We start from the raw sequence: 67,420 nt of genomic DNA on the forward strand, positions 1-67,420 counted from the left end.
GCAAAGGCAGTAAATGCTGATTCTTTCAGAGCCAGCCATGGATTAAGTCCATTATAAAATTAAACCAGATGGAACACAATTTCACTTACATTACAAAAAGGACAGGAACCATCTGCAATAAGATTTAGCTTTGCAAAGCTATTGTTATCATGTTACTATTAAAAACCTTTGATGAATGATTTTCTTCTCTTTCATAAACTTCACGGAATCAAATGTCTTATTTATTCCTCTTCCCGAGAAGATAATCATATTTTATTTTAAAAGATGATATCTCTCACGGATCCATTTCTGGGTTATAGCAGAATGTGTAAAAGCAAAGAAATGCAGTAAAACTCAGAAGTTTGCATCTGCTCACAATCTTTATAGGAAAGATTTATCAAAAGGACACTTCTGCAATCATTTTCCCCTTTAAAAACATTTTCTTGTGCTTAGAGACAATGTCCAATACTGAAAATATATAATTAATGAGATAATGGGATACTGCATGTCACCTCCTGTCCAATGGGATTATCTGATGGCTAATTATGGACAGATTGTGATTAATGTGATTATGGATTGGATATTAATCTGATTCTGGATTGATCTAGTTATGTTTTAGTCTGCTCCAAATGGTTAATTGGATCTGAGATAATAAAAACGCAGCTTGCACCAGATTTTGCCACATCAATTGATGAAGTATCTTTTGATCTGGTTGGGTTGTGAACAATAAATTATTTACAGCTGTTGAGGAAACTACTCTCCTTTAGAATGTAGTTATTCATTTTTTTTATTTTCAAGAGCCTTTGAAATTAAAATCAATATCCTTTTTAAAAGTCTCCTTGACAATTGAAAAGTATGTATATAACTCTCAAACAAATCTGACAAAATTAAACAGTGGTTAACTGTTAAATGGTATTGCTCTGTGGGAATGCTGCATTCATTTTTCTGCTTTAGCCTCAGATCATAAGGAATTGGGAGTTCTGCAGAGGTAGAATGTGTAACACTGCAAAAAAGTGCTGTACAACAGGTACTGCCACCCCTGTGACTGATTGAGAGTTAGCCTAGGTGCAATTGCAAAGGGATATTCTCTCCATTTTTTTTCCTTCAGTGGAGATCTAATAAAGATCTCAAGGCCAGAAAGGACTTTTAGATCACCTAGTCTGACCTCCTGTACAACAAAGAACACTGAATTCTACCCAGGAATTTTTGTATCAAGCCTAGTAACTTGTGATGAGCTAGAGTATATCTTTTAATTTAGATAGACACCCAGTCTTGACATAAAGACTTCAAGTGATTGAGAATTCTCCACATCCCTTGGTAAGCTGTTCTAATTTACTACTCCTATTTCAAAATGTACACCTTATTTGCATTTTAAATTAAATCCCACCCATTTTATCTTGTTACTCATTTGTCTGCAAGATTTAAGATGATGAACATATTGTGGGATCTTGAGAGTGCAAGGAAGAAATGGTGGGAGGGGGACATTTTGCATTTCAAGGCAGGATATTGCAGATAACTTCTCCTGGATGCAATCATAGTACATATGATACGGTCTACTGGTTTAACAGACCCTGGAGAGCTGGATTCTGTCTATTTCTCTGCCACAGACTTCTTGTGTTAAAGCGGGCTGGTAATTTTTTCCTACGGAGTCCAGTTGAAATTGGATTGGGCTCTTAGCTTCTCCATGACTTAAATTTCTCATTGGTACAATAAGATTTATCTTTAGATCTACCTGTGGCATATGATAATGCTTACCTCATTAATAATGTGAAAAGTGCTTTAAGATCTATAGAAGGAAGGCCCAAAAGAAATGCAAAACATCAGTCATTTTTGAACATGTAGACAATGATTTTGGCTGCTTCGATTCTTGAGTAGCAATGTGAGACCCTAGAAAGAGGTCTAATGCTCTGCAGGATGGAATGCTTGCTTTTGGAAAACTGGGCCTGTTTCCGGTGCTGCAAATTGGCCATCCAAAAACAAATGGATCAACAATCACTAATAACTTTTAAAGAAATAAGGCAATGACTGTGACTCCTGCACTCATCGCAGAAGTATTATTTTCTAGGTTGAAATTTGGAAATTAGCTTTCCAGAAATGCTTGGAAGCAAGCATAAAAGGTGTAATTCCCATGAGGCCATCATGTACATAGGCTGGATGTTCTTGGATTTACAGGGAAAGGCTCAGGATAGTGTGAATAGGAAATAGTTAGTGGCATGCAAATTCTTCTTTAGCCATGTAATAGAGCCATAAACAGATATGTGTTTAAATAATAATGGCAGTGTATTTCCGCCATTGAATTTTACAAACAACTCCCATTAACTTCAGTGGGAGCTCTGCACACAGAACCATGGCAGCATACAGCCAAAAGTCTAGGTTGACAATGTTGCTTGGACACTGCAGACAGGAAGAGATGGCTGTCTTTCTACTGAACCACTGTAGCGTAAACATTCCCAAGCAAATTGCATTACAAATAGCATGAACAACAAACATTTTCAAGGAAAGTTCCATCTGTTTTTTAACGTAAGCCTTCACTTCCCAAACGGTTAACAATTCTAGCAATACTGCAACTAGATCAATTAAACTCATGAACACCTGTACTCCTTACCTAATCTAGTAGGTCCTGATTCTGCTCCCACTGAATCATTTTTACCATCCACTTCAATGGGAGCAGGCTCTATATTATGACTAGTGATTTCACTCCCTGGTAATGATGATTTGTGAAAATATGCAAAAGAGAACACGAAGTGCTATTGTTATTTATTTAATTATCCAGATAAGATATTTAGAACTTCATTAGGAAGTGTCATTTATAGGGAAACTGCAGCGTGGCACAGTAATCCGAACAGGGCCTGGAAATTTGGATTCTGTTCCCAGCCCTCTGTGATTGGGCAAGGCAAGTGACAGCACTGTGCCTCGGTTTTCCCAGCTGTAAAATGGTGATACTTCCCAAACTCAAAGGGATGTAGTGAAGGTTAATTTAAATAAAGATTGTAAATTGCTCTGATATAATCAGATGAAAGATGCCAAAAGGGCATAATAAAATATATGATTATCTTATTTTAAAGGAATCTAATTGTAAGACAGGCTGAGACTTTTACTTACACTGGTGTAAATCAGCAGTAAGTCAGTGAGGCTCCACCAGTGTAAAACTGTGGCAAGTGAGAAGACAATCAGGCCCTACAGAGAGAGGTCTCCTTTCATTACTATGTTTGTATATTCATGCACTGCAGAAAATGAATGCAGTGGGGAAGGATCAATATTAACTGGATTAGAAAAAATGAAAGGCTTGAAATATACAGAAATGGGCAATATTTGCACTTTGACATGGCAAACATGCACATGAGTAACTTTAAACATGTAAGTAGAGCCACAATGGGGTTATGCACATGTGTAATGTTACTCTCATGCATAAGTATTTGGGTTGGAGGACTAAATGATTTGACAACAGAAGTATCTGCTCCATGAAATGGGATAATATAATTTAAAATGATGGCAATAACTATCCTCAATTACCTTCTCTAGTGACTCTGGGTCACTATTTCTATTTTTCTCCTCTCTCATAGTGCATTGTTGCCTTGCTCTCTTTTTGACCATCCCTGTAGTGTCATGTAGGCAGATACTGTCTGTTCAATTTTTAAATTCTTCAGTAGAGTGGTAAGCAGATTCTGATTGTTCTAACATTATTGGATTTTGACAGATTAGTAGGTGAATCCTTTCAACTGTTGGTAGAGCTCCTGAATGAAGCTCTTTAATTTATCTCCAAGTCAGCCATATTCCTCATGATTGCAGAAAGCGTAAACTGAGGATGACCTGTACCAAAAAGTGGTGTTGCTATTTAAAAAACCAAAACAATTCGGTCATCTTCTTTACTAAAGCCATTAGTCACGAGAACGGGTTTGCTGGTTTCCACGTCTTGTAGGAATGATGTATTTTACATGAACCAAAATTCAGTTCAAACACACATACTTTTGTACCCATTCTTGTTTCATTTCCCCTGTGGGTTATTAAGTTACTGGAGTAGGGGTTTTTGCTGTGTTTTCACTAACCTACTATATTTAAACAAGTTTGAGCCATCCTCAGTATTGATCTAACTGCACAGTGTGAAAAAATGTAATTCCCTTTACAATGAAGAAATTGGGTCAGCAGATCCTAATGAAATAATCCTGGATAACAATGCACCATACTCAGGGCTTCTTCCACTAATTAATCATTCATTTTTCTTTCTAAATGTATAAAAATGTTCTCTGCTTGCAATGGATTCTGAATCCAGAGTTTCATTGGTCCCTGTGTATTTTATGTTTTACCTTTTATTATCAGAACCCATTATGTGGGAGATGAGCTGAACCATGACAAAAAGCTTTATTCTATTTCATGTGGATCATGCTGATATAATCCCTACCTGATTACAGTTTTATAAGCGCCTAAAACACTAGCCATAAGTGATAAAGACTTCCTTTGTGCATCAAGATGTAATCCTTATCAAGCCAGTTTCAATAAAGATTACATGTATTTGAGGTGCTATTCAGGTTTTAAATTAACATTAAAAACAGAAAATATAATATCAAGTCTGTTGTTTTCTAGGTCTCTGGCACTTTTACTTTGAAATCTGACCTAGAATTTACCAGCAGCAGTTTGCTGATCAAAATATACTTTTATGCTATTAAACAGATGCATAGAAAGAAAGAGTTTGACTTACTCTGAGTTGTTAGCTGTTTCCTTACAGTCCAGTAATAAATACTCTAAACCTGTACTTGTTCTTTTTTCAAAGGCTTGATTCCACAAAAATATGCCTTCTGCTTTTGCACTATGAAAGCTAATTTTGGGGGGGCGGGGCAGGGGTTTACAACAGGATTACCAAGGGGTGTGCCACACTTTAATGAGTAAAACGTACATTAATTACAAACATTTTTAGTCAAATAAAAGGTCCATGATAAAGGGTACCATATACTCAATTTATTTTTGCTCCTTTTATTAGATTTCTGCATCCTAAGTAAAAATATTTTCCAAAGCAATTGTAACAATATTTGGCACATTTCCTCTATAGAAGGCTCAGTTGTGCCTTTTAGGACACAGCTCTCTGAAGGGATGGGAGGAAGTTGCCTCATCCCTGAAATCAGTGGTACTTATAAAATTGGGGTTAAATGAAAATAGCACTGTGGCTCCATTAAGTTGTTCTTAGGCACACCATTGTGAGAGGAGAAACAGGTCTGCTGATGACTTTTTGGTCATTTTTTCAATGTTTCTGAGGTGAATTCTTTCCAGAATTTAGAGAACTAGGAACAGCCTTGAAACCTAAAAGGGCTGGTTCCTTAGCATCACTGAGCTAGTTGTAGTAACTTTAAGGCTAAGGGCCCTGAGGCTACTCTAATTTATGCCGGTTGGAGAAGTCCCCTAGGGACAATCTGATCAGCCAAGATTGGCAGGGCACAGTCCACTCCAGTCTTGCTTCTTCTAGCCCTCGTCACAGGGTCTATACAGTTGCCAGTGCACCAGAGACAGGAAATGGGATGAGCTGTATAGCCATAATGGCTGTCTCAAATCTCATTCGCCTTTACAATCATCATAAGTTAATTGTCCAGCAATACAAAATATCTGAATACGCACAGACACATCCTGTAGTCGGATCTGTAGTATTTCTTGGCATCGTAGGTTGTGGGAAAGCTGAAGTGCTTTGCACTAGTCTGAGAGAAATCACAGTGATGAGTGCCATAGAAATGCATTTGCAGGATAAATCAGCAACATGCTGTAAACCCCTTACACTTTGGGGAAAAATATGCATTGTTGTCAAATGGTTAGAGAATACTAAGAATATTAATGATAAGGAAGAAACTGTATTTGTGCCACACCATTCATTGATTTCGGGATCTTAAAGTCTGTAGTGTTACAAATCCATAAGCTCTTAGTACTGCTGGATGGATTGATTGATTTTAATTTGTAACTTAAGTGAAGAGGCCACTGTTGGTCTCTCCAAGATTTCAGTGACCACATTTTTCAAAGATCTACATTGCAGATTTTTAGGGGAGTATTTTGCTTAATGTATTTTTAAATCCATTCCTTTGCCACTAGGAAATTTTAAAAAGCAAAACAAGACCTGATATTTCTGTGGAACCTAATGTATATTATCATTGCTTGGGAAGTGTCATGGCTCTCAGAACAAAGTCTATAGTCCTTACTGTGGAGTAGACTCCTGTGTTAATCTTGTTTGTTAGGGGAGTGGGCCTGTTTCAGATCTCAGTTATGTGGGTATAAATCTGGAATAATTTAATGGAAGCTGGGTTTACACTGGTGTAACCAAGATCACAGTCTGACCCTGTGTGTTTAGAGGACTGATCTGTAATAGTTCCAGTTTGTAACAGAAGCTGTTCTGTGGCTAAATATAGGCTGTTCTGAGGGGAAAATAGATCAGGCACCATCTGAGTGAAACTGCAGTGTTAATGATGCAGTGTGGAATTTTGCCATATCAGAATTCCTTTAAATACACATGGAAGTCAAGGGATATGGGTTCTAGACCTAGCTACTAATGCAGGGGTGGGAAAACTACAGCCTGGGGGCCACATCCAGTCCTTCAGACATTTTCATCTGGCCCTTGAGCTTCCACTGGGGAGCAGGGTCTGGGGCTTTCCCCGCTGCAGCCGGGGAATTGGCTCGGGGGCTTTACCTGCTTTGTGAGGCTACCAGAAGCAGCCGCATGCCCTCCCCTCATGGCTCCTACATGTAGGGGCAGCCAAAGGGCTCCACACACTGCCACTGCCCCTGCCTCAAGCGCTGCCACGGCCAATGGGAGCTGCAGGGGTGGTGCCTGCGGATAGAGCAGCATGCGGAGCTACCTGGCTGTGCCTCCATATAGGAGCCGGAGGCGGGACATGCTGCTGCATCTGGGAGCTGCTTGAGGTAAGCACCACCTGGAGACTGCACCCCTGACCCCCTCCCATGCCCCAACTCCCTGCCCCAGCCCTGATCTCCCCCCACTTCCCTCCAAACCACTGGGTCCCAGCCTGGAGCACCCTCCTGTACCCCAAACCTTCATCCCCAGCTCCACCTCAGAGCCCACACTCCCAGCTGGAGGTTTCACCCCCCCATGAACACCAACCCTCTGCCCGGACCTTCCTCCCACACATTCAACTCTTAATTTCTGGACTCACCACAGAGCCCGCACCCTCAGCCAGAGGCCTCACTCACTCCCGCACCACAACCCTCAATTTTGTGAGCATTCATGGCCTGCCATACAGTTGCCCTTGGGCCCAAAAGTTTGCCCACTGCTGTACTAATGACTTGCTATGCAGCCTTTGAAAAGTTACTTAGGTCCATAGATGGCCACTAATTATGGCTGCCTAGCCTGAGATACCTGTGTCTCAACTTGGACAGCCAATAGATGAGTTATGCAGAATTAGTGGCCACTTGAAAATGGAAGATTTAATGTCTCTGTGCCTCAATTTTCCTTTCTGTAAAATGGGGACAATGGGAAAAATACATAAAGTATTTGAGATCATCAGATGGCAAGTGCTGTGTAAGTGCTAAGCTAAACTCAGGTTGGTTGCTCTCAAAGAATGTTTTTGAAAATAAATTGGGTGGAGAGATACAACAGCTAAGGTAACAATTAAACATTACCAAGACGCAAATCTTGCCACCGTGGGGGCAGGCTGTAAGAAATCCACAAAGGGAGAGATTTCCTACAGTAGTAGCGCACAGAGAGGTGCAGAAGGTGTGGGTTAGAGAGAGACATGGTCGTGTCCATTAGATTTGTGTCTGTGTGGATCTACTGGCCAATTCCTTCACCCCTTGAGTGGGGGCACAATTGTTACAGAAGGTGCTGTAACTCCATGGCTGCAGTGAGATTCTGCTGGCACTATGCAGCCTGGGAGGGAGGATTTCATCTCCTAAGAAGCACCCCTCCACAAAGCCATTTTACTTGGGCTTTACAGTTTGTCGCAGGAGGATTGATTCACTTGCTCTGGAATTGCTGTGTATCATCTGTTTTCTCTATATAGCAGGGACAGAGCGAGGATGCAAACCATATTTTGCTGAACTTTCCTTTAATCAGTTTCATATTGTTAAATGAAATCTAATCCTGAGTAAAATACATTCAGCTCCTTAAAAATTAAAAAACCTATAAATTTTTAAAAGCAAATGAGCCATTCTCCAAAGCAGAAATGGGTTTTGTGGCCTCTGATGATTATAATGCTGTACGTGAGGAAGGGGCGTTGGCTGAAGCAGTTATACATCTGTCCCCTGTAATGGGGATACCATACAGGGCTGGTGTTACTTGACTGGTCTTTGAAACATCAAATGACTTAGACAATTGGCAGGTCCCGGAGTATGGAAAAAACCTTTGACGTCTGGTCTCCTCTCCCATGTTCCAGCACCTATGGACAGCTGAATCCCCCCTCCCCCCACCACACTTCTTTTTCTTTTTCTGTAAGTCTCTACCAGATGCACGAGAGAGATTTACTGTAGGGTCTGCTATGATACAAATGTTGGGTTTCTTGGTTTTGGCAATAGGAGCTTAACGGGGCTTCCAGAACTTGGCTACAAAGAGTCTTCTTTTCATTTTGGGAACCAAACCTCATGTATTCCCCTTCTGTGTAGAAATGCACAGAGAGGAACAAAATACAAAAGCTCTGTGTATTTCTTCAAGATCCATGATTAAGTAAATAAACAATCTCCTACTAGGCCATGGGGCCAGTGGGATTGTATTGCAGTCATGAGGCAGGGCCCAAGAAAGGCAGTGATGAGCTGTCAATCTATGAGAAACCAAGTCTCAATGCATGTGGACCCTGGCCAGCCCCCTGGCATCTGTACTCCCCTTTGTCCCCAGAGTATAGCAACACACAGGGTTGAAGTAGCCATATTGACAGTTGCTGCTCTGCCCACAGCGGTCTCTGACCTGCCACTCCAGCCTGCTTCAAGCAGCATTACATTTCTACAAGTTTTTGTGTGAGATATATAGCTTTTACAATGGACATGGTACTTAGTGTGGCTGTTGCCAGGTCCTTTCCCACGTTGGTCATACTCTCTCTTTCACACGGCATGCCAGCTGCATGGCTCTTCTGCTGTGTGGAGGGAGGAGCATTGTTCACAGCCACCTTCCATTTTCTATGACTTTGTTCAACTTTGCAATGTGTAGGAAGGGTAGGGGAAAACATAAGAACATTACTAATGCCTCTGCTCTGTTCAACAAAGTTTGTAGTCAGGTCTTTGGCCTGTCCGGTCCCCAGACAGAATGAAAGTTGGCCCATAGCAATGTCAACATTACCCTGACCGAACTGGGCATGCCACAAATCAAACATGGCACAGGGCTCTTATGGACAGACTTAGGCCATTATCCTTAATGGGAAAACATACATTACTTGCACACGATGGGCCGCAATGCACACCAACACTACGCTGCCCAACAATTTAGGGCAGGAAACATTTAGGCTAGGAAGGACACATTACAAGTTATGCAAATATACAAAGGTGCCTTCACTTGTGTCCTAAAGGAAAAGATTTTGATTCTTCTGTCTAGCCACTTCTGCAATATAGACTGTACAAATTGGGTATAAGATGCTACCATTCTGATTTGGTAGTATTCGACACTCAGTTTTAATCTACTTTGCATTGGTATGAATGACTATACAAGGTGCATGGCATTGGGGCAGGACCAGCAGCAGGAGAGGAGGTTCTGGACCCTCCTATGCACTGTGAAGCTGTGCTCTACAGGTGTCCTATTTATGATAATTGACAAGAGGTTTGGGAAAGGGAGAGGAATTATCAGTGTGAATACATTGATTATACTCTGCATGGTGGAGGGCATAGTGGCTGCCGAGGTTGTTGCTGCCCACAACCTTCAATAGCAGTACTGCAGGCTACACCAGAGGATTTCCTCCTTCTATTTACTTTGGCTTTGTACAATGTGGAAGAATTTCAGTCTAATTCTGGATACTTGTCTGTATAACTTCACTTCCAGAGGTGTTATTCCTCTTTAAAAACTTTATTTAACCCTTGGTAAAAACAAACACGTGAATAAAAGAAATATCGGAAAAATTGATTCTGATTTTTTTTACCATATATTTTTTTATTAAATCTGGTCAAGAGGAGGATATAATGCTCACCATTGTTCCTCAGTATTATGTAGATGGTTGTCCATTTGTGCTCCGTGCCATCTGGATCCTGTATGGTTCTTGTTCAATTGCTGGATGAATCCATTCTAGTCTTCCCATTCTTGGATTCTGAGCCCAGTCTATACAGCGTATAGCTTTCTTCTCCAACATTAGCACAAAAAACAACCTCTTTGGTTCCTTTCCTAAGTAAGGCCTTGGAACCATATTTAGACCCTTCAGGATGGAATTGGCATACTTGTATATTATATGATACTACTTAACATGCCAGAAATGTTTGTTAGATCATCTTTGTCTCTGCCTGTAAAAGTTTCCGGCTAGTTCTCAAACATTTGCATTATCAGCAGTGGAAAGGTATGGGTTTTTTTAAGCATGTAAAAATAAGAAAAGCTTGTGTGTATGCTTAAGATCACAACCTTGAATCTTTATTTTTGGCTTATGTAATACAAAGAACTAATTTCATAAAGTTTACATCCATGTGGTTAATGGGATCATGCCCCCCACCCCCCAATTTTAAGTTTAATTTTTTTGGACCTATGCAAAGCTGGGATCAGTTGGATATTCATTTTGCTGTAACTGCTGACCCTCCAGGAAGCTAATGGAGAGTTTGAGTTGCTTAATCACCCTAACTGCAGAGCATCAAGGGTGTTTCGCAGTCAGTTTTGTTTGAGAGTCTACTTTTTATGCTTCAGGATGGCCCTGGCAGACAGATGAGTGCTGACGGTAGGCAGGCCCAAGCTGCACGTTTATATCTGTGGATCCAACCATTTCCCAAGCTAGGGTCTCGATTCGTGCCCAAGTCTAGTTTTGCCAACTTTTCCTCCCCTGAATATGAGCGCCCCGCCGCACACAGTGACTGCAAAGCTGCACCGAGGCGCAGCCACGGAAGGGCCTTGGGGCTGCTGTGTTATCTGGGCTAGTGTAATGACTCCGCGAGGGGCCCTGGAGTCCGCCTCGAGCTCCATTTCCCACCCCGCACGCGCGCCGCCCCGGGAACTCAAAGAGCCCACGAAGCTTTCCATCTCCTCTGATTGGCTGTGCGCGCTGGCCAATGGGAGAAGGCAGGATTCCAAGGCGCGTTGTCCCTCAGCAGCTCGCGCGAGATCTCTGCTGCGCCCAACCGGCTCGGGTGGGTGCTGCTGGGGCGGGGTGAGAGGGACCCGGAGGGAGTCGCCATGTTGCTGGCGGTCGGGGCTCGGCGCCTGAGGCGGGCGGTGAGTGCGGCGCGGCGGTCGGAGCCCCCTCCGCAGGGAGCAGCGGCACCCCCTCAGCGCCGAGCGGGGGAGCTGCGCCCCCGTTGGAGCCCTTCCCGGGGCCCGCACGGCCGGCCCCGCTTCGGCGCTGGCTCCCCCCACCCGCTCCGTCCTGGGGAGCTGCCTGGCTCGGCCCTGTGGCCCCGCAACTAGGGCCGGGTCAGCTGCGCCCCGAACTGGGCTAAAGGTCACCCAGAGCCAGGGAGGCGCGAGCCGCCCAGAGGACCTGTGGTCCCAGCCACAGCTTGGAGCTGGCAGGCAGCTCACGAGGGCACCTGCGCTGGGGCGAGGCCAAGTAACCCAGACCATCCCTGCCAGGTGTTTGTCTGACCTGTTCTCAAAACCCTCCAGTGCTGGGGGATTGGAAACCTCTTCCAGTGCTTAACTATCCTTAGAGTTGGAAAACTTTTCCTACTGTCTAACCCAAATCTCCCTTGCTGCAAACTAAGCCTGTTACATTTTGCCATGCCCTTGGAGGACTGGAAGAACAAACTGGTAGGTTTGGGGCATAATTTAAGACACCACAAGCAAGGAAAATGCAGAGCGAGAGGTTTGTTTGGTCTAATTTATATTATATTATGCAAAAGTGTACCCCTCTCATACTCTAGACATCCTTGACAAGTTCTTAATCAGTCTATAGAGACGTATTTTTATCTGACTTCGAATAATGGCTCATGTGAAATAAGACGTTCATCTAATAGCAAAAGTCTAAAAAGTTGTCCCGGTCTGCATTACTCGGAGCAAGGATCCAGGACACTCACTTTTCAGTGATTAAAAGCCCTGTGTAGCCCACTGATGAATTAAAATTACTGCAGCTGTAAAAGACTCTTGGTTTTTAGTGACTGGATCTTAGTTTGTAAAAAGTCATGTGTGTGTCAAGGGGAGGCTTAGCCAGATTTGTGGTGATAAAATAGGCAGAGAGTGGGACTATGCCTTAGTACCACAGTAAAGTAGATAGTGCATCTTGGTCCTGAGTGCCCTCACCTCCAGTTGACTGCAGTGGGAATTGAATGCATGTATTTGCTTTGCAGGATTGAGCTTAAACTAATTTAACTGGGAGACATGCGTGTAAAGGTGGGATCTGATCACTTTTATATGTTAGGCCATAAAAATTTATTTACTTCTTGTTGCATCATACTCTGTGTTCCAGCTTGTATGTTGCTAAGTTTTACTACTAGGTGAATACTCCAGAGTTACTTGGTGAGTGGGTGAAGGACATATTTTATTTAATCTATTATACTGTAGAGGGAAGGACATTAAGCAAGTTACTTACAAGTCACCTACCTAAGTATCCCTTTTGGTAAAATGGGGACAAGCTTTATTTGTAAAGAACATTTGAGAATCTCAAAGGAAAGTGGTATGGAAGTGCAGAGTATCAATACTATGGATATATCAATGGATTTTGTCATTAACAAACAATGGTTTAGTACAGGGGCAGTGGACAGGCTGTCATGTTAGTTTCACTGTTTTTTAAAAGATACAAACTGTCATCCTGACCAATTTGTTTATGTGTTTTGTATTTTTAGATTAAAGGCTCTTTGGGACAGGGATGATCTTTTCCTGTATATCTGTACAGTCCCTTGGTTGGGTGCTATTACAGTATAAATAATAATCCCTTATTATGACCAATTTACAGTTCCAGGTTCCACAAAATGAGAAACACAAAGCCAAACTCCTTGATTGTCAATATTTGCACTCTTATTCTTGAATTTGTAAGATGAACTATATTAACAATATTGTGATCAAGACTCTCTTCCCTGCATTTTTTTTAAATGGAACATTTGTAAAGTATGAAGGATAAGGAGAAACTAGTAATTTCAAAATATTTATCCCATGCAACAAAGAAGAGCGGCAAGGAATTTTAATGGAAGAATCCTGCTCTGATATCAGCTGTCATAGGAGATTATATTTAAATATGCTGTATAAGTGGCTTTGTAAACAAGAGCACAAAACAATGCCAAGGAACCTGGACTTTCAACTTGTTTACTGCAGAGGAAGCTCCAGTGGCCTGTTTATATAGGGATAAGGTATAATCTTTGTTCTACTGTTCAGTTGAAACTAAACAGATGTAAAAGACCAAATTCACCACTGTTGCAAGTGAGTGTGACTCCACTGATAGAAATGGAGCTGTGACCAATTGATTTAAGTGAAGTTTTGGGAGGTCATGTGGATGGTGAGAAGGGATTTGCAAATATTGGTGACTTTCTTTCTGTACCTAAATCCTGGACTTTCCATTGGTAGTAAAACAGATTTGCCTTGTCTTTTTATGTCATCTAGATTTGATTCTCTTTCAAAAAATCAGGGAAAAAGCCAATTTGAGGTGTTCTAGAATATAATTTTCTACTTAATGCAGCTTTTATTGAGCTACTTTTACAGATTAGGATATCTTTAAAATAGAGAAATTATTGATTAAGATAAACCGAGTCATAATCTTAAATTAGATTGAGAGGTGTCCACTGCAAGATAGGGTATCTTCCGGGGGTAGGGGGAGGAAGAGGATAATCGAGAGATGTCAGACATTTCAGAGGAGCTCTTTTCTGAATGAAGAATCCTGCAAATAACTGTATCTAAATAAAAAGGTAATGGTAGAAGAAACTTACTAAAATTAGGCAGCCACAGGTCCTATATCTGAAACCAGTTGATTTCTAATATGTGCTAAGGAAAACTCCACTTACTCCCTACGTGTAAATAGTGATGATTGGTAAGGCACATTCTAGATAAGGTATGATGGTGGTAGGATAGCTGTATGATGATAGTATTTCAATTACTCCATTAATTTTTAAAATTTTAAATTAGTGCCCTAATAACTTCATAAAACATTGTTCTGTGGATACTTTGTCTCCAAGCTACATGTTAGAGAGTTAAAATAATGATACATCAGGTTGTTTGGATAAAGTTATGCCTTACCTACTTCAAAGTTTTCCTTTCTATTGGAGTTTTTAAAGTTTACAAACATGCAACTATTCAGTATTGGTATTTTTACCCAAATGGGGATTCAAAAAACCTATTAGTTCTCTCTCTGTATGATGGGGTGACATTAGAGAAGAAGAATATTTTGAATGTTAGTTCATTCTTTTTGTGCTGCTTCCAACTCCTTGTTTTGGCTTTTAAGATTGGAGGGTAAAAGCTGTTGACCCTTTTCAGATTTCAATAATGCTTTTTTTATTGCACAAAAGATCATCTTCTTATCTCTTTTTGGACTCAACATATCTATAAATTCAATACTGTTTCCCATCTTTTTATAAAAATATTTGAGATCCTTGGATGAAAGATGGTATAAATATAACTTGTAATTTTTCTGCATGCCTAGCAGACCTGTATTTGACTTTTCTAATATCTAGTAGTCTTTCACTAAAGGCGTGCTCTTTTTTCTTTTTTCCCCCCCTTCAGAATCTATTCTTGCTGTGCCTTTATTTATTTTACTGTGTGTCTTGATTTTTGATGCTGTTGAGTATTTTCAGTTTTTGTTGACTTTGGTGCAAGTTTGGAGTGTTTGGTATATCTTAAAATTGTCCCATGGTCTTTATTTTATTCTCCACTGCATCCTCAATAGCCATTCTCTTTTTGCCTGGCGTGGTCATTCACATAGATAGGTTTCCTGAAAGATGACCCGAGCACTACAATATGTCACTTGAAATAATTGGTATTTAAATGGCCAGAGTGCAAACGGGCTGGCTGTAGGTTTTTTTTTGCTGCGCCTCGCTTTTTTTTGGCTTCTACACATTTGTACTTTGCAGTTTTGTTTTTGTTTTGACTGTTTAAAATTTAAAAAATTGAAAACCCAGAATTTGTAGTTAATGAAATAAAATTTTCCTACTAGTGTAATTTTAACATTTAATTTTAACAAAATCACAATTACCAACAATTTGGGTTCAACTATACACAGTAATGAAAAATGTTAGTGTCTTCCAGTTTCTCATAAATTAAAAGAATTTAGATGAACTGAATTTTTCTGGTTTTTATGCTTGCATAGTCTTTTAATAAGTCAGTGAAATCTAAATTTTTTGCAATGGTACTTTCAATTGAAATTAATGTGAGTCCTGAAAAATGATTTTGAGACATGGTGGACCTCAAATAATTTTTTAGTAATTTCAGTTTTGAGAAACTGTGCTCGTCAGAAGCCACTGATACTGATAATGTTAAAAGAAGGTGTAATGCTATAGCAATGTTTGGAGTGAAAAAATCATTTCTTGCTATAAATTCTAACACTTTGAGGAGAAGTTTTAGGACTTATTATCTCAGCTAAAGCTATTAATTCATCATACAATTCTACTGCATCAGTGTCATCAGCGTGATCACTACTGAGCGCTGAATGTAGGTCTTGTCAGTGCTTCATGAGGTCTTCTTTGGAAAACCGATTTTTAATATTTCCAATATTGTATAAAAATTCAAAAGTTTCACAATGACCGTGCAACTGACAAAATCTTTCTTCAATGGAAGTTATAGCTGCATCCAAAATGCAATAGAAACTTTCAACTTTAAACCTTTCATTTGGATTGAGAATAGGATCATCGCGAGCCTCATAACAAAACTACCTTGTTTTTTTCCCAGAGGACGAATGAATTGTTGAGCTGTAAACATCAGTTCAGAATCAAGATCCTCTGTTACTACTGTTACTTCTTTGACACTTCCTTCAAATCCTTCATCTGAACGGTATTTTTCTAAATATTCCAGGGTTTTATTCAAAATCGGCTTTGACTGGGATATGTCTATGGTTATGTTCTGCATAACTTTGCTGGTCAAATTAATTTGATTTAGAATATTATGCCAAATAACCGTGCAACATGAAAATGGAAACTGCATCATTTTCTGAGCCAATGTTTCAACTCCATGTTGAAATGAAGGATCATACGACAAGTCCTGGCTTATTTCAAATAGTGCATTGTAAATCTCTTCTGGTGAATATCGGAATGGTCTAATAGTATCTATCCTGCTTTACCATGTAGTTTAAGTGTGAGTTTTTGTTTAAGATGGTTCTTCCAGACTGCCCAACGGTCTGTGGAAGCATTAAAAAAAAAAGTTGTAAATTGCTTGCACTGTGGTAAACTATGAAACGGCATCTTTAGATGATTTGGCGGCATCACTGACAACCAGATTGAGCGAATGTGCATGGCAAGGAACGAAAAAAGCTCGATTGTTTAAATTCAGTATTCTTTGCTGTTCAACACATGTTTGAGCCATTATTGTACCCTTGACAGTGCATATTTTCTAAAGGTATTCCATAGTGTTCCAATTTCTGTAGACTTACACCTGTGAGGGCTTTCCCAGTGGTTTCATTCACTGATATAAATTCTAGAAAGTGTTCACAAATTTTCACTTCTGCATTTTCATCAGATTTCACACATCGTAAAACTATTGACGCTTGGTATTGCTCAAATCTTGAGTACAATCAACTATAATTGAATAATATTTGGCATGTTTCAAATTCGATAAAATTTCATAATTTCTAATGGAGTGCGAAAATTGTATGATCTCATTTTGTGTATTTTTACTCAAATAATGGGTGCGAATCTCTCTCCATTTTTCACTCTTCGTACATGCTCAGCCATAACACTATTAAATTTTGCAAATAACTCAACCAATTTTAAGAAATTTCTATTGTTCTCATATAAAAAATCTGGGGACCGTTGGAATGCGAGGTGCTGTTCAGCTAGGAAATTAATGATTGCCAGTAAACATTCCAACACAGCTTGCCAATGTAGAATTTCTGAATTTAGTTGACATTGCTGTACTGCATCGATTGTTGTACGTAATCTGTTTGACAACTCAGTCCAATTTGTCAACGAGCATAAATGATTTTTTGATGTTTCATGTTCCTTCAAATGCTGATGCAAATTTCGCCAGTCATTAAAACCTGCAGTTGCCAGAAGAATGTCCGAGTTACAGAACAATTTGCAGCAAAACAAAAAATGACATATTTGGTTTGTGAATACACTAACCACAATCTATTTAGTTCCCCATTTTTCATTTTTTTTCTTCATACTGGATGACATAAGTCAATGATTCGACTCATTAAATAGATATTCAACTGTAGAATCTAGTTTTGAAGGACCCTTTTTCACAGTCATTCACATTGAATCAGTAATGATTGTCGGCCATGTACTTGGATCCAATCCTATGTCAGTCTCTCCACTTTCCAATAATTATTCTTCAGTTTTAGATTTGGATAACAGTTCTTCGTTTCTGGACTCTTCAGCTGAAGAAGTAAATCTTTGGATTGTGATTGTTCATCTTTATCAGTTAGCGAAGATAATCTTTGGTTCGATTGGTCTTCATCAGTTGATGAAGAATCACCTTCAATGCATTGCTTAGAGCTTTCTCTTTGATTGTTGACTTTTTTGAAGTACAAGAGTTTTTCTATTTCTTTTTGCTGTCTCTCTTTGTTGCCGATAGGCAGCACTGGAAAGTTGTTTTTGTTTTGGCATTTTACCCCTATAACCACTGGTACCAATGCAAAACGGAAATTAGTGCAAATGGCATCGATAGAGCAGCACAGTACGCACATGTAATCATGATTTGAGTGATCGTGTCACAACCTGACATGATATTTTTCGTGCCGCGCTCCCGTTGCACTACTGTACTTGCTGTAGGTAAGGTGCTAGTCATTGGGCGAGAGAGCTCCCCACGAGCTCGGACACACACTGGACCCAGCCCTGCCAGTGTTTTTCCAGGCACTGAGGCCACCCAGCTGGGAGCCCGAGGGGCATGCAACGGAGAGAGCTCTTGGGCTGGAGGAGCCAAGGAAAAGGTGCTGGGCTTGCTAGACAGATGCTGCCCCTCTCTGACAGGTCTCTCATCCTCTGCAGTGGGGGAGGCAGAAGGAGACTCCAGGCACTGGCGCGCTGTGCGGGGCTTGGGAGGGACGTGGCAGCCTCTGGGACTCTAGCAGGCAGAAGCTCCCCAGGGATTCCAGGGACCCTGTTACCTTGCTGCATACCTCGCCTGGAGTGGACTCCTCTCCCGTTGCCGCTGCTCCCGTGGCCGGGGGGTGGGGCTGCTGCTGGATCCCAGCTGCGCTCATCCTCGGTCTTCACCTTGGCCCCGGCATGAGTTCAGCTCAGCCCCTGGCAGGAGGTGGTGTAGAGAGGAGGAGGAGGAAGAGGCGGGGACAAGCTGAGGAGGAACGGCGCACCCGGGCGCCATGTTCCGCCGTCCTCTGCAGCCGGGGCATGGCCGTGCTATTGGTTCCTACCTGAGGAGGGGTGGGTGGCCGCTGCCTGCGGGAGAGCAGCAGGGACACGCATCCCACTTAGCCAGCTCCCTGCCCCACCGGCAGAATAACAGGCTGATTGCTGCCCCCGGGGCGGTCAGGATCCAGCCCAGGACGCTGCCTCAGGTTGGAGCTGGGGCCTCACCATTATGCTGCCCCAAGCAGCTGCTTGTTTTGTTGGTGCCTAGAGCTGCCCCTGAGTGCAAAAGTCTTTATTGTTGATGTGAAGGTAAACTTTTTCAAACGTTAATTAAAAAGACACGTTTAAAACTTTGGCTAGGGAGCTGATTAATAAAAATACAGGTGCATATGGATCATACAGTAATTACAGAGCAACATGACTGAGATTTCTAAGAGTATTACAATAGCATTATAGGTGATAAACATTGCAAAAACAGTATGAGTATATGTTTTACCCACTCAGCAGTATTTTAAAATCTCAGCATTCACTGTCTGAAAAGCACCAAAATAATAAATATCAGAGGGGTAGCCGTGTTAGTCTGGATCTGTAAAAGCAGCAGAGAATCCTGTGGCACCTTATAGACCAACAGACGTTTTGGAGCGTGAGCTTTCGTGGGTGAATACCCACTTCGTCAGACGCAGGTAGTGGAAATTTCCAGGGGCAGGTATATATATGCTAGCAAGCAAGCTAGAGATAACGAGGTTAGTTCAGTCAGGGAGGGTGAGGCCCTGTTCTAGCAGTAGAGGTGTGAAAACCAAGGGAGGAGAAACTGGTTCTGTAATTGGCAAGCCATTCACAGTCTTTGTTTAGTCCAGAGCTGATGGTGTCAAATTTGCAAATGAACTGAAGCTCAGCAGTTTCTCTTTGAAGTCTGGTCCTGAAGTTTTTTTGCTGCAGGATGGCCACCTTAAGGTCTGCTATAGTGTGGCCAGGGAGGTTGAAGTGCTCTCCTACAGGTTTTTGTATATTGCCATTCCTGATATCTGATTTGTGTCCATTTATCCTTTTCCGTAGTGACTGTCCAGTTTGGCCGATGTACATAGCAGAGGGGCATTGCTGGCATATGATGGCGTATATTACATTGGTGGACGTGCAGGTGAATGAACCAGTGATGGTGTGGCTGATCTGGTTAGGTCCTGTGATGGTGTCGCTGGTGTAGATATGTGGGCAGAGTTGGCATCGAGGTTTGTTGCATGGATTGGTTCCTGAGCTAGAGTTACTATGGTACGGTGTGCAGTTGCTGGTGAGAATACGTTTCAGGTTGGCAGGTTGTCTGTGGGCAAGGATTGGCCTGCCACCCAAGACCCATGAAAGTGTGGGATCATTGTCCGGAAAACACCATCCTAGCCACCATGGATGTAGAGGCTCTCTACACAAACATAAGGTGCCAAAATAATAAATGATACTTAACTTCGTAGACTAAAACAAACTTAAAGAATAGAAACCTAAAAGAAACTGCAATTTAATAATGCATTTCCATGGTGAAGTGGTGGTAGTCATTGAGTACTTTCATCTTCTGTATTCACTTTTGGATATTTTACTTCCTAAAACTTCTGGGTTCCCCTTTGAAGGGATGGGAAAGAAAACTCAAGTTTTCTGCATGGAATTTCCAATAGGTCATTTCTATGCTTATCATATTAGGAATGTTAACATAAGGCATGGGTTGGCAACCTTTCAGAAGTGGTGTGCCGAGTTTTCATTTATTCACTCTAACTTAAGGTTTCATGTGCCAGTAATACAGTTTAATGTTTTTAGAAGATCTCTTTCTATAAGTCTGTAATATATAACTAAACTATTGTTGTATGCAAAGTAAATAAGGTTTTTAAAATGTTTAAGAAGCTTCATTTAAAATTAAATTAAAATGCAGAGCTCCCCCAGATCAATGGCCAGGACCTGGGCAGTGTGAGTGCCACTGAAAATGAGCTTGCATGCCACCTTCAGCATGCATGCCATAGGTTGCCTACCCCTGACGTAAGGGGTAAGGTTTATAATCAGAACCCACTGTAGCTCATGTACCTTTATACCACCTTTTGGCCCCAGGTAGCTGCTTCTCCTGAACCTGTTAGCACAGCTGTATTACCTCCTGAGCAGACTCCACAGGTCCCTGACTTTAGGGAGTGTCCTCGGGCAGGGGTAAGAAGTGTCACTGTGAAGGCAGCTGATACCTCTTCCCTTGTATCCTCCCATGCAATAACGAAGATCTTGGAGGATCTTGGGTGCATTGTCCTTGTGGGGCTATGTGGCACTAGGTGTGCAGGAAATACCTGGTTACTATCTTACATACTCTTATGTGTTTATAGGGAGAGACTTAAATATATCATGACTTAAATACTTCGGAAAATAATGCAGGGGTGTTTTTTTGTTTGTTTGTTTTGTTTTAATGCACTCTATTAGGCAACCAGTCTATATAGTTAACCCAAAAGGCTACCTGCAATAATGTTCTGTGATTTTTGTGTATCCTTTATGAGTGGCCAGTGCTTGGCTAAATTAACCTCTTGTATGTAAAGAGGCTGTAGTCAAACTAAACTGAAGTATTAGTGAAATCTAGTGAAACAAAGTAACAGTGTTTAGAATCCTTTGTTTCATTTCAGTTTGATCCTCTTCCTGTTTTTGCAATTTTGTTTTGATTTGTAAAGTGCTCCAGAACAAGTTCTAAAGAATTACCAGAGAGTATAGTAAGTAGGTTGGTCAAGTAATTATTTTAAGTAGCCATATTGAACTCTGATGGGATATTGTTTGAATCATCAGAAAAGAGTTGAACATTTTAAAATAAAATATATTACTTAGCTTCAAGTCTGATACAGTCCAACAGACTTTTTTATTAAGGTTTCTTTAGACTGCAAACCTGCCTAAGACCCTAATTATTGGTTTGTTTTCCCAATTCCCAACAATTAATAAAGGCAAAGTAAGAATGCAATATTATTTTAAAAATAAAATAAACGCAGGTTCTTTCTCTAGGAGGTTAGTCAAAGCTTTGTCTGAAAAAATTATTTGTTTCAAGCAAATAATTTACACTGCTATAAGGCAAATATTCCCTGTTTCTCTTCCATTATGTCCTGCTTCCTTTCCCTTGTGGATGTCATCCTACAACCATCCAAATTCTTAAATTACTTCCATGTGCTCAACAAACTATTTAAGGCATTTAACCAGGCTGATCAATTAACTTAAAAATCTAGTTTATAAATTGTTATCCCTAGTGCTGACCAGTGTCTTCCTATCATGTCAAAATGGCTATGCAGTATATGTGCGGTATATGAAGTTCAGAAGATAGTCACTTGCTTAGTGCTTCGTACTTTTAATAAAGCAGTTTGAAAGTACCATCTGTTAGTTCAGTTGGTCTGTTCAGTGTTACTGGTTAATGTAGTTTTGTACAAATGAAATTCTTTCTGTAAGGCACTAGGTGTTCTCTGTAAAATACTATAAAATACTATGTGTTCCTTCCACATTTAATTGTAACCCTGTGTGTGTTCCTCTTTTTTTTTCTTCTTTTCTTTTTTAAGGCTTCATTGCTCCAGCGATTTCAGAGTACATTGGTAATAGCTGAACACACAAATGAGTCTCTTACACCCATTACGCTAAATGCTATCACTGCAGCAAAGCGGCTTGGAGGTGAAGTATCTTGTTTAGTAGCTGGTACCAGCTGTGACAAAGTAAGAAATCTGATTATTTTTCTTTCTAGATGTGTTTAAAAAAAGTAGTGACTACCATTAAGTAAACCAAACAAGACTTGAATCAGTTTCAAGAATGACATCCGAGTAGGAGGAGCTATACCAATGGCCACTAGTCCCAAGGAAATGTTCTGCAATTAAACTGTTGCTCTTCTAAACTGAAAATATGCATATACAGTGTGGGGTTTTGTGTGTTGTTTTTTTAAAAGTGACCATGCTAGAAGGGACTCTCAACTTAAATTTTTCTTCTTAAATGAAGTTTTTATAAATCCAAAGGCCAATAGAAATGTTAAAATTCCAGTTTAAATAGCTATTTAAAAACAAATATTCTCCTGTAAAGTTTGAAATCCAGGTATTGCAGCACTAAGAATCTGAAAGCAAAACTTGCTTACTGACTTTTATTGTCCATTCTGTGAAAATGTCAAAAAGTAAACAGAGCATAAAGAATGACAAATAGAACTTTTAAAAAATCTTACTGTTAACAATCAAAGGTATTACTGATATAAGGATTTGTTTATAGTGTATGATTAAGATGTTAGTGTTTCCCGACTTTAAAAGCATGCTATGCGTTAGAGAACCAATGCCTTGTGTCCTTGCCAGTACTGTTGCTTGAATCATCTGAAGAGTCTATAGAGGACCAGTTTTGTTACATTGTCACCAAGGATTTCGAGAATAGCCTTTTAGCACTGACACCTACAGGTCAATACAGTTTAACTGTATAAAGACTGTGGAAGTGATGTTGATCATGTCTGATAATTTGTAAAATTAAACTGAGTTAGTGCTGAATTGTTTCTCTTGTAGTGATAAGTTTTATCTTAGGCAGAGAACCATACACATGGCAAGTGACATTAAAGTTGTGGCATCCTCTCCAGTCACAAATCTCAAGAGAAGAGATTATAACTAAATTGTAAAGACTGGTTTTAAATTTAAAACTTGACATCCTAGGTCTGAGACCAGGAGCAAACATTTACCGAGTTTGAGAAAAATCTGTTTGGTTCACATTTTGTAACACCTCCATTTGCACCCCTTTTATTTTGGAGACTTTTTGCACTCATAACTAAACAATGATGGGTAAAACTTGTTCTCTTTCAATATTCCATGCGTTGTGTGTGGTGGTGACTCAAGTTATTTTAGAAAATGATATTGCATATAACGTGAACTTTAAAAAGAAAGTTGTAAGAATGTGTACAGATGAACAAAAAAGTTGTCATACCTAAATAATTTTTATGTAGTGGCTGCTTCGGTTTCCTCTCTTACAACCTTTGGTTTTCTCTCTCTCAACCCTTGTTTTGTTGTTTATTGGGGGTAAAACTGGTCTTCAAGAAGGCAAGGAAGTAGTGTTGTTTGGGGCAATGCCAGTGTCTTAACACGGTTCTATCAATACACCTCAATGTGATTTGCAATAATCCTTCTGTAGCTTAAAATTTGCTTTTTTGTATGTAATACAGCAAAAACATAACTGCGTATCTGAAACCTATAGCAATTCAACAGCTAATGTCAGACTTCAGTACAGACGATTTCTGTTGTAATTAACCAGAGGACTACATCACTGCTTGCTTTCCTTAGCACTTGTAACATAAGCCCTATAGCATTGAAATAAATGGCAAAACTCATTGATTTCAGAGGAAGTAAGATTAAGCTCTTGATTAAATCAGTTGAAGCATTAGGCTGACTGTTTTTCTTAGTAATTGTTGATCACTTTTATAATAAATGTTTATACTCTTGTAGGGGTTCTCCTCCACCTTCTTTAACTCAGATCCCACTTTAGAATTGTTTTAGAACTTGGAGGCTCCTCCACGACCAGATAGCAGTGCCTTTCATTCAAATTTGCCCTGCCCACTGCTTCATCACAACAAGAGTTACTGGGCCAAATTTGAGCATATGGCGTTGTTGGCATTTCAATTTTACTGTAATTACTGAAATATTTGAAGACTCACTGTCCCACCCCTGTTGAGAACTGTAGTTCCATTGTAATAACATAAGCTTATTGCACACTACTATTTACATGAGGCTAACTTGTCTTATGATGGTTTCTTTTGCAGTTTTTGTCTTATTCAAAAATAGTGTGTGTTTATATTGGAGAGGCAGCATAGTCTAGTGCAAGGGTGGGCAAACTTTTTGGTCGGAGGGCCACATTGGGGTTGCAAAACTGTATGGAGGGTGGGGTAGGAAAGGCTGTGCCTCTTCAAACAACCTGGCCCCCACCCCCATCTGACACTTCCTACTTCCTGCCCCCTGACCCATCCAATCCCCCTGCTTCTTGTCCCTTGACTAGCCCCTCCTGGGGGCCCCTGCCCCCTCCAACTCCCCGTGTCCCCTGACTTGCTCTGCCCCCTATCCACCTCCCTGACAGCCCCTCTGGGACTCCCACGCTTATCCAACCCCACCCATTCCACATCCCCTGATTGCTGCCTCTCTTTTCCCCCTCCCCCTTGAACCTCTGCCCCATCCAACCACACTCTGTCCCCTGACTGCCCCCCAGGACCCCTGCCCCTTATCCAACCACCCAGCCCGGCCCCGTTACCATGCCGCTCAGAGCAGCATGTCTCGCAGCCACGCTGCCTGGCTGGAGCCAGACACACTGCTGCACTGCCCTGCAGAAGCACGCAGCCCCACCGCCCAGAGTCTCCCCGTGCGGCAGCATGGCTGCAGGGGAGGGGGGATAGTGGGGGAGGAGCCGGGGGTTAGCCTCTCCGGCGGGAAGCTCAAGGGCCAGGAAGGATGGTCCCGTGGGCCAGATGTGGCCTGTGGGCTGTAGTTTGCCACCCACTGGTCTAGTATGTTGGCACTGGACTGGGAGTCGGAGACCTGTGTTCTGTACCAGTGAATTGTTCCAATGTCCAGCTATGTGACCTTGGGCAAATCTACACTTTTGTTTCACTCCTGTCTTTGTCTTGTCTATTTAGATTGTGAGCTCTATGGGAAAGGCACTGTCTCTTATTATTTGGCCTGGTCTACACTGGGGGTGGGAGTGGAGGATCGACTAAGATATGTAGCTTCAGCTATGAGGATTTAAATTACTTACTTTACGTCCTCGTGGTGTGTCGCAGCTCCCCCGTCGACTTTGCTTCCGCCTCTCACCAAGCTGGAGTTCAGCAGTCGATGGGAGAGCGATCGGGGATTGATTTATCACGTCTGCACTACACGCAATAAATTGATCCATCACTACCTGCCGATCTGGCAGGTAGTGTAGACGTACCCTTTGTTTGCACAGTGCCTAGTGCCCTGGAGCCCTAAGCTCAATTGGGCCTCCAGGTGCTGGTGTAATACTACTGCTAATATTTTTGTAATCATAGGTAGCAGAAGAGCTCAGCAAAGTACAGGGCATTGCAAAAGTTCTAGTGGCCCAGCATGATGTATACAAAGGATTTCTACCAGGTGAGCATTATTTGTATACAGCCAAAAATAGTCTGGTGTCATTCTTAGCAATGAAAACTGTAATTGAAAATTATAAATGAGACTGTTGTAAACTGTGACATGTTTTTCCTCAGAGGAGCTGACTCCATTGATTTTGGCAACTCAAAAACAGTTTAATTACACTCACATCTGTGCTGGAGCATCTGCCTTTGGGAAGGTGAGCAGATAAGAAACTCACACAAATGTCTAGCATGTATGAGGCTAAGAGGCCACTATACGTAAGTGTGAGTCAGAAATCCGTGAAAGACTTTTCATATATTCTGAAGCCATGCTGGACTTTTCTGAAATGTTACAGCAATGTAAAAGAGCAATTTAAAGCAAGTGTTTAATTGTAATATATTAGTCATAGATAAATTTTGCTTTCTATGTGGATGTTTATTAAAACAATTGTTTCAGATCTCTTGTTCCTATTTATGCCGTCTGAAAAGAGAGACTAGTATAAAAAGCTAGCTGTGGTAGCTCTTTTATTTTAATTTGTATTCAGTTGTGTGGTTTGCATCGATGAAGAAGGAAAGCATGCGGGCCTTTTAGCACTAAGCTGTTTTGGGGGTTTTTTTACATGTGTCTATGGAGTAATGCAGACTAGAGTGTAAAAATTTTTCTAATTGTGCATGAAAACTGCTAATTAACTCCGTTTTATATTATTTAAAATGTAAGTACAACTCTCTATTCTTATTTATTTACTTACTTACTTACTTACTTTGTCTTCCACATAAGTATTCCATGAGTAATTCGATCTGGCTTCGCTTAGATGAGCTTTCACTTGCAATCAGTATCAGTCTTTATAAGTGTTTTAGTTTCGTTCATAGAGTTCTTTAGATGCTTTTTGTCCCAATGCAGATTTTCTTGGCAGCTCTGACTTGATATTTAGCTGGCTAAAAATGGTAGCTTCAGCTTTCTTGTCCTAAGATCTCTGTATGAAGAACCTATTCTCCTAATGTCAAACTCTGACACGTTTGTTTACATTGAGTAGTAATTTTCTGTGGGAGTAATTCAGTGTATCTATTCCTGTAGTAAGGTACTACTTAACATGACTAAAGCTACCAGAAGTGTACCCGTATTTTGTGCATGTTGTACAAGTCAGGGGGAAGAACTTAACCCTTGTCCTCCTTATTACATATAAGATTTGTGCTGCTTCTATATTTAAAAACATCAGGGAGGATGCTAAGTACACATTTTGTAGTCAATTATATACTAAAAAAGAGTGTCTTTCTTAAATTTTGTAATTTTAAGATAGGGGGTTTTTTTTGTGTCTGCTCAGGTACAGATTTGTTCCTCATTCTTGGTATTTGGGAAATAACTTCTAAATATATTTAAAAAACAAAAATAAAAAAAAACAACAACCCTACTCGTCAGAATCCAGCAATCCATAACTGTCAATTTTGGGAGCAAATGGCATCTATATTCAGTTTTAAACTATTAAAGCAAATAAGCATCATAATTCAACATATTGAATTAAGGGTTTACTTACAGTAAGTCTCATAAAATTTCTAATGTTGTTACAGTAATGGGCTTTCATTTGACTGCAAAGGCTACATGAGTAGCCATACTAGAAATCTATGGTTTTGTGCATCCTCTCACAGATACATTCAGTGTCCCAATTTTAACTTTTATATAATGGTATCTTAATTATAGTTCATATGACAAGCAGATTTATTTTAACTTTCTTACATATTTAGGGTACAACCTGTCAGCATTTAGAACATTTTGCTAACTTCTCATATTTAACTTTTTAGAATCTTCTTCCCAGAGTGGCAGCTAAACTTGATGTTGCCCCTATTTCTGACATCATTGAGATTAAATCACCTGACACTTTTGTGAGAACTATTTATGCAGGTGAGCAATTCAAGACTGTGTGTATGCTGTACAATAAGGACCTGATCCTGCTTATCTGTGTTACCAAAATTCCCATTACTACAACTTGGGATGTAAAAGGAATTTCAAGATAATGTCCTAAATCGCTATGGTTAACCAGAATGAAACTAGAAAACAAAGGTTATTTTTGTAAAAACATGTAGAATTTTTCCCTGGTACTATAGGATTGCAGCTCAAAAACCAGATCTAGCATTTTAATTAATGATCACTGGTGATGTTTTTCATACATATTGTATTTCTCTGTTAATGTACTTCTGATCAGATTTTGCAACATGTAAGACGTTCAGATAACTGTCTGACTTTATTTAATATGACTAGCGTTAGTTCTGATTTCAGATATCCATAAGGTTATTTTTCATAGTTATGTAGACATTGATCTGATTATTTGTAATATTTAATTGACTTTCTTCAGTAATTATTTGCAGTCTTTACTTCAATCATAGTTCTCTAATGCCTGTCTGATTCTGTATTTTAATTTTTTAAATTTAGACATGAGCTCATTAGCCTGTTAAATTTTATTCTGAAAGGATTTTCTTTCCTTAGCCAAATGATATCTTGTGATAATTGTGATATTACATTTGAGACATGACATAGATGAATTGCAATGCATTTTAAGTTGCTTCCTTGTAATTCACAGATTTAAAGGTTTTTTTGTTTGTTTGTTTGTTTTTTAATTGGTAGCTGATATTCTAGCATTTCTTTCCCCTCCGCTGTTTCTAACACCTCCAATTGAGAAAGATTTGGTTTTGGATATCTTAACTGACTTAATGTTTGATGTAGTGGGATTGATTTTTTTTTTTCTTAAGTCATGTGACAGTTTAAAAGACCTGGTCGTAAAATGGAGGCTCTTCCTATTGTGTTGTGAAGTTACAATCCTGATCTTTGAAATGTAAAAATACCTAAAGGTGGAGAGCTCATTTGAATGCAGTCATGCTGCTCTGATCAGAAAGGGGAAAAACATTTTCTCCGTACTGGCATGTTTCTCAAATCGTGTGTGATAGGAAGGAAATGTTAAAGTATTTGTAAAATGTATTTTTAAGCCTCCTGATTTTCTAATTTTGGTGACCTAAAACTGCAGTTTTAGGGATATAATCTCATGGATTTTTTTTTTTAAACACTGCATTTTCTGCTAGAAGCACTAGTATTTCTTATGATTCACAGATACTCTGTGCCATGTTTTTTGCAAAATGATATCTTTCCTAGGAAATGCTCTGTGTACTGTGAAGTGTGATGAAAAAGTAAAAGTGTTTTCTGTACGGGGAACCTCTTTTGAGGCTGCACCAGTGAGTGGTGGTAGTGCTACTGTAGAAAAAGGTGGGTGTTTACTTTGATATATTTTCATCTTTTTGGTTTTAGTTTTGTGCAAAGCATAACTTGAGTTCACAACACTTCTTATCAAAGTAAACTAATTATAATAATCGTCGTATTATGCTTAAGAGCTTGTACTTTTTAGTTTTGCCAGCAAAGGAAAGATACATATTGTCTGTCCACTTGCCTTTTCTCCTCTTCTGATCACACTTGTCTTAATACCAAGTAACTATTTCACTCACTATGCCTGCTTTTTGGCCTTGTGCTGCAGCAATCTTACAAGTTGTATATATTTAAAGTTGAACTAGTTTAAGCTTAAATTGCTTTAAAAAACAATTCTGTTAAATTGGTGCAAAACAGTGTGAACATTCACAATTTGATTTAATCCAGTTCTTTATCAATTTAGCGTACATTGATTTCTTATCATATTAAGAGAAATTGATAAAAAGATTTAAATCAGATTGAATGTCCCAGACTGCGTTTTGCACCAGTTTTAAATAAACTACTTCAAAATAACACTTTCAGTTAAACCAGTGCAACTTTGAATACAGACAAGGCCTTAGTCACATGTGTCCTTTCTTGGTCTGGGGCCATTCAAGACTGTTCCATACATCTGCCAGAGGGAGTCAGTAGCACTATGATAAGTATTGCGTTTTCTCATCAATGAAAATATTCAGGGATGTTGAGCTACCGCCTCTGAATCCTTCTCCAGTATTGACCTTGTCAACTCAACTCTGATCAATGAATATTAGCATGTTGCACTGTCATTAGGTCACTTAAGCAGCTTGACTCTCTCTCTCTCTCTTTTTTAATAATAGTTGAGCTGCTTCTAAGGAGATACATTGTGTGTATATTACAAGCCTTCATTTTAGTCCAGTTTAATATGCAAAGTGAAAATAGTTTTCAGTAAACTTTGCATGTGGTACTACAAATAAAATTTAAATGATCTATAAGTATAATATGGAGGTAAATTATCTTAGAGGCGAATAAATGGACTTATAGTTCAAACACAGTACGAAAGGAATTATTATGGAGGCATATGAATAGAATCTGTGCTGGAATGGATTCTTGTTCACTTGGTTTCTTATGTAGTCCTTTAGCTTAAAGCAGAAAAAATATTGCTGTTTTTAAAAAATGAAGAAATATGTACTTTTTACAATATCGTGACATAAGCAGTAACGGCGTCATCACCAGTTGGTCAGTCTGAATGGATTGAGCAGAAGCTAACAAAAAGTGATCGGCCAGAGCTCACGAGTGCAAAGGTGGTCGTATCGGGTGGTAAGTAGATAATATTTAAGTAGTGCTGAGTTTCAGTTAAACTAATAGCTGTAGCAGAACTCCATCTTTGACCTGCTCTGCTGTGTCTAGATATTATTTATTTACAGTATGTAGCTCTCTTTTTGGGAAGAGGGCAGATGCCCAACATCATGTAAACTGCAAACTGTGAAAGCTTGTAACAAATGCTGACAAGTATTTTAAGGTCGTCATCACGTTTAGCAGTTCTGGAAACGTAAAGAGATTTATGCAAATATTTTTAGATCCAAATGTGACCTGCCTTAAAATAAGTACAACCGGTGTACAATAGCTCAAGAATTATCTGTTAATTAAAAATTAATTGCACTATCCCCGAGTGAGAAAACAAAAAGTTTTGACATATTTTTATTTTAGTTTGCTCTGCAGTAGGAGAGCTATATAACTAAAGCCAGCAGAGGGAGCACAAATAGACAACAAATCCTGTTCCCAAACTTTAGAGAGAATTGATGATGCTGTTGACAAATAAGGAGGCAAACAAGACAGGGCAGTGTTGATGTATGGGTAAGAAATAACCACATATTAATCAAATGGAACAGAGCAAAATCTGTATGAATTAAAATTTTTATTTTCAAGATTCATAGGGGTGCTTAGAACTATTGGTAAAATGTCAAAAGTACCCCTTGAAAAAAGTACTTGAGTGCCTCTGTGAATACAAGTATTGGTAATGTGCGTCATGTATGCATACATTCTCTTTTACAAGGTATTTGAACAGAATATCAAATATCTCCTTCCTTTTTTACCTTTAAGGGCGAGGTTTGAAGAGTGGTGACAACTTCAAACTGTTATATGACCTTGCAGATCAGTTGCATGCTGCAGGTAAAAATTTTTTTTCTTGTTTTAATTGCAGGTGTTTGAAACTGACACACAAGAAGAAGGCTTGATAGCATTAGTTTTTTGATAGTCTTTAAAAATCCCATCCAACTACTGATGTAAAATTGCTTTTTGTATAGGCATTATGGTATGTTTTTGCCATTGATGACATCTTAACATTGTAAAAAGGAAACTCTCTCTTTTCTTCAGGCTGCATGGGTTTTGGTGAAATATCTGAATAGTACCTTGTAAACAGAAAAACTCAACATGAGGAAATTTTTCATATATTTTTAAATGGCAATATCACTTAGTTTTGAATTCAAAACTCCTTTGCTTTGTAAAGCATAGGTATTCAAATGCAGATATTCAATGAAAATGGAATACATTAAAGTAATTTTAAATATCCAAGTATAATTATATCTTTGCTAAATGTAAATTTGTATCTGTTCGTGATTTAAAAAAAAAACCCTTCTCCGTTGTAACATTTAAGTATTGGTTTTTTGGGTAGATGATGAGGTGGTATGTCACTAAAAGGCGCACCCTTTAACTTAATCTAGTCAAAAAAAGTGAATTAAAAATAGCTTTAGGTATTGCATCTGCACCGGAGCTCCCCTGGCAGTTTGTGGTTTTACAGTCACATTTTCTAATTTTATTTTTTTTAAGTCTTTCCCTTCCGTTAATCTATGATACAGACAGGTAAAACTGACTGCATAATGTGGTGGCAAAATATACAAAGTAAAAAAATATTTTCTCTTTATTCAGCGATAGTAATTTTTAGATTTTAAATGTAACAGTAATAAGTAGATATTTTCAAACATGGTTTTGTTCTAAATTGACTTTCAGGAAATGTTTAAACTAGGGGTGACCAAACTTACTGACTCTCCAAGCTGCATATGATAATCTTCAGTTGTTCAAAAGCCACACGGCATGCCTGCCAGGGCTCGGGGCTTCAGCCCTGCGGGGCATGCCTGCTGGGGCTCGGGGCTTCTCCCCCATGGGGCATGCCTGTTGGTGCTTCAGCTCTGCTCGTGCTGAAGCCCCAAGTCCCAGCAGGCATGGCTCAAGCCCCAGCGTCCCGCATGTGGAGCTAAAGCCCTGAAAACTCCCCCACCACAGGGAAGAAGCCCCTACTTCCCCCTCCCCGCCCCACACACGCAGGGTAGGTGGAGAATGCGAGGAGGCTTGGGGGCTCTGAGCTGCACTTTAACTGTAAAAGAGCTGCATGTGGCTTATGAGCCATGGTTTGGCCACACCTGCTCTAGACACTTGAAGTTTACAAATAAAAGAAAAAGCAAACTTAAGTAAAACATTTTATAACTGACCTCTTATCTCCATGGGCGCATGATATGATACAAACATAACACACATAAGGTAGGTGAAGAGTAGGGGAAAGCACTGTGTGCAAATATTTTTTTGATGAAGTGAAGGGTGGAAATATGCCAGACTTAAATATACAACTCTTTGGTGGTAGGAGTAGGGATTTCCTGTTGCTTATGAAATGTATTAGCACTTAATAACTAGAAACTTCAATCAGTGGTACAGAGGGAGTACTATAAGGATATAATCTTAAGAGGGAAATTTTCAAATACATTCCATTGCATGGGACTCTTTGCTAATATACAAACTAAATTTGGCTAGCTAATATTTTAAGAGAAAACACTGAAAATATTTTCTTTCAACCAGTTGGTGCTTCCCGTGCAGCAGTTGATGCTGGCTTTGTTCCCAATGACATGCAGGTTGGACAGACAGGCAAAATAGTAGCACCAGTAAGTATGGAAATATCAGTCTTTTTCATAAGAGAACTGTATGTATTCCATATCATTAATAAAAATATAATCATGTATTTCTAATGTAATGCATATAATGAGTCAAGATTTAATATTGAACCTAGCAGCAGCATCCAAGTACATCGTATAAAAAATGCACCTTGCATTTTAAGGTCATAACAGCAGAACTCCTGGTGTAATATTTTTTCCACTTATTGTTCACCTGAAGTGTTCTGCAGGTTACCTCAAGTAGGTGTCTGTATGCTGGATTCCTTTCAGTTATCTATGTGAACACGTTGCATCTTTCAAGGAGAAGTTCTTGACCTACTGAATGCCATCATTGCTGGCATTGGCTTCTAATTCTGTGCATGCTATAACTTAACTAGTAATTTTGTAGTTAGGCACTTTACAGAGCTGTTCCTCATATGCACGGTAATGATGTGGTGTTCTAAGCTCTTAGGTGACTCTTACTGAACTGTTGCACTGTGCCCTAAGCAAATCTTGTGCAACAAATGAAAATGACAGAACATCAAGCATCAGAGAGCCTGTTGGATTACAAGTTAATGGGAAATAAACAAGGAATGTTGACTATATTCCAAAATGCTAGTTCAGGGACATCTCAGCTGTGAAATGGTTTATAAAAGTCAAGGATCATGGAAGAGAAGCAAAGAATCCTGTGGCACCTTATAGACTAACAGACGTTTTGGAGCATGAGCTTTCGTGGGTGAATACCCACTTTGTCGGATGCATGTAGTGGAAATTTTCAGGGGCAGGTATATAAATGCAAGCAAGCAAGGATCATGGAAGCATTAGAGGACATTCTAGAGACAAGGGCATCTAAGCCTTTTTTGATCTTCAGCCTTAGAGGCAGTTATGAAAAGTTGGCATAGAAAAGACTAATTTTTGGAGGGAGAAGGCTCACTCCAGATGACTGATCACATCAGCAACTTGTAAAAGGTATAAGAAACTCAAATGGTCTTGGTGACCGTAGTTAGACTGTCAAAATAATTTGGAGTGGATAGACAAGGCTTACTATTTTGTCAATAAATTAATCTTAATTGATGCAACCATGTGAATGTAAATGAGATAGTTAAGAAATCCTTTTATCAGCATTTTGCTATATTTACTCATTTCTTTAAATGCTTTTAAAAATAAGCAGTTGTATAGAGCATTAAAACTTAAAACTATTTATTTTTTTTTTAGTTGAAAGAATTGTTCCAAGTTAGCTATAGTCCCAAATAACAGGTCAAAAATGCAACATACTGTAACTTACATAAACTATTTTTAATGTCTATCTGTAAGTTGGAATTTAACCAAGCTGAACTGATAGTAAAAAGGTTAGAGTTACTAATATGAAGAGAGAATTTTGTACCATAATGCATGCATATCTTAGATGTGAAAAGGTCTAAAAATGCGTGTACTTGACCTCCAATGAATCTTTCCTATTGAAAGTTAACTAGTTTAAACTTGTAGTCACTTCAGTTCTTTAGCTAGAGAGTATGTCTTTATAACTGAAGAGGAGGTTCACCTAGAAAAGTAATATAATTGGATTCTTTGAAATAGAATAAAGGGATACTAGATACAGAACAGTTATTGGAAAGAGGTGACTGCAAGCTTTGCTATGAAGATAGTTTAGCAGGAGCCTATAGTATATTCTGAAAGTTTTTACTTGAGTGCCGTCACAAAACAACCTTATATATTAAGTAATCACATTACTTGATTCCTTAGTTTTCCACTCGGATTAGATAGAATTGAATTCTGACTTAAATCATGCATTGCTGTATTTGTTGTAAAAAGCAGGATATGACTCTGCTACAAGAAACTGCATGAGCGTGAGAGGTCTGTGCTTTTTAGTTTCTGAGGGGAAAAGTGTTCCAGTGTATGCTCTTGCTATTCTATTTATATCTGCTTGCATAGCCCCAGTAGGGGACTGGGATGGATCTGGAACTGAGTTTGTTGTTAAAGGCTAGAAAGGTGGAGACTAATTCTGAGAGCTTAGAGGCAGGGCAAGAAGGGTGTGAGTCTTCCTTCTTTTTGCCTGCTACTGCGAGGAGGTGCTTTCGTCCTGTTAATTGGTAAAGAAGGTAATGCTCTGAGATACGTCTTTTTCTTTCCTTATTTTTTTCTGTGGATGTGGTGAGAGGGGAGAAATTTTGGTCCTTGACCCTTAATTTTTCCTTGGCTGACTGACTACAGATTTAAGAATGCAACTCAGCTAGTGCATCACAGGACACTCTGTGAATCCCCACAGTCTTGTGAGGTTTTTTTGAACAGTTAAGAGCATTTTCTGAAATGCTAATATGCTAATATATGACCATGTGGCCAATTTTCTTGTTTTTTAAACAGCACACATTCTTCTTGGAATGTTCCTAGAAAACTTCCATAAAACCTTTCACTTTTCTTCAGTGACTGGAGAAATGAGTTGAATAAGAAACTCAAATACAAATGTTCCGTTATGGACATGAGACTTAGCTCTGTGTGCAGTACATTTCATGGTATGCTTTTAACTTTCACAATAACTTTGCATTTTTAAAATCATCTACCGTATATACTTGTTCATAAGCTGATTTTTTTTTAGTAAAAAAGAGAAGCACCAGAGAAGGAGGTCGGCTTATGAACGGGTATAGAGAGGGAGAGGTGGGATACTGCCCCTCCCCCCAACAGAGGGAGCAAGGAGAGGCAGCAGAGCCAGAAGGGAAGAGGCAAGGCCAGAGTGTGTCTGCTTTTGACTACGCTGCTCTCCCCACAGCCTCTGAAGCAGCTGCAGCTCTGGGGCTGGCAGGCTGTGGCTGCGCCGCTCGGCCCCGCCCCCCAGAGCAGGCTGCGGCCAGGCCAGAGGCATCCTCCCCAGAAAAGGTGGGAAGAGAGAGGATGGGGAGAGTGTGGGGGTCCTGGGCTAGGGGTGGGGTCATGTCGGGGGTGGTCACAGGAATTACTCCCCTGACTCCGAGCTTCTTCCCCCACCCTCAAAAAAAAATTCCCCACCAGTTGTTGTCCCGCCCGTCAAGGTAAGCAGCTAGGACGCCAGGACACTGTTTACTTAGGTTTATCTCCGTGCCTGTGGGCGCTGGAGGTAAACAAACTGTTTCGGCCCACCAGCGGCTTATCCTGATGGCCCGGGAGCAAAGTTTGCTGACCCCTGAATTATAGAGTCGGCTTATGAATGGGTTATAAAAATTTTCTGTTTTTACTTATCCATCTGGTGGGGGGGTCAGGCTCAGCTTATAAACAAACCAACTTATGATCGAATATATATGGTACTTTCATTCTTGAGTTTTGTGCATTTTATAGTTGACTGGAGCTTTTGTAATGTTGCTCTTGTATATTTTTGAGTTGTTGTCCCAGACTTTTTACAACATTGGGGTTTATTACTTTAATTTAATATAGACTTTGTTACTGTTGCCTCCAAATGTCTGTTACACTAGCAATGTTTTCTTGAAACTTTTGATATCCAAATAAAAACTCCCCTACTGGGCATTTTAGCCTATAGATAAGGAGGCAAATTGTGTTAAGATTATCTGTGAACTCAGAGAATATCGTTAGGCATAAGGAGTAGCATGTGTCTGCTCAACCTTAAGCTAAAATCTTTCTTACTAATGAAAAATCCTATTTATCCAATTTAATTTAATATTAATTAGTGATAAGAAACCTTATTTTGTGTTCTTTGCTTTAAGAGTATGTTGTTTACAAAAAGACAGTCATCTTCTATTACAATGACCATATAAAAATTCTGCTAACGTACAGAATTTGTTCCTTAAAATAAGTACCATGTGCTGTCCCTGTTTTACGAGTGGTGTGTTTTATGATTTTATTTTTTCCTTTAACTCTTTTTAGGACACTCAATTCAAGTAGTTTTGGATACTCAATTCGTTACAGGTCTTTTTGTGAATGCCTGAATATTTGATTAGACGTTTAGATTGTAAATATTCATTACACTAATGTGGTTTGGAAAATTACTGCATTCCCAAACAGGAAACTTATTCTTGCTGAACTGATGGGGAATTTTGTTCTGAAGCAGAGATTTCAATTTACACAATTAAAATATACCCACTTGCATAGATGTCCACAAAAAGCTAGTGTGTAGGTAAATAAAATACTGTGTTTATCAACTGTTTAGATACATGAAAACAAGTACTTATGTCCCATTTATGATAGTATTCCACTTAGAAAAGAACACCTTGGTGTTTCATGGAGATTTGAGCTATTAGTATTAGCAGTGTTGCTGTTGTTCTTAAATTGGCACATGGCAGGATTTTCTGTCTAGTATTTAATCATTAAAGCTATTGAATTCTGAAGCTATTAAACTTGTAAGCTCCTTCAGAGAGGGTATATGAGGGGCAGCAAATTGTTGTAAACCTTATGTGATGTCCTGCAAAACCTTGAAGTTGGGGTGGCTGGATGAGGGTTAGAGACGCTATAGGAGAGGCAGGTGATGTGACCTTCCAGCCTTATATATCTGCAGGAAAGAGATCAGCAGATCCCACAGAGGTTTGGTGCCTCTGTGCTACTCTTTAGTTACCCTTTTCACAATGGCCACATAACTTCTACAAGAGCTGTGCTGCCATTGGCTAGGCCTACCATTTATTTGGGCAAATGTGAGGGGATGCAAGTCCAAAGATATACATGGCTGCTGCTATAGGTATTCAAGGGGAGAATATGGCATCCCATAGTTTCTTCCTCTCTTGGTTCTGACTTTCTCCCCTGAAACTCTGTGGGAGCCTGCTTCCTCTGTAGATGCTGAAACTGTTCTCCTAGGAAATGTTGGGAGAGATGATTCTAAGTAGAGCAGCATGTCCTCTACTTGTAGGAGTCCAATCTAGTTTTAAATGGCAAGTGGAGTAGTCTTTGGGAAAACGGTGAAAGCTGCCCCTTCAGAATCTAAAATGATCTCATTACTAGGAGGAAGATATGCATTTGCTCTTTCATCCCATTATCTCCACTTGGACTACCCTAAAACTTCTCTCTTTGATATTAACACCTTTCATATACTTGTAGATAATTGTTCTGTACACACATTAGCTGTCATGTATCCAAGCTATTCAGTGGAATTTTTTTCCAGTCTTTTCTTGCAAGTTCTCCCATCTCCTTAATTTAATCAGAAAAATATGAATAGTGATTATGAGTTGTTTAAGAATACTTTACTAGATACATCAAAAGCCACAGTTGAGGAAGAAGGCTATATTGGTTTAAAAACTGACCTGGTTTAGAGGGGAAGTGAAGGCAGATGTGTATAGGAAGAAAGGAGAAGTTGATAGTAATGAGTATAAATCTGAAGCTAGGAATTGTAGAAATTTGATAAGAGAAGCAAAAGAACACAAAGTGAAATCTGTGGCCAGCAGAGATGAGGATAATACGTTTTTAAAAGTGTATTAGAATTCTTTTTCCTCCTAACAGTGTTATTGGTCTATTACTAGATTGAAATGTTAAATTATCAATGCAGAAAAGGCAGAAGTGTTCAATGAATATTTCTGTTCTGTATTGTGGGGAAAAAGAGATGTAGTCATATCATGATATAACACACACTTCCAATTCCTCTAGTACAGAGGTGGGCAAACTACAGCCCATGGGCCACATCCGGCCTGCAGGACCATTCTGCTCAGCCTCATAGCTCCTGGCCCAGAAGGCTACTCCCCAGCCCCTCACCTGCTGTTCTCCTGCCATGCTGCCACATGGACAGCACTCTGGGCAGTGGGGCTGAGAGCTCCTGGAGTAGCACAGCTGCAGAGCCTAACCTGACCTGGTGCTCTGAGCTGCACGGTACATGGCTGCCTGCCCTGGTGCAACCGTGCCGCCAGCCACTGGTGGTCCAGGCAGCGTGGTAAGGGGGCAGGGAGTGGGGGAAGGGGGTTGGCTAGAGGGCAGGGGTGTTTGGGGTGTGGTCAGGGGCTGGGGGTGTGGATGGAGTGGGGAGGGGTCAAAGGGCGGGGAACAAGGGGTTAATGGGGGGGGTGATTCTTGGGGGCGTCCAGGGGTGGAGAGGGTGGCTGGATGGACTGAGAGCTGTGGGGGCGCGAGTCAGAGTGGGGGTCCAGGGGCGGTCAGGGACGGAGACAGGGTGATTGTATGGGCTGGGGTCCCAGGGGGCTGTCAGGAAGGGGGGGGTTGGATGGGGAGGCAGGAAAGCAGTTAGGGGTGGGGGGTCTGGGGACGGAGCGAGGGGGTGGATGGGTCAGAGGGTCTGGGGGGGGCTGTCAGGGGGCGAGAAGTGTGTGTGTGGGGGTTGGATAGGGGGTTGGGACCAGACCATGCCTGGCTGTTTTGGGGAGGCACAGCCTCCCCTAACCAGCCCACCATACAATTTCTGAAACCTGATGCGACCCTCAGGCCCATCCTTGCTCTAGTATCTCAGGAGAAGGTTAAACAGCACCTACAGAAGTTAGATATTTTAAAATCAGCTGGTCCAGATAACTTGTATCCAAGAGTTTTAAAAGAGCTGGCTGAGGAGCTCACTGCACTACTATTCCACCACCTTGGAATGCTGGGGAAGTTCCAGAAGACTGGAAGAAAGTTAATATTTTGTGTGAATATTTAAAAAGGGTAAATATGGTGACCTGGGTAATTATAGGTCTGTCAGCCTGACATCAATCCTAAGCAAGATAATGGAGTCGTAATATAACGAATGCCCATCAACATGGGTTTATGGAAAATAGATCCTGTCTGTCTAACTTTACATCTTTTTTTGAACTTACAGCAACACTTACCTTTATCAACCAACTTTGTAATACACTTAGACTTCTATAAAGCATTTGGCTTGGTACTGCACAACATTTTGATTACAAAAAACAGAACTATATAAAATTAACATAGGCACACATTAAATGGATTAAAAACTGGCTGACTGATAGGTCTCAAAATGCAGTTATAAACAGAGAATCATCATAGACCTGATATGTTTCCAGTGGCATCCCACAAGGACTGGTTCTTGGCCCGATGCTATTTAGCATTTTTATTAATGACCCTGGAACAAAACCTAAAATGCAAAAACTGGAAGAGTGGTAGATTAATGAAGAGGGTTAGGTCACTGATACAGAGCACTCTGGATTGCCTTGTAAGCTTGGTGGAAACAGACTATATACATTTAGCCATATTAAAATGCATACATCTAGGAAAAAAGATTTTAGCCCATACTTACAGGATGGTGGACTCTATCCTGGGAAGCAGTAACTCTGAAAAAATTTGGAGGTCTTGGTAGATGATCAGCTGACTGAGATCCCACTGCAGTGCTAGAAAGGGATAAACTAATGAGATCCTTAGATGCATAAATAACAGGACTCTCCAGACAAGTAGGTTTTTTTTACCTCTGTATTTAGCACTGGTTGACTGCTGCTGGAATACTGTATCCAGTTCTGGTGTTCAAGAGGTATGTTGTATATTGGAGAGGGTTCAAAGAAGAGCCATGAGAATGATTAAAGGATTAGAAAACATGTCATGTGGTGATAGCCTCAAGGAGCTCAATTTGTTTTAGTTTAATAAAGAGAAGATTAATGGGTGACTTGATTGCAGTTGATGAGTACCTACATGGGTAACAGATATTTAATAATTGGCTCTTCAATCTATCAGAGAGAGGTTTAACATGATCCAGTGGCTGTAAGTGGAAGATAGACAAATTTAGACTGGAAATAATGTATACATTTCTAACAGTGAGAGTAATGAACCACTACAATAGTTTACCAAGGGTCATGGTGGCTTCCCCATCATTGACAATCTTAAAAAAACATTCAATCTCCATTCAAAAAGATACAATCTAGGAATTATTTGGAGGCAATTCTGCAGCCTTTTTTATGCAAGAGGTCAGACTAGATGATTATAGTGTTCTCTTCTGGCCTTGAAATCTATGAATAATTCTATTGTCATTGCAACTAATATTTCAGAAGAAAAATAATGATGACAAGATTAAGTGGGAGAGAGAAAACAGGAAGTCCAGAAAGATACTTCGGGATAATAGTTGAAACCCATTAGATGGGAGTTTGCAATGTGATGTGATACCATAAACAGCGTTTGTAGTTGAGGATTGTGTATGTTGAGACACATCACAGAGCAGAGGTAGTAATCCTATATGGCCCTGGTATGACTACTTTCAGAGTACTGCACTCAGGTCTGAGCACAGCGGGTAAAATCCTGGCCCCATTGAATTTGATGGTAAAGCTTCCATTGATTTGGATGGAGTCAGGATTTTACCCCATATTTCCATTAACAGGTTGGAGGAACTTCACAAACAACAAAACATTTATCTAGTGATGGGAGCAATTGATTTAGGAGGGAAAAACGGAATGAGCTAAATAGGTATAGTTTAATACAGCTCTTCTCAACTGGGCGTACACGGCCCCCTGGGGGGCCATGAGCAGGTTTCAGGGAGTCTGCCAAAATAAACCAGAGAGCATGCACAGCATCAGACTTGCTGGGGTACAGGACAGAAAGCTGTAGCCTGAGCCCTGCTGTGTAGGTCTGAAGCCCCTCTGTGGCCTGGAGTCCCAGGCAGTGTTCTCTCTATTTTTTTCCCACCCAGGTACAGAATGAATTTTGTTATGTACACCAATATGGAGGTGATGTGTGATACATCACCTTCATATCAGTGCACATAACAAAATTCATGTGGTGGGAGTGGGGCTGAGGGGTTCATAGTGTGGGAGGAATCTCAGGACTGGGATGGAGGGGTGTGAGGGCTCCAGCTGGGGGTGTGGGCTCTAGGGTGGGGCTAGGGATGAGGAGTTTGGGGTGCAGGAGAGTGCCAGGGGACTGTGGCGGGGAGAGAAGACTGCCCAGCTCTCTCTCCCCCACAGCAGCACCTGCACTGGAGGGAAGGGGTGCCTCTCCCTGCCGCAGCAGCTCTGAGGCTGTGGGGGAGAGGTGCCTTTCCCTATCGTGGCAGCTCCGGGGCTGGGGCTGCAGGATAGGTGCCCCTTCCCCAGATGCAGCAGGTCTGGGCCACAGCTGGAGGCTGGGAAGGGGTGCCACTACCTGCTAATGCTGGCATGGGCTTTTAATCTACTGGATATGCAGAAAAAACAGTTGTGGCATAGGTGGGCTGTGGAGATATTTATAGCATGTTGTGGGGGCCTCAGAAGGAAAAAAGTTGAGAACCCTGGTTTAATAGATGTGACTAGTAGTTTGAGCATTGGCCTGCTAAACCCATGAATTCAGTCCTTGAGGGGGACATTTAGGGAACTGGATGTAAAAAAAAAAAAAAAAAATCTGTCTGGGGATTGGTCCTGCTTTGAGCAGGGGGTTGGACTAGATGACCTGAGGTCCCTTTCAACCCTGATATTCTGTAATGTAAGTCTAAAATATTTGAGCACAAACACCAAGGATGGAGAACATCAACTTGGGACTTGTGTACATTTCAGAATTAACTTGGATTAAGGTAGGGTATGCGTTTAAAGCACAATAACTATTATGCAGATATTCTCATTCCATGTGTAGACAAACCCTTAAGTGAGGTACATCCCATATAACTAGGAATAACAGAATGAAATTGAGAAAGGGAAATGAAGCCTGAATAGTAGGGAAACATTTCCTGGTGCTGAGATACATTAGCCCGTGGAATAGTCTCCCCAGGGGAGTGGTGGAAGCTCTATCACTTTGGGTATTTAAAGGAAGACTGGACAAAAAATGAAAATCTGCTTTTCTATGATGCACTGCACTAGACAATCTCTCCTTCATGTGATGCATCACACTTTTTTTGACCATTTTGTTCAGTCCATTTGAGGCAACACCATATACTTCAATGCTGCATTATTGTATTTATTGCGTTCTTTTAATCTAATTCCATTATTAAACTAGGGGAAAACAGCATCAAATATTTTGTGTAGCCTGATTTATTCTTTATATTAATGGCTCATGGTTCTGTTACTCACTTAAGTGCTTACAAGTTCTTTTCTCAGTATGTATTCCATTATTTTCCTTGAGATTATTTATTTGTCCCATCTGGTGAATGGTATCAATGAAGCTTGTTCTCTTTTTTGGGAGGTGAGGTTGGTACCACATCGTCATTATTTCAGTATTCGTGTTCTTTCTCAGATCTCTGACTCCCTTTCAAACAGTAAGTGAACTAGTTAATTCCTTAGGCCCCTAGGCTGCATGTCATCTGGACCTCCTTTATTTGTACATACTCACTTTTTTATAGTATTCCCCCTACCTGCTTATCAACAGCTATATGGACAAAATTTTCATTACTTCCTAATTGTCCATAGGTTCAGGAGCATATTGAGATAGCTAAAGTTTCAGTAATCGAGCACATGGTGAATTACTTGTGTTCTCACACCTATAGTTAGCTTCTTTGTGGGAATGTTATTTGTGCATTACATTTGGGTATTTTATTAACAGACCAGCAGGCGCACTTGTTATTATATAAATGGTTGAGTTGAGGTCGTTAGGTGGTTAGCAGATGGGAATAGCTTTGGGAAAAATGGCCATGCTTAGGAAATTTGTTTTTTGGACTCTCTCCTCTGAAAAGTCACTTGTGTTGAAAAGTAGCTCTGTAGCAGCGAACTTTAGAGAGCTGTTTGTATGCAGCTGGGACTGAATTTACAGACTACCTTTCTCTGACTTGCTAAAAAGCTAAAGATTGACAACCCTTTCATCCTGCATTATCCAGCATGGCTTTTAACTCCAAGAGAACTGTGTTCACAAATTGATGCTCTGTTCCTTTGGGGTTGGTGCAGAAACATTAAATTGTACTAAAATATTCATATGTGAGTGCATTTAGCTGAAAGCAATTGATGTGCAGTTCCCAGGAGAGAAGAAAGAAATGCTGTATGGCCCTGTACTCCAGCAGACACCCTAAGCATGCTTCTTAAGAGTAATTACATACCCTAGCTGATCAAAGTCCTTAAAGGTTCTTTAAGTGAAAAAGATTAGGACTGGATGGAACTGCAATACTTTGTGTACTGTTTAATAACCTCTGCTACTTGAATGCAAGATACTCAACTATTGCTTAGTACATTTTTGGAATAATTGTCCGATACACAGTGCTTATATATAACCAGTGTCAAGCCATAAAATATTTTATTGGGTTAATAGCTTGTAATTGCAAGGGATCCTTCATGTGAAGTAACTCTCATAACTAAGATTTCTTTCTATTTTTACTGTCCGTTCACTCTTTCAAAGAAAATAAAATCTCTGGGCTGTCTGTAGAAAGAGTACATGTGCCAAAATGGGTTCATTAAACTAGCTGTTTAAAAGCATGCCACTGCAATGATGACAAATTGATGTACACTAAAGATTTTAAAAATAATTCAAAAGTTGGGATGAAAATCAATAGGAGCTGACAGCACACTTGCAAAGCAACTACCTCATCTTGTGTTACACTTGTGCAAGATACAAAACAGTACCTTAAGAGAATTCCCACTCATACTATAAATGAGAATAAAAATTATTCTTGTGGCTCCCTTAAGCAAATGTAACTGCCCTAAGGCAGCCTTGGGCATTTAAAAATAATCTTATAAATAAATATAAAGTAACATTATAAGACATGGCACATTTAGGAAATCCATCATTTCATAAATAACTTGGGGATCTATGTACACATGAAAAACATTCTGCATTGACCTATTGGTATGCTGTATAATGACCTGTAGGTGACAGTCCATAAAACTTAATGTAACTAGATATATGGATTTCAGATGCAATCCTACAAAATTCTGTGTAAGAAATTCCATTGACTTTACTGGGATTACTCAAGTAAGGCTTAAGTATCAGGAGGTAGCCGTGTTAGTCTGTATCCACAAAAATAACAAGGAGTCTGGTGGCACCTTAAAGACTAACAGATTTATTTGGGCATAAGCTTTCATGGGTAAAAAACCCACTTCTTCAGATGCATGGAGTGAAAATTACAGATGCAGGGATTTGCAGGATTGGGTACTTTAATTTGACTCTAAACTGGTAGTTTATGGAGAGATCTGAGTAAAGATTATGCTCAGCCTAGAATTCTGGCTGCTTCAAACTTGAGTCAAAATCCAGATTGTGCATAGAACAAAATCAGGGCTTTAAGTGGTGATTCTCTTTCTTTAGAGTTGTTCTGACTCAAACCTGGTGCTATAGCCCTAAGAGATGCCAGGGATGAATGCTTGAGTTGGGCCTCTGCATGCCCCCTTTCTCATGCTTATGCAATTACTGTGTGATTGTCTGGGCAGGTTACAAACTCCCCAGCCACAAGCAGAGTCCTCTCTGGCTGCTAATGTAGCCCTCCGGAGGAGTCGGGGCAAAAGGGATGTGTGTGTCCTGCTGGCCCTTCCCTTGCCTTCACACATTTCCATCACCGCCCTGATGGAACTGCCACCAATTCCCCAAATAGCACCTCTTTAATTTAAATACAGCTGTTATTTGCTAGTATTGTCTTGCTCATGCTTCTCTACCTTTCCACTTTTTGCCCTTGTATGCTATTCACAGTGTCCCTTCATGCTCCATGCGTTTTGGTTCCTCCATTCCATACCATCTCCCCGTCAGCTCTCCTCTTTCCCCTTTCCTTACACTCATGCTGTTCGTATTTACCAAACCCTTCTAATGTATATATTCCTTGGTAATATTGAAGGATGTTCAAATTATTCAAAACCATCAACCTGAGTATATAGTTTTTTAGCCATGTCATCATATTCATATCATTTTGCATTTCCCCCCACCCCCCCATGTTACTTGCATTCACTTGCTGTATGCTTTTTCAGATTGGACTGTGAGCTCTTCAGGGCAAGGACCATGGACTAGAATCTGGCCCCACAACTGCCCTTTTTTTGCCACCCCAGTGATATAAAGAGGCTGACATGCCCTCTTGGTGAAATTTCTCTCGTGCAGGAGCAGCATAGGGCTGACATACGTCACAGAAAGTTAGAACAGCCCCGGCGAGTGCTCTAACTTGCTCCAGGGAGTCCAAATCTGGGAAAATCACAGATGGTGTAAACCCACTTTTACCCACCCTCCACCTGGACTGTGCCTTCTGAGAGCATTAGTACGAAATCTGGCTTCACGTTCTCTTGTTTTTATGCAGCACCTGGTGCAATGAGGCCACAGACTTGACTGGGGACTTTGGGCACTATTACAGCACAGATAATTCCAAAGACTTCACCGTAGAGCTGAGAGGAAATACGGCTTTCCTAATCTTATCTTGGCAGGGGATATGGCTGAGAGCCTTGTGGGTGACCAGTTCCTTCCTTGGTGATGCTTACATCAGCACCTAGCAGCTTGGAAATTTTTATTGGTCAAATCAGCTTGGTACATTTAATTAAACAGTAACCTCTATAAACCGAGTCTCCTCCTTAATACTGGGATTTTCTTTTTCTTTTTTTGCAGTAGGGAACTACTAATAGGAAACAGGCAGTTCTGCACAGTGTCTTTATAATTGGACATTCAAGTGAAAGTGTTGCTTACGTGAAGTGATCTATCACACAAACTAAAACCAGTCAAAATGGGTTGGATATCATACTTTGGGAGCTGAAGGCAGGCAAACTAAAAGGCTAGTGATGTGCATAGGTCTTAAACGTACAATTAAGTCTTTTTGGGCAAAGAACTGGTAGTATATAAATGATCTTTTAATAAAACATCTTTGTCTTTGCTAGATATGTTAATAGGAAATAGATGTGAATGTCTGACTTTTGGTATATTGGACTCCTTCTAAAGACTGGTCTTTAAAGTGTAGCAAACTGACAAGAGAAACCTTGTAGTCTAGAAGACCAGCACTTAATGAATCTCTCTCAAAATCATATTACAGTAAGATTTTTAAGCCTCTACTTTCTCCTTTGGGATAATTACAATATTACAGTTTAACCGTGGTTCCTTCTGTGTACATATTATATTACACTTGTTAGACATATCTGCTGCAGTTAAAATGGGGTGACCCCAAGGAGTAATCTATTGAGTAAAGGGGAAGCTCAGTGAATTTTGTAGTCTCTAACTATTGGATATCTTTGTGAAAACACTCAGAATTGAGATGCATTTCATAGCCCTATTCATATTTTTCCTGCTTTTGCAGCCTTCTTATACTCAAAAGGAAATATCCTATCAACACTGCGCTGCTTCTATATAATTTTTATCACTCGTAAAGATTTTTCTATGTAAACAGTGAGAGAGATTCAGGAATAAAGTAAAATTTTAAAAGTATAATTTTTGAAGACGACTTTGGCAGAAATAAGTAAATTTTCTCCTAACTTATACATCCAGCCATCTTAATTCAAGCCCCCCGCCTTTGTTTCCCCTGAGGAATGGGGCAGGAATTTGGCTTATTTAGTTTCAGACAGTAATGAACAATGCTATTTCTGTGCTGGGATCCAGTAGAATAAAATGTGCCTTTGAGATAAGTGTTCTCCCCAATCCTTGGAAAGGAGAAGCCCCATGCAGGAGTTGCTAAAATAAGTCAGGGTGTGGGAACTCTGGATTCTAAACTTGATCTGTGCATGTAATTTTAGAGCGAAGACTTGAACAGAAGTGGGTAGCCATTAAACTGAGGTGAAGAAAAAGGGAAACAGCCATATCCAAGGCTTTCTAGTTGAAACATCGTGCTAAGAGCTAATAAGGCTACAGTTTAGTCCCTTTCCTTGATCTAGATCAGTGGTTCCCAAACTTTAACAACCTGTGAACCCCTTTCATTAAAATGTCCAGTCTCGCGAGCCCCCTTCTCAAGATGAGTATTTCCAGGGATTTTCTCCTTTACCTGAGTATAAATTATAAAAGCAGTGACCTTGGAAATGTAAAATTTGGTTTTATGACACACTTATTACACTTTATTATTTATCATTACAGTATGTTGCTGTTTTCATAATGTAGTAAAAATACTTTCGCAGCTTGTATCGCTGTGACTAAGCCTGTTATAAGACAAGGCTCCTATGTTTCATCAAGGAGTATCTGATGTGAAACAGCATGAAGGTGTTTAAGAAGCCAACTCAGAGTTTCTCCTATAGAAGCATTCAGGTCTTGAGCAGTCCAGGCAAACAATGCATGTTACAACAAAGCTTGTTCTTCCTAATAATTTTAAAAATAATACTAGCTGCCTATTTAATTTTAAAAACAGAAAAAAAAAATCAACCTCCCTTTTTCCATTTCTTATAAGGAGTTTCGAAGTTTAAACCTCCTCAGTGTAAGAGCAGCAAAGAGTCCTGTGACACCTTATAGACTAACAGACGTATTGAAGCACGAGCTTTCATGGGTGAATACCCACTTCGTTGGATGCATGTGTGAGAGAGATGCTTGCTCTGATCTGCTTCACTCTTGGAAGTCCAGGGGCTCTGGGCTGCTGGCCCTGTGCTACCTGGGCTCCCTATGGACAGCTCTGTCCACCATTAGGGAAGTTTTTCCTGAGAACCCCCTGTAACATTTTGCAAACCTTACTTTGGGAACCACTGATCTAGATTCTGGCACATAACTTGTAGCTTTGGGGCCGCTAAGTCTGCAGAAGGAAAAATAGATCTCAGCTCACTTTAAAGCTAAATGGGAAAGTGCTTCAGTTAGTTGGGGGTAGGGGAAGGGTATAATAAAGACTAGGGAAAGTTGGGGGATCATTTTCTGAGTACTACCTGCCTCTTGTAAAATGGAAGAAATCAAGATTAGAGGCTCCAAGCTGATTTTTCTCCAAATTAAGCCTGGAATGTGGAGTGGGGCGTCAAAATTGAGACCTCAGTTTTGTGTCTAGCGAAGTTTGTGGTTGAAACACTGTAACAAGACTCCAAGGGTGGGCTTGGAGAAGGCCTTTCCTTAAGGATAAGGACTGTTACATGATCACTTTCTAATATTTGTTGTACTGTATGGGGACTTTATCTTTGTGCTCTGTTCTGTATTCTGCTGTCTTTATATATCAGAGGTGGGCAAACTCTTTGGCCCGAGGGCCACATTGGGGTTGCGCAACTGTATGGAGGGCTGGGTACAGAAGGCTGTGCCTCTCCAAACAGCCTGGCCTCTGCCCCCTCCCACTTCCTGTCCACTGACTGCCCCCCTCAGGACCTCCAACCCATCTAACCCCCCCTGCTCCTTGTCCCCTGGCTGCTGCCTCCCGGGACCCCTGTCCCCTATCCAACCTTCCTGCTCCCTGTCCCCTGGCTGCCGCCTCCCGGGACCCCTGCCCCCTATCCAACCTTCCTGCTCCCTGTCCCCTGGCTGCCCCCGCCCCTGGACAGCCCCCCCCCCCCCCCCATTTCCCCTNGCTGTGAAAAGCTGCTGAAGAGGAAGATGTCTCTTGGGGCAGCCTGAGGAGAATAGCAGTAATATTGTCCCTGGCCTTTGGGAAAATGGAATTGTGAGACAAACCCTTTCTCCACCCCCTTATACAGTCCCCCCTGCTTCCTGACCCCTATCCACATCCCCAGCTCAGGACTCCCACTCTCAACCCTCCCTGTTCCCCATCCCCTGACCGCCCCCCCAAAAACCTCTGCCCCATCCAATCATCCCTTCTTCCCTGACTGCCCCTCAGAACCTCCCTGCTCCCTTACCCAACTTCCCCCACTCCCTACCCCCTTACCAGCAGCAGGAGCACGCAGCCATGACACCTGGCCAGAGCCAGCTGTGCTCCCCATGCTGCCCAGCAGGAGCGACAGCTCAGAGCATGGTCCGTTTGGTGGTGTGGCTGTGGGGAAGGGGCCGGGGACTAGGTTCTCCCGCTGGGAGCTCAGGGGCTGGGCAGAACGGTTCTGCGGCCTGTAGTTTGCCCACGTCTGTTATATATGTAAAAGCAGCAGAGTCCTGTGGCACCTCCGATACTGTTATATATGGTAATTTTTGGTGGATTGCTCATATTTCAAGTAAGGTAATGGGCTAAAGTGACAATGGCTGGCATTGTGTGCTTCTTTGGGAAGTGCTAGAGCATGTGGGAAAAGGACATACAAACCACCACTTGTGGTTTTTTGGGGTCCCTGATAAATTTGCTGCCCTAAAAATGCTAACTTGAACTAGAACACACTTTAATTTAAAAAAAAATGTAGTCTTACATCCTTGATCATAATGTACACTATGCTCTTTCTGCATTACAACATAGGTGTTGTGAACTAACTGGGTTTTGTAACTAAGATTGTTTTAATTTTTGTTTTCAAAATGGAGGACCTTGACTGGCGAGTGGGTGAGTGAAAGGCAATGAGAAATGATGACTTGACTTAGACAGACCTTCTTCTTTTTGGCTAGGAGCTCCTTGTCTTGGTCTTTATGAATGAGGTGGTGAATAGTACTCTTTGGTTCTCTTCTGTGAATTTCTGAAGGTAGACAAACAATAAAATGTTGACTGAAATTTGGACTGTTGGCTGAAAACTATTGTTCCATGAGTTCAAAATGTGCCTGGCTTTGGGCAGGTTGTAGTCAGGATGACTTTCAAACCAAGGGGAAACAGTTTTTTCTTCTATAAATTAAGACTGCCAATATTAATAAGCCTTTTTGAAGAATTTAGATTTATTTGCTTATAAATTCTTACCCATTTCAAATGTAAAGTATGTAAAAGTTGCCACATTGACAACCCTGGAGACTTTAGCCCTATATGTCTCCAAGACAGATAGCAGCAGGGTGGATTGATTTAAATCGCCAGTTTTAGTCATGATTTAAATTCTTGATTTTAATCATGTTTTGCATTTGTACTTATTTTTCTAAAGAGAGGTTGGTTCTTATTAGTAACATAAAAATGTGTTGATTTGCAACCTAAATGTTCTCTTTGCACTAAATTTGATGCTGCTTCTTGCTACCCAGGTGGGATCACTCTGTCTATGCACATTTCTTTAAACCGTTATGTAACTTAACTTATGTATGTTCAGATTCTTAATGTTAAAATTTTTATTGTTAGAATATGGTGAGTATTGCATTTTGTATTTACTAGATAGTTAATTTCATTTGAGAGTTGTCAAGCTGCATTAGGAGGAAAATTCAAGTAAATATGCACAAAGCTTATGTTTAATTTTTTTAATTAATTAATCTTACATGTGCTGATACATAAGAAAGTTTATCAAAACATGTTTTGCATTTAAAACTAACTGATTTGTTAAACAGTTAATCTAAATTATCAGTAGTTAGCAAATTGAACTGATTTGTTTCTGGTCATTGTGTCCTTCAGTTTTAGGACTCACCTTCTCACACCTAGTTTTTTTTCATGGGTTGGAAGAGAAAAAACAAGCTTTCCTGCTTTTTCCACTCCCACTTGATTTCTTAACTTTGAATGAACTAGTTATTGAACTGAACTAGCTGAGTAAACTGAAAAGAAAAAAATTTGTTTCTTGCACCTACAGAAGAGGTTATTGCTGTCAAAAGCTGGTTTAGCATGTCAGCAAACTCTGGTTCCAGGTGCATAGCCAGTGAATACCACTAGGTCAGTGGGTGAATTTCTTTGAAACTGGTTAGCAAACATATACTGATTTAATATTTTTTTTGTGTTTAAATTAAATGATTATAGTAAATTTAGGCCTTAACAAAGATTGTCAGTTTCAAACTGAATTTTAAAAATGTTTGTTTAGAAATAAACCTGTATTTAATTAAAACTGATAGAAAAAATTAAATTAAAAAAAAAATCTTTCAGAGAATCTGAAAGACCCTCCAAGAGTGACAGTCCCATCCTTCAGATAAGGAGTAGTGTGTACTATGATGCATTTACAACACTACAGACCTCACATACACAGAACGACAGTGATGCCCTGTATACGTGCCAGATGCTTTTTTTGGTCTTTATTTCCCACTCCAAAACTGGCCAGGTGGACAAGAGAACCAAATTTTGTTCCTGGGATATCTGGATTTCGGTAATCTAGGCGAAAAATGACTTGTATATTAAAACACTCTACAATATTGATTTTTCTTATAGTTTCAATGAGATGATACAAACTTTCACTTCTAATATTAATTTTCTTCTAGGAACTTTATATTGCTGTTGGAATATCTGGAGCAATCCAGCATTTAGCAGGGATGAAAGACAGCAAGGTACAGTCCTGCATGTATTAGAAGAGACTGAAAGAAAGGGTATTATTATTAGTTGGAAAATACATATAGCAGAAAAACTTCTTCCAACATTTGTTGAAAGTGAACATAGCAAGACGATTGGTTTGTTCTGCTGTGTTAAAAATGTCAACTCTCAAAGCTCTATATTATGTTAAATACTGTGAAAGAAAGTGTTTCAATAGTAAGCTCGCTTTAAAAGAAATATGTTGCAAAAACAGAAGTTTTTCATTAGAAGAGACTAATTGATTTAATGTATTGTTTAAACAAAAATTCCATTCTTGAATACTATAGGTCCCACTCACATATTTCAGAACCTGACGTATTAATTCATGCATAACAATGTGCAATTTGAATTATGAACTTACTATTCCATAAAGTAAAAGATGACTCTGACATTCCTGCATTTATCCATTCAAATGGAAACCTATTATAAAATGGTAACAAAACTTTAAAAGGTTTAACTCATTAGTAGCTGAAATGTATGGGGTGAATTTGGAAATTTGACTCTGGACTGGACAATGACAATTTCCTGATAGATTGGCAGGATTATGTACAGTAATAACAATGCCAAAAATAGAAAAGGGGGGGGGGTTTGGGGTTTGTTTTTTTTTTTTTTTTTTTTTGTTTGTTTGTTTTTACAAGTAACTTTTAAAATGAGGCCATTTTTTTTTAACCTCTTCAGGAGATTCTGTTAAAGTAGATTTATCGAACAGGCTTAAATGTGTTTCTGTTGTGGCATCCTGCTGAAGCATGAACAGCTCATAAAGCAGTGGAAAACCCCTATGAGGGTCTCCCATTGTTTTCTAGGTGGAGTGCACGTTTCTGTTTTTATCTTTGATAAATGGATCTTCATCTTCTGAAATTTCAGGAGAAAAGTTCTTGAAATTCCTTTCTGTCCACAGTAACAAATTTAGCTTGGTTATGTATCCAATGATATTCTTGGCATGACCAAACTGCATAATAGGATGATTTGAATTTTAAAATGCACATACTGAACTGCAGTATTCAGAAGAAACTAGGTGCTAAAATAAAGTGAAATGTCAAACTTTTATTGGAGGGCATAGGAATGCGTAGAACACCAGCTGCCAGATTTAGGTTAGAGTAAATTCCATGGAAGATGCAGTGTAATACATTTTGTACAACCTTCTTCATTCAAGTTGTGTCCTGCTTTAGAGTTAATACAGTTAGGAAAAATAACCTGAGCGAGAAATTAAAGAATATGCTGTGGGCAATGGAGGAGAAACTTTCAGGGAAGATTGTGAGGTGGAGAGATGCAGGTAATAGGATCTGCAGTGGCAGAGGCAGATTTTAGTCCAACATTAGTGAAATTGTGTAACATTAGTCTCTTCTCTGCTAGATTAAACAGAGAGATGGGGAAGGTGATAAAGAATATTTGCATTCCTGTTAATATCAGAAGATCCCTTTCTCTTTCTTCAATACTGCGTCCTGAAGTTTGAAAATCCTCTCTGTTTTTTGGTTTGGTCCCAATTACATATAAAAGATTAGGTAACTTTGAGTCATATACTACTTGGCTTAATTTTTCTCTTTATACTATTTATTTTATATTTAAACAAACTTGTGTATCTTAAGACCTATTTTTACATTTACTTGAACTGTGACCTACTTCTGCTTTTTAGTAAAAGCAGTCAGGTACTGTATTTACTGAAAAGATCCAATTTATATTACTGTTTAAAAAAAAAAAAACTAACTGTAACCATGGCTACAGTCTCTTGTGTGATTTCCTCCAGCCCCCCCCATACTGTGAATTATCTGGCATTGTGAACTTGCACACTTAAGGATATGTTTTCAGAAGTAGTCAGAGAAGCTTTCTCTGAGTGAAATGTATAATTTATTTGTACTTTTACAACAAGGTAGAAAAATCAGTTTTCCAGAAGGGATGGACTATGTTAGTTGTTTTGTCTGTTATGGATTCACAATTCCTTTCCCTTCTAGGAGTTTTTTTTTTAAATATCTTACCTAGTTTACATGCCAATCAGATTAGCATAATTTTTAAATGTACTGAATCCAGTCACTTTACAGAACAGTGATTTAAAATAAAATGTTCAAAGCTACGAAGCATTGTTAAAGACTAGGTCTTAAATACAGTGTCTGAAAACAACTATCATTTAAAGGCTTTAGTGAAGAGACCTATCTCTTAGAAAATCTTAAATGGTATAGTATTTGTTTTGTTGTTTCTCCGAAGTTACCATCTGATGATTTCCTTCAGTATTTCATGAGAAGGATGATGGAGCTATAAAATGATGGAAATATGACCAGTTTACATGAGGCTGTCATTTCTCATCGGCTTTTGATTTTGCACCCTTAAAACATATGGATTCGAGAGATCACACAGGGTAGCAGATGGATTGTTGTCAGTCTTGAGGCCAAAATACAAAGTTTTAAGTTGTACAGAATGCAAATTTTAAAAACACTTGTTTACGAAGTGCAAGGGAGAGAGAAGAGATGCTGATTGCCTGATCCTTCGGTATTGAGATTTTCTCAATACTAAAGACTGTGAAATGTAATGTATGACCTAGAATATTGGCTCTGATTAAGAAATACCAGGTAACTGAGGTTCTTTGAATTAGTGAATATGTTATAGGAGAAACTGAAGTGAGGTGTTTTTAAACAAATCTAACAATGGTGAGGATACATCTCCCCCTCCAACAGGCCAGTGGTGAATATTTTTCTGAATGCCTGTTAGATAATACCTCCAGAAGGTTCTTCTAGAGCAGTGCTCTCCAGCCATTTCAACCAGAGGGCCAAACACCTTGTTTCAAAATGACATTACTTGGGGGCAGGTTTCTGGACTTGTGCCCTTTATCCTACTTAGGTAATGCAGAAGGAACAGAAAGCGCCCCGAAGAGCCCTATCAGGGAAGTCCTCACCAGGTGTAACACCAGTGCAGCCAATGCCTATGCATTCCTGCAAGCAGTCCTTGTTGGAGTGGCCACGGCACCCTACAATGAGGTTATCCCCAGCTGGACATATGGTTTCTAAGGGAGTGTTGCCAGCTGGTGGAAATTCAGAGTAGTCCCCATGCTCCTCTAACTAGTGCCCAAGGCTAGGGCAGAGAATTGAGGAGCCATAACTGCTTCTCCTCCCTCCCCCTGGGCTGTCCTGAGTGGCTGTATTGGGGAGGAAAATCATCCTTTGCTAGTTGTCTCTAGGTGCCAAGTAAAGTCAGTTCAACTACTATTCTGTGGGCTTCCATAGTCCAGTAAGGAAACAGCAGTGGAGCAGGATTCTCCTCCCTCCCTTGCAATGCTGCAGGCAACCAGCAGGGCAGCTGGAACTTGGCATCAACATCAGCTGCTCCTAAGGCTGCAGGCTGATTCAAACACTTCCATTTAAAAATCACAGGGCATGTCCCAGGGAACACACTTAAAGAAAATTGGTACTTGATCATGCATTAATACCCTCAAATGCCACCGCTTTAGAACATACAACTTAGTTTTGGAGGCACAAATTTTGAATGTGTCTATTTATAGAAAACCATTTCTGTGGTTTAGAAACATAGGATTTTCTAACCTTATTTCATTTAATTATTACCATCATACTTTTTCAGCAAAATTAATGATTTGGTAGAGTACTTGTAGTGGATGGAGAAAAACACATTTGAATGAAAGATCTCTTTGAATTGCAGATAAATGTATGAAAAATATGTTGATTTAGAATATCTGTGTGGCTTTTCACTGCTTTGAATTGTTAGGTGGTAGCTATAACCATAACCAGCATAGGGTTTATTTTGTGAGCTGTACAGCTTTGTGTTTACAGAGCTCTCCCTATCCCATAACAGGCTATTTATCTGGGCAACTGCAGTCTTTGGGCTATTTTGAAGTGACTTGGTCTAGAAGTACTGACTCTGTCCTCTAGAAGAGGAAGTTTTCTGTATTTACCATTGGGATTCACTGTGTAGTGAACTAAATGATACTGCCCACATTATAGTTAAGTCTCCAGTATGTGGCTTTATGGTCCTTTTTCAAAATGTCTTTCCCTGTTTTTATTTGTTAAACCTCATGCTCCTTTTATAGTGGATGTCCTTTTTTATTATAGCATTTTAAGGAAGTGTCTTCCCCCCCCACATCAAATGACAGCCCTGCTAATTGAGCATGGAATAGTCAGACCATAAGTGTTTCCATTATTTATTGTAGACATTTTAATTCACTTATTGAGATTTCCTTCACAGTCTTGTTTCCCATTTCTGTCTTGAAAACATTTTGTCAAATGCCGTTGACCAAATGAGCATAGAATAGTGAGAGCTTAAAAAACTTTTCCGTTGTTGTAGACATTTAGTTTTTATTGAGATTTCCTTTAGTTTTATTTTCAAGACAGAAATGGGAAGCATTTGTCAAATGCACTTGACCATATCTGCTGGGTCTAATATTCCAGTGTGAATTTAAGACACCGTTTTATATGGACAAAATGTAATCTATAGCTGTATATTTTAAATGTTTTTGTTTCTACTTTCAGATCATAGTTGCTATTAATAAGGATCCAGAAGCGCCGATTTTCCAGGTTGCGGACTACGGATTGGTAGCAGATTTATTTAAGGTAAGGGTAACCTTGAGAGGGAGGGGAAAAAATCTCCTTAATTTTTTTAGAGCTTCCCTAGCACAGATCAGTTCTGCATCCTTTTTTTTTTAACTTGCTCCTTCATGAAATTTTCAAGTAAGAGTAAAGACGTATTTAAGGAGGTACTAAGAATAAGGAAGTATGGTGTTTAAGCTGATGTAAGCATGTGGCTGGAAGTAAGGAACTCATGGATTCGACCCCTCGGATGTCTTTAAAAGTGTCCCCCACTGCATGTAGTTGCTTGTAGATGAGAACCACTCCTCATAACTGTTGCAAAGTTTTCCTTTAATTTCCATGTAGACTAATTATAATTTAAACATTAATCTTTAAATTTCTGTGTCCGTGCATCTCTGCATTATAGTGGCACCTGCTCCTCCCTGTTTATCAGAAGTTTAGATTACTAGAAAAAAAATCGCACCTAGATGGGAGCTATGTGTAATGAAGCTGAGACAGGAAGACAGTTCAAAATAATCTATATTAAATCAGACTCATTCTGGAAGAGGCCTTTAGAATATGGGAGGAAGCTTAGATGCTTTGGATCATTTACACAAACTGATGTTGAAAACATAACACTTTATAGCCAGTAGTACATAACTGTATCCTGGCATCACTGTTTAACTTAAATAGTAAAACTGTCAGAAGATTAAGGTGTAAAACTAGCTACTATGGATGCTGAACAATTGCCCTTTTAATGATTTTATCTTGTAATATGTCCATTATTCCTGCTACTCCTCTCAAATCAGGCTTTTTTCATGCTCCTTACACCAGCCAGCATACAGGTAGCACCTTTTAGGGACAGGCAGTATTTACAGGGGAGTTGCATCTGACGCAGGGGTTAGGTTCTGAAGTCAGCGCGTAAGGCAAAAATCGCATATAGTCAAACGCTCATTGAGTGGCATGGCGGGCAGAATCGCCCGCACTACAGGTACAGTATTGAAATTGTTGTTTTTCTCTCTTGTTTTGTTTTTGCTGTGCGCATATAGTTAAAATCGCTAAGTTAAATGCGTCTATGATGAGACTCCACTTGTATTCCTATATTTTAGACTGAGTGCCCTCAGTCAGGCACTTTCCATCATCTCCTGCTTCTCACCAGAGGTCATAAGCTTGTTTTCAAAAACACATCACAGTGACTTTCCTAAAAGGATCATACATAAAGCTGGAAACCAAAAGAACAAAAGTTTGGTATAGGATATTTTTCAAAGTCTACATTCTGGCTTCTCTGTGCAGCCCAAAACCTCACTGAAGTTTTAAAAAAAATCCTGCATACTGTGTCTCTTAGGTTATCATGTTCTTTCCCTACTTTCAGCATCCCAGTGTTGGGTGAGTGAGACTGTCCCATCTCCCCTGTGTTTGCAGGCATACAGAGTTGTTTGGAAGCTAGTTATACTCTTAATTTCCAGTGCAGGTGTGAACAGATGTAATTGGTGTAATGAGCTTGAAATTCAGCTTGGTGTTTGTTTAGGGATAACATTTACGTTAGCAGTTTTGCAACTGAAATATACATTTCACTCTGACACAGTCATCCTAATGATCATTTTTAGTGATCACCTTCTTTTCCAAATCTGCAGTCTCATTTTCCTAATTGCTTCTCATGCTCTTCAAAATTTCATAGAACCTGCTCTGATGTCAGCAATATTGTAACTCTTGTATGAATCTTATTTACACTGAGATTTTTTTGCATACCTATAGTTATCTCCCTGTAGGATGCGGTTGTGTTTGCCTTACGTATTCCTACAGACATCTCCATCTTAAAGTCAACTCAAATTTAGGATTATATTTTAACAAGTCCGTTATGAGTTCCTTTAGCAAAGGCCCATCGGGGTAATGTGTTTGCGAGCCATGAGACGTTTTGCTGACTTTGCCCGTTCGCAGGCATGGCCCCCTGCAGCTCCCGGTGGCTGCGGTTCGCTGCTCCCTGCAGAGGGTCAATGTCAGCAAAACGTCTTGCGGCCCGCAATCAGATTACCCTGATGGGTCGCAGGTTGCCCACCACTGCTTTATAGGAAGGATCCAGTACCTGTTTTACCCATCAGAACTTCTCATTGGCCCTCATTCAGGAAAATATTTTATGTAGAGGTTTAAATCCCATTGATATGAATGAGAATTCAGCACATGATTAAGCATAAGTGCTTTGCATTGGGGCAACTATCCCTCTACATTTCTGAAATGTGTTCTCTCATTTCACAGCGAAACTGGCTTCCTTGATGAGCCAGGTTTGAGTTGTGTGAAAGCAAGGTTTTAAGAAGTCCTGTTTCTTGTCTACCATTGATTTGCTTTCCAGACTCTTCCTAATTCTGGGAAAGTTACGACATAAAGTTATCAAAACAATCCCCATAATAAGAAGCTCTGAGGAGGAAATCTGTGCCTCTGCAAATATCTATTTGAATTTTATTTAGATTTGTACTAAAAATGCATCCATCCTGTGCGCTAGGTTCTGAAGAGTAACTCTACTTAGGCAAGGATCTCCCATTCACCAAGTATTATGTGGAATCTTAGCCTTTCCACAAAGGAGTCTGCTATTTAAAGTCTTGAGGAAAGCTTTCCCTTTTTCATTCTCCTCTGTTGCGTATTGAAAGAATTTAATTTCAGGTACCATTTATGTATCATTCTCACAGCATAGCAGATCTGAATAGTCACGTTTGACTTTCTTGATTTGTTATCCCAAATACTTCACTTTCAGAAATGTTAACAATTTGGTTTCCTTTTTTTGAACTTATTATAGAAGAGAAAAGACCAAATACTGAACAATCACTAAATTTCTTTAGTTGAAGTATGAATGAATGTGCAGTTAACATTGAATTTGAATATGAATGAATAGAGTTTGAGTGATGGTTCTAGTTCTGTACAGTGTGAACTAAATAAAGCATGTCAGTTTCCTAATATTAAAGAGGCTTATCACCTGAACTCCTCCTGTCACCCCAAAAAGATGTTCACCATTATATAGAAAAGATTGAACATTTACCAGAACTGTTCACAGCGCTGCTACAGGTTACACTTGGGGCTCTATTAGCATGTAATCTGTATGACTGGCATGAGCTCATACTATGTCCACTGAGGAAAGTAGGCAGAAACACTGCCAGCACTTAATGCCATTCCTGAACTAATGCCTGCTGGCTCGGCAGTAAACATGGGCCTTTTAATAAGCTGGAGACAAAGTGACATTCGGAAGAAACAACATGTAGACAATTTCCTTAATAAATTTTGTACGAACACATTATTTCCACCTAATGGAAATGTAGCTTTCTTAAATAATTGAGAGGCTATATTCATCAGTGGTGAGTTCAGCTGAGATCTCTGTGAGCTGGGGCAACCTGCAGCCCCTTGAAAGACAAGGTAATTGATATTTTACACAAGTGGCTAGGATAGGTTTTCAGGTGTATTCTATAGATTAATCTACCAACTCTTTATATGCATAACTATTCTTCCTAGTGCTAGTCAGAATTACAGTGCAGTACAGCTGGTGTGAAGTGGCAGAACCACAGCAGATGCCAAGGCTTTGGCACTGACTCGCTGTAAAGGGATTGAAAAGCTGATTTAACTAGCATTAAACAATTCCCTTTTTTTATTACTTAGTTACTAATTTTTTGCAGCCTGACTAGTAGATGCATTTTACCTTAAACTATTTTTTTTGGCCATGGTGATTGTTTACTGCCTATCACTTTCTCATCTCTTTTTGGAATTAAGTTTTGCTGAAAATGTGAGGAACTAAACCTGTTTTTCAAGTAAGTCACAGAAATGTACTGTAACGTCCTAAAGCAACACTGCTATTCCTAACCAGGCTAGAACTAGAAATTTTAGGACCAGGACCTTTAACTATTTATCGTAAGGATCTTCAGATACTCAAGGCTCTGTGCAGTTCTAATTCCATTGACTTCAGTAGGAGAAAGGAATGGCTGTAACCTACTACTTGTGTATCTAATGAGGCCTTACAGCAACAATAAAGATGCTTCTCATAATATCAACGCTACTGCTTCTTAGTTTTTCTGTTGAAAATCACCTGATATTTAAATATTGAACAGGCGAATTGTAGAACTGTTCAGTACACAGACATTACAGCATACCTCCAAGAAGTGGTTATTGTATTGATTGAGGTTAGAATCTGACTTTCAGTTGGGTTGAGCCCCATGACTGAGTTTGGTGTGAAAAACATTCTTTAAAAAGAAAAAAAGAGGAAAAAGAAGACAAGCTAAATCTAAACAAGTGTTCATTCGGCTGCGAGGGCTGGGCATATCAAATCATTTCTTGGTATTGTCTGTGTTTTATGAGCTCTAAACATAACGTGTCAGAACCTGTTTCTTTCCCAGTCTTAGCAAACCTTTTCTTTGAAATTTGTATATACTTACTGTCTATGTTTAAATTTGCAGGTAGTTCCTGAGCTGACTGAAGCATTAAAGAAAAAGTGAAAGCACCCTTCAAATTTGAAGAAACAAAAATCTGTGTGCAATGCCACTGAGTTGCTGGTTTCAGGAAGATTTTGAAACAATGAAAAACTGTACAAATTGTCTAAATTCTAACTCTGAATATCTTTTGTGTACTGCACTCATTCACCTTTTCAGCTACTGTTGGACTGCAAACAGTTCTGATTTTTTTCCAATTCTGTAATAAAACATACAATATAAAATCTAGCAGCGGGTCTGCTTTTTTAACTCAAACTTGGATTTGTGGTGGGGACAAAAATGATCCCTCTTTTCCAGAAACTTGTCTACACACTAACAGACTGGCATTTGAGCTATATATTAGCTCAACACAGCCTCTCTCAGTCTCTTTTGGCAAGATCACTAATAAGATTATTTGAACAACTTATGTTTAGCCTTTCAAAAACTTTATTCCACATCCTCCAAATGGAGAGTAAAGAATTTCCTTCTGCTATATCTAGACTTCACACTCAAGACTATATGCTGCAGGATCTAAAACCAGAATTTCAGCTTTGATTTTGGTTTAATTTGTTAGTAGCAGTTTCCCTCTGCCTTGTAATTTATTTTATACTGACGCATAGAAGGGGTGTGTGAGTACACAATTACTACTTTGAATCACTGTATGATGTTCTTTAGAAAAGCACTGGCTTTTATTTTTGAGTGGAGTTTTGATCCAAGAGTTTTTACCAATCATGTCAATTAATATTATGATAACCACAGTATTAATTATGGAAAGCAAAACTCCTTGAAAGAGTTGTTTCTGGAACAACTATTTTGCTTTTAAAAACAAAAAAAAAAAGTCTGCAGCAGCTGGACTACTCTGGGGTAAGGTTAAATTTTCAACTTTTTAAGAATTGCCATCTGAAGGATGGGCTTAAAAGCTCCAGAGATCAAGATTTTAGTCACTATGTATCTTAAAGGAGCTTTTACAAAGCTCAGTTTTGGCTTACGTATAAAACATTGGGGGGTGGTATAGAACTGTTCAACTGTGAATGAATTACTTGGGCTGCTATACAATGCTATTATCTCCAACTTATCTGCAATATAGTGTTGTTTGTTTGCCACTTAAAGTAGTGCTATATTTGTTAGTGAAGTTCTTTATGTAAAGTGTATATACGCTACAAGTGACAAGCATGTGTGTAGTTATGCGTTGTCCAAACACTGACCCCTGCTGGAAACTCTTAATATGCATTTGAACAATTAGTTATTTCTAGACAATTTGTCAATTCTAAACGTGTTTTTGATTTAACAAATCACTGTTAATGTCTAGAAGTGACATGTATGACATTTAAAAAATCCTAATTTGTCTAAGTTTTGTAAATAAGGTTAACTAGTCAGAGGAAACAATAGCTAATACTAATTTACTGCTTTTCTTAATAGTGCATCTAGCAATAGGCTCTGGGTCACAGATGTCCAATGGTGGGTCCCTGGGAAATATACTTCAAAATCTCCTCATCTCTTGATTCTTTTCTGGAAAGTCTCATAGTTTTATGTGGTCTCAGTTTTAATTTACTTTGCGATGTTCTGTTGTGATCCCTGTGTTAATGACAATCGAGCAAAGTTGGTGCTTAGCCTGGGATTTGTGAATGCAGTCACATTAGTCAGCATAATCAGAGTGTGAGGTGATGAGTTTTCATACTCAGAGAGAATAACTGCTCCACCAAAACCAGAAATGTCAGACAGCCTGTCTGAGTGTTAGGAAGATAAAGAAACCATCATGCAGAAAGAGGAGAGTCAACAGAAAGGGAAGTGTGATGAATGCTATAGAGTTCTTAACTATTGTAAGTGGTGTGAACAGTGAAGCCACCTCTGACTCCATTAAATGATTCAAACTACTGAGAGTTCTGAGAAATATTCCCTTGTAAGATTATCAAAATAACTTAGTACCAAGGCCTCCTCTACATTCTCCATACCTAACAGAATCATTTATGCCATGAAGTGCTAGATAGCTTCCCCTCTTCCTTAGGCAATATAATACCCCTTCTGTTATCAGTGTCAGCAAACTTAGTCTTGAATTCTCAGTTGATGTCCCAGGAAGCTGTCCCAGAGTAACTTTTTTCTGTAGAAGAGCAACTGGTGAAGGTAAAGAAGAGCTTAACTGTTATCCTCAACCCTTATACCTGCGGAAACCCCTCCTCATGTACAGCTTGGCATAGCCTCCTTGTAAAATTCTCCATGTTGTTGAGCATTGCTAAATACGGCATTGTTAATCTCTGGCTTCTGTCCACTCATGGGAGGAAAAGGGCATGCTTAGCTGGGCATCAATGGCAAGACAGATCATGACTGAGTTGTGCTGCTAAGTCAAAGCCTGGCTCCATGTAACTGATGGCCCAAGATGTGTGTGACTGGAACCAGATTTCCTAGGTACAAGCCTATGGGGTCTCTGAATGTCCCCTGAGGAAAGAATGAATTTAAGTGCAGATTTTCTCCCCCTCCCTTTAATTTTACAGAACATAGATTATTGAGCTCAAATGAGCAAGTCACAGACAATCCACTAGGTGTTAACTAACATCCCTGAATATACAATAGTCTAGGGCTTACTATACAAATACCACTTCCAAATGGCTCTGGGATAGACCGCTACCATGACAGAAAGTTTTCTTGGAAATAATGGGTTAGCTCTAGTTACTAAGGAAACTTACACCCTTTTTACTAATGAATGAAAGGCTTAATTTTCAAATCATGAAATACAAACTTATTTGAACAGCCTTAAACACATAGGGTGAAAACTCCTTAATAAATAGCTAATGCTTTGGCCCAACTTCTATATAATAAAAGTGAAAGTTACAAATCAGTGGTAAACTCTGCGATATCTTGTGTTGAGTTTCCTTCATCTTCCTACTATACCGCTGTCTCCAGACAGCCCTTTCCAGATTTCCTTCCTCCCCAGTTACTGATCCTAGAAGCTGTGCCAGGGTGAATTTGCTTTCCCAGCTGCTTAGAAAAAGGCTGCATACACAGTAACAGTTTGGCTACTTAAACAGTCTGGTCATGTAAATGTACAAGTCAGCTGTGAAATGTTATTTGGCAAGTAACAGCTCAACCACTGCCCATATTTAACTTTGCACTGTTAAGAAGTTGGCATGGCTTGCAATGTGCTCTGAAGCATTGCTGACAAGGGTAATAGTCCAAGCTGAATCAGAACTGTAAGTTCTTTAAATGTAGTCAACCAACCAGTCTTAGCAACAGTCCCTGCCAGAGTAGAAGTAGTAACTTAAAGTTACAAATCCTTTTAGAAGCAATTTGTGCTAAGAGCTAAACCTCACTCTGCTACACCAAGATCTAACAGAAGCCATTCCAGCCCCTGTCATAAGTAGATAGGTAAGGTAAGGGTTAATTTTCTTTTGCCTGTAAAGGATGAACAAAGGGAACCAAACACCTGACCAGAGGACCAATCAGAGAATTGGATTGTTTAAAAGTCAGGGGCGGGAATTTGTATACTGAGGGTCTTTGTTGTTTCCTCGGCTGTGGGTAAACAAGCTTTTCTTCTAACTCCATCTTATTTCAAAGTTTCTCCTAAACATCTGTGAGTACAAAAGGAAACAAAGTAAATAGGCTGTTATATGCTTTGTGGTTGTATTTACATGTGTGTTGATTTGCTGGACTGGTTTAAACTGGGCTATCTTTTAAATCAGACTGTTTGTTCATATTTTCTTAAGCAAAGACCTGTATTGAGTTTCTTAATGGAAGATTATTGTTCTGTATTTTCTTTCTTTTATATTAAAGTTCTTTTTTAAACCTGGCTGAGGTTTTTGGGGTTTCTCTAGTGAGGCTACAGAAGGGGGTTGGAAACTCTCTTTATATTAGCTTTACTAGATTTGATGCATCGCCTCAGGGGGAGGGTGATTTCCCTCTTTGTTTTGCCTTCAGGAGTTAAGTACTGCATCGCCCGGGCTCACCCAGGAAGTGGGGAAGCTGGGGAATGAGATAGGGAGACCAGGGGTCTGGGTCTTGGGGTCTTCCCAAGGGAAGTTGGGGAGTCCACAGAGGGGGTCCCCCAAGGAGTATTTGGGAATCCAGGCTGATATAGGGCCTATTCTTATCTGGTGGCAGCGAGAAAATATCCAAGCTGGTAGTGAGCTTGGGGAGGTTCAGATAAACACCCAGATGTGACTCTAAGTCCAGATCTGGGACAGACGTTTACCACATGAGTGGCAGCGGGTGGGATATAAAAATCCAAAAACCAGTAGCTACCTATTTTTCTTTTTTTCCTGCTAGGGACTAGCAGTGAGAAAGGGGTTGTTTTAAAGTGCTAGAGAGAGAATTTTTTTTTCTGCTTGCTTTTAGCAGCCTGCATTTTAGCAGAGTCATTAAGAAACCATTACATATCTTTTGTTAAACAATTGGAACTTAAGTACCCAGCCAGCAACGCACACAGGTGAATAAAGTAGCTTTTGTTTGGTTCAATTGCCTATCAAATAGAGCTAGAGCAAGTCAAAGCAGTTGCTAGGCAAATCTCAAGAGACAGAAAGCCAGCAATTCAGACAACAGACACCAGAGGGCACCACAACACAAGAAACCAGGAACATGGTTCCAAGGACGACAAACGAAAATCGCTGAACACAACGATCTATGAAAAAAAAAACTTCAGGATCTTGAAATTAAACAAAAAGGAGATGGAACTAAAGAAAAGGAGGAACAATTCAAACTGGCAGCACACCAAAAGACACAAGAAGCCAAAAAGCAGATCACGAAAGCAACTTCAAGAACGAGAGCAGGCCACCACAATAAAACAACAAGAAGAAGAGGGTGCCTACCGAAGAAAACAAGAAGAAGAAGAGCAGTCCACAGAAGACAGATCGAACTCAACAGGGAGAACCACCGCCAAAAATGGAAAAAACACAAAAAGAAAGTGAAGAGAGGGAAAAACAAGAAAGCATGAACTGAAGTAGAACGGGCAAGCATCAGGGCCCAGCAATCCTACCCCTCCGCTGCCAGTTGTGGTTCAACCGCACAGGAAATTTCCCAACTACAAGGCAGGTGATGACACTGAGACCTTTTAAACTTTTTGAAAGGCCTGTCTTGTGGTACAAGATCCTACAGACCAAATAATGCCGAGCTAAGGTCACACCTCAGTGGGAACCTTGGCAGACGTGGCGGCTGAAATGCCACGGGACCGATATGGGAGTATCAACTGTTTCTAACCATGGCCAGATCCAGAATAGGGATCACCCCGGATCACGCCCGTCGGCGGTTCAGAAACCAAAAGTGAAAACCGGATGGGTCATTTCCCAACACGCCTACTACGTGGGAAGCATTGTGACGCCTGGATAGCAGGATCCCAGGTCAAACCTTTGAACCAACTGCGCACCTCATACAAATGGAGCAGTTCTTGGATGGTGTTCCTGAGAACATACTCGCTACATCCTAGATGGACAACCCAAAACTCTCACCGAGGCGGGGAGATTGGAGCCAAAATGGATGCAGTGGCAGAGAGCAAGGAAAGCTACTGTACAAGGGGGTGAACACCCCAGGAGCACACTGACAAATAAACCCTACAACGAGGGCAACCAAAGCCCCACTACAACCAGAAAAGCCACAGACCACCTATCTTTTCACCTCACCAGTCTCCAGTAACTTACTTCAACCCAGTAACCCGTTACCTGAAAGATGCTATAAGTGTAATGAAACGGGCATATCAAAGCCAACTGCCGAATAACCCACCCGGGTGCAAGTCATTGCACCCCAGCAGACTAAGATCCCCAGGCCCAGAATACTCTCAAATCCCCTTGGAGCGAGGGAAAATTTGAGAGTGGGTGAAAGAAGGTTACCGCGTGGAGAGACACGGAGCACAAGTGTCAGCTATCCACCATCCTTCGTCGATCCCAAACTCATCAACTCAAGGCCAAAGTGAACCATTTACCCCTTCTGTCACAAGCTGTGGACTTACCTACAGCTGAACTGCCTGTCCAGTACAAAGGCTGGTCAGGAATGTGGACTTTGCAGTCTATGACAACTATCTCCCCATGCTACTGGGGAAGACTTGGCCAACCAAGTGAAGCAGTCCAAGAGAGAGGGAATGGTTACACGCAGCCAAACCGGCAAGCTTCCAGACCTATTCCTGTTCCGAACCGTCCACAGAGAACCTGTCTGTGTTACCAGAGACCCGACTGAGGTAGTGGACCCGGATCCCTGTCAACGGCTGAAACAGCCACAACACCTCCAATCCAGACCGGAACGGGAACAGCAACCAGCACCAGCACAAGCAAGTGCAACCCACACTTCAACCCCAACGCCAGAGGGACCAACGAGCCTGAACTGGCAAAAGTAACAGACAACCATACCGAGAGCTCAGGCAGAGCCTGAAATACCACCCGGTGCACCAGTGGACAGTGGTACACCAGCTATAGAACAACCCCATCATCTACATCACTTCCAGAGGACCAAGCCCAAGTCCCCAGTCTGAGGAAAACTGGTGTCCCCAGCTTCAAGGGAACAGTTCCAGACTGAGCAGGAAGCAGGTGACAGCCTTCAGAAAGCTTGGTGGCGGACGGAACAACCACCGCCTCTCAGCTCTTCTGACCGATCCCGGTTTGTTATAGACCAAGGACTTTTATACAGGGAAATTCTTTCTGGTGGACGCCAGGAAGAAGGGCAGCCGCACAAATGGTCGGTGGTTCCAACTAAATACAGGGGGAAGCTCTTAAGCTTAGCCCATGATCATCCCAGTGGTCATGCTGGGGTAAACAGAACCAAAGACAGGCTGGGGAAGTCCTTCTACTGGGAGGGGATGGGCCCTAAATACACACAGGTGTACAGAGCTGCAGTGTGGGGATGTAGGCCACAGACACTGAGTTTGCATCAAAATATTTGGAGAATGAGTATTCCTGGTGGACTGAGTGTGTGTGTGGCTGGTCTTGGCTGTTGGGTTTAAGGCCAGTGGCAGTGACAAAAT

At 40.2% G+C, this 67,420-nt stretch overlaps 1 protein-coding gene across 4 annotated transcripts; it reads left to right on the forward strand.

Annotated features, from left to right (window-relative positions):
- Positions 1–11,175: 11,175 nt before the first annotated feature.
- On the forward strand, positions 11,176–60,735 carry ETFA (electron transfer flavoprotein subunit alpha). Of its 4 annotated transcripts, none has more exons than XM_032763061.2 (12): positions 11,178–11,290; positions 22,002–22,151; positions 25,466–25,547; positions 25,661–25,743; positions 27,323–27,422; positions 28,665–28,775; positions 29,943–30,047; positions 30,831–30,899; positions 32,577–32,659; positions 51,452–51,517; positions 56,009–56,089; positions 60,475–60,735. In XM_032763061.2, exons 1-12 carry the CDS (start codon positions 11,252–11,254, stop codon positions 60,511–60,513), a joined length of 1,008 nt encoding a protein of 335 aa, XP_032618952.1. In that variant the 5' UTR covers positions 11,178–11,251; the 3' UTR covers positions 60,514–60,735. The 4 variants fall into 4 exon arrangements, with proteins under 4 accessions (XP_074925630.1, XP_032618952.1, XP_032618953.1 ...); XM_032763062.2 differs by having other exon boundaries at positions 11,179–11,290; positions 29,946–30,047; XM_032763063.2 differs by lacking the exon at positions 11,178–11,290 and adding an exon at positions 11,689–11,824.
- The last annotated feature ends 6,685 nt before the right edge of the window (positions 60,736–67,420 follow it).

The sequence above is a fragment of the Chelonoidis abingdonii genome, chromosome 9 (genome assembly GCF_003597395.2).
Source record: "Chelonoidis abingdonii isolate Lonesome George chromosome 9, CheloAbing_2.0, whole genome shotgun sequence".
NCBI classification, from domain to species: domain Eukaryota; kingdom Metazoa; phylum Chordata; order Testudines; family Testudinidae; genus Chelonoidis; species Chelonoidis abingdonii.

Excerpts from the sequence above, each read along its gene's own strand:
- ETFA (XM_032763061.2), top strand. The coding sequence starts at position 11,252 with ATGTTGCTGGCGGTCGGGGCTCGGCGCCTGAGGCGGGCG. Across the intron at positions 25,744-27,322 it reads GAGCATCTGCCTTTGGGAAG|AATCTTCTTCCCAGAGTGGC; the intron begins GTGAGCAGATAA and ends TTAACTTTTTAG. Across the intron at positions 30,900-32,576 it reads AGATCAGTTGCATGCTGCAG|TTGGTGCTTCCCGTGCAGCA; the intron begins GTAAAAATTTTT and ends TCTTTCAACCAG.